This window comes from Serinus canaria, chromosome 4 (assembly GCF_022539315.1).
Source record: "Serinus canaria isolate serCan28SL12 chromosome 4, serCan2020, whole genome shotgun sequence".
In the NCBI taxonomy this organism is placed as follows: domain Eukaryota; kingdom Metazoa; phylum Chordata; class Aves; order Passeriformes; family Fringillidae; genus Serinus; species Serinus canaria.
The window spans coordinates 38,241,588-38,313,676 of NC_066317.1; positions in this window are offsets into that span (position 1 = coordinate 38,241,588).

Below are 72,089 nucleotides of genomic sequence, written 5' to 3' on the forward strand. Positions count from 1 at the left end.
ATTTAAATTCACTTTATTGCCAGATTTCAGATCTAAATAATTTGGACAGCTCCTTAGACATGTGAAACTTGTCCTTTGGGTGCCTCTGTAACCTGGAATACTCTTCAATGTTCACTTTTACATGCTATATCTTGGTGTTTAAAATGAAACAAACTTGTTGGGAACTCTTTTGTTCTAGGTATTGTTTTGCAATTCAGCTTTCCAAAGTACTTGGTTGAATTGGAATGTTCTTTTCAAAAAAGGTATTGTTAAGGAGTTAACACTGCTGGCTGATAAATGCCTAGCTGATTACATGGCTTTTTTTACTACCATACATAGTTAGAGAAGTGTTTCCCTTCATTTGTCACAGATCTATTGATTCCACATGTCAGAGCTCTCTAAATGGCTTTTTCAGTGGCCAGTCTCTCTTTCATGTATCCACAGAGCATAGGCCCTTTTTTTTGCATATGGCTATATTTTGACTTAGGTCTTTGCATAAAATATGTCCAATTTACATGGTATTATTCCATACCATGTGATAGCTACTGGACTCTGTTATCTAAATTTAACCTGGCATTCAAATATAGTTCTGAAGTTATGGCAGAAAGCATATTGTATTCGAATTTTTTTTAAGTCACAATAAGAAAAAAGTTCTATAGAAATTAATGATTTCTGTTTACACATGTGCATCTTCCATTAGCAATATTCTGTGGTTACAGTTGTGCATCAAAGAGTAATTATGGATTAAGAAAAATACAGAAAGGACTAAATGTTTTTCAGCAAATAATTTTAAAAGGCTTATTTTCTACTCTGACACCATGTGAGAATTTCTGGTTTTTTATCTTTCATATTTTTGTCACTGGTACCACCGATCGCATGGATGGGTTAACTGAGCTTTTCACTAATACATCCTTTGGGGTGAATTAGAGTAAACAACACTGACTATGAAGAGAAAGTTGTGACAAGAATAGGTTACTCACCTGTTCAAAAGTTTTCTTATTTCCTGCATCAGCATATTATTGGCCTGTTTATAGTCACAGAATGGGGCAGACTGGAAGGGACCACAGTGAGTCATCTGGTCCAATCTCCCTACTCAAGCAGGATCATCCCAGAGCACACGGCACACAATTCTGTCCATACAGTTCTTGAAAATCTCCAGTGATGGTGACTCCCCAGCCTCTCTGGGCAATCTGTTCCAGTGCTTGATCACCTGCACAGTGAAGTTCAGGGGGAACTTCCTGTATGTTAGTTTCTGCCCGTTGCCTCTTGTTTTGCTGTTCAGCACCATCGAACAGAGCCTGGTCCATCCTCTTGACACTTTCTCTTCAGACACTTGTATACATTTATGAGGTCTATAATTGTTTTGTTTATATCCAGTGTTTTTATACTCTTTCCTTACAGTATTCTTTTGTGCATTAAATAGAGAAGGTGGCTTTAAATTTTTTTCATCCTTTTTGAACAATTAGATCTTGTGAGCCTTTATCCTAGAACTTTTTTTTTTCCCCAAAAGTCTGGAACAAACACACTCTATTACATATTTATAAAAACATTTGTTTGAAAAATTATATTTTAGTATTTATTTGTTTACACACACAGTACCAAAACACTTATCAATGAAAATAAAATTCTGTAATTCCTGGTAATATTCAGGCTTGATTTTAGAATTAGTTTTCTTGTGCATATAGAAGAAACCTACCTATAAGTGTGCATAATAACCTGCTTCATAATCTTCTTTCTTCCTTCAGAAAACCAAAGTTTTTGAAAGCTGTTGTTTGAACTTGTATTTTTCCTTATTTATTTGCAAAGTGCAGGTCTAATATTTCATCTTTATTATGCTTAGACAGTGGAATAGGTATTCTGCATTGCTAGCAGAATAAGAGAATTAACTAAGTACAGAGCTTCTTCAACTAAACAAAATGAAAAGAAGATGTCTTGAAGATGCAAAATAACATATTTCCTGTACCCTAACAACCTTATCACCCTCCTCTGTTGACAAGTTACAGATAAAAGAAATTTTGTATTGCGGGTGTCTGTGTGCATGTGTTTGTGTTATGATGTGAAATATAGACAATACACTGTAATTCACATGACCTAGAAAAAAAGATATTCATTGTAGAATTGTTAAAGGGCTTTTGGTTATTACTTGATTTCTCTGTTTACTTCAAGTAAATGAACTCCAAAACAACAGCAGAAAATTAAGTAGTGGCTTACATTTGACTTCAAAAAAAGTGTCTTAGGATTTATAGATTGTAAAAACTTATAAGGTCATTTTGCCAATCCTTCAGTCTGTCGGAGATTTTTCCCTGTGGTATATTAAGAGTTTTATAACTTTCCACAAGATTTTATGAGTTCCCCAGGAGAGGATTTTGGTCTGTTGAGAGAGCTAGATGAGAAGCTCTTTTACAGTATTTTACAGCTGGCAAACCTATCTTTTATTGACAGCTTGCATTGACGCTGGGCTGAGGAATGCAGTGAGGCTGTATGTCTCCATAGATGTGAGAGCTTGGCAGAAGCATTTAATGGGGTGACAGAAGTTTGATTGCAAAAGTAGGGAAGCTGAAGTTAGAGATTTTTCTCTGCAGCTCCAGTTAGCTATATTAGGAGATGATCTTATTGATGCACAGGGATACTTTTTACAGCACTCAGGTTTAGCAAGAGGCACTTCAATTGGTCCCCACTGCCATGTAGCACAAAAAAATGGAAAGGATTAAATATTTCTGTAGTCATAATTCCAGAACCTGAATTGACAAATATTTACATTACACAAACTGTTGCTCCTTTGAAACAGTTTATTTCTATCATTGTGAAAATGCACAACCAAGATGAATATGCATGTACCTTTTGAGAAGGCTTAGTGTCACTGAATGTAAGAGATTGCTTGCTTGAATCTTACATCTTGATGTCTTCAGGATGAGTGCCAAATGTATTAATCTATTTCAGATCTTTGAACAATTTTGTATTGTAAATTTACTTGTTTCACTCAATTTCAGAAAAAGGATAGTTATACAGTGAAGAATTTTCTCATTTTTAAAATACTTTTCCTCTGTAAATATTTTATTAGGACAATGTATTTAAAAAATGGAGGGACCTAAAAGTTTTAATGTATAGAGTAGTTACCCAAAGCCTTACAGTTGTTTACACAGGGCATCCTTCTTTTGTGCTCTTTTGACAGTTCCTTAATAGCACAATTCCAAAATAACAATGCAGCCAGAAACTCTCCTACCCTAAAGCTGCCCTACAAATTGGAGTTGGAAGTTTTGCTGGCTGGCCAACAGTGAAAGATATCACTATGGAGCTGACGAGTGCATCTGCTGATTGCTTGCCTTAATCAGTTTTCACTTTTCTGAAAGGGTGCATAGATCTCCCAGGGATACTTCACTCCCACTTTGCATCCGGAAGTAGAGTTGATGCTACAGAGGTCTCTTTTCATGTATGGAATTACAGAAGTTAATCAGGGCCAAAAAGTTTCATGGAGAATGTGTAATGAGTGCTTACAAACTTCAACTTGGGCTGTTTGGCCTGGAGTATGAAAATTTAACCTTATATATAAAAGAAAAACTCTGCTTTAAATTCAGTGATAGCAAATTTTGCAGTTTCCTCTGAATGGCTAAATATGTAGACTCTTATCTTCCCTTCACCAGAGGAAAAAAGAAAGGAATACCAAGATTAAAGACCAGTAGGAATTTCTTGAGCATTCTGTCCTTTGATTGTGGTGCATTTGGCTCTTACGTCTCAGGTAGCCAACAGAACTAATCCAAACTTAGTATAGTGTTGATCAAGAACACAGTTGTGTTATTCATCTTTGTGAGGTGAATCCTTACTAAATGTCTTGCTCTAAGGTCTCAGAATTCAAATCACATTGAATATTCCTGCAATTTTTTTTCAGCTATGCTATAAATAACAGAAGTATGTCAGAACTGAGAAGACATGAAGACATCCATTGTATTCTGTTTGCAAAAACTATGCTGTTTATTTCCGCCTACCTTCTTAGGCCTGTCCTGTATACAATAATTTCTTCTTTAAGGAGCTTTCAAAGTTTACCCATTTTATCTTTAATAGAAATGTCTGCACATATACTTTCATTCTTATTTAGTAGAATGCAATGTAAGTTCTCTTTTTGCCTCATGAAATGGTCCTATCAGCATAACTATGCCAAACATCCACAGTAAACTAATATCTTTGTTCATGAAATACCGGTAGTTTCATCTGTGTCAGTATTTCTTCATCACAGACTTCCCTAGCATTAAATGTTAATGTTCCATAAATATTCCACATTAAGATTCTTTAAGCTTTTTATCTGTTAAAAGTGAAATTGAATGTCACATTTTCAGAGAAATCATTATCTGTGTATGTGCATTGTTAAACAGGATTTTTTGTATTAAGAGTTGTATTTTTAGGGATATCTGGCCTGTCATGTTTTTCTTGATAGAAAAAAATCTAGATTAGCTGTGTCAATGGAATGGTGAACCATCTAATAAAATTAGCAATATTAAACTTTCAGACTTCCAACCAGAGCACAGATTTTGTCTCTTTTACACATGAATGAGTCCATAAGTTGTTCTGTAATGGACTGATTAAGAAATAAACTGACTGAAAGTAATTGTCAGCCCATCAGAGCTATTGATGTGGACTGAATTTGCCATTATACAGTACACTGTTGATGGAGTCTGCACATTTTGGGGTGATTCTGCTTTTTCTTTTTGAGAGAAAATAATATAATTGAATAAAATGTCTAAATAGGATAATCTAATTTTTAGATGGAATAGGTTTGGAGATGTTACATTCATTTCACTGAAAGAGCATGTTGTGTGAAAAAGTGAATTCAGTCCTCTTGCAAATTAATGGTTTCTCTTTAGGATAAAGGATATTTCTTTCTGTTATTTCACTTTTCTAGCTTCTTATGTTGGTTTTAGGTTTTTTTACATATGGGATCAGTTTACAACAGAGTATGAGCAAAAGATTAATTTTACACCATTTTGGTAATGCTAAAACTGTACGTGTCCTACATTACTACAGTTCTCATAGTAGTGAGTTCTCATCAGTGCCTCATTGGTTACTCTGCCTATCAGAATAGTCTCAGAAGTGGAATTATTCTGGATAATCTGGTTCCAGAGATAGGTGGTGGAAGTTTTTAGCATGGTGTGGGTGTGACCACAGTGTTTATTCTGCAATACTCACACCCTCACTGAGGGTGCAGTTTCAGCAGGAAATGCCAGGAAACGGTAAAACCCCTCCTTTGTGTACTTTTGCTGTTAACCCTGATGTTATTGTTCTTTTAGTAAATTGTTATTTCAGTTCACAATCCCTCATTTATTTTTCTTTTCTTACCCCAAGGGATGGAGGAAGGGGAGGGGCTTATTTGTAGTTCAGTTTCCTTGCTGGGGTTAAAACCAGCACACTGGAATAAATTCAAAAGCCTAGGTATAGCAGGAAACTTGTTGAGGTTGCCCCCAGATATGATATGCTTGTTTAGACCATTAGAATTTGTACACTGTTTCAAAGATAGATTGTGTAGCATCTAGAATGGTTTGCCTTGTACAAGTGTACATTTCTGGATAACATGTCTGAGTGATTGATATTTGAATTTAATCAGTTGGAAAGAGATTTGATTAAAGATTGAAAGTATCTGCAGGTGTTGGAAAGAATCACCTGAGGCAATTTTTGAAATAAATTTAAGAACTATGTAGAGATCTTGCTGAAACAACCGCAGTGGTATGCTACCTTCTTTCATGTTTGCCACCAAATGCTCTATAAAATCACATAGGCATTGTGCATGAACTGTTACTCTGTACTTCACACAAAGAAAAGATTTCTAAAAGAGTGCATACTCTTCCAGTCCAATGAGAATCAGATTTTCAGTATTTAAATTAAAACTATCAGAGTCACAAATGACTTGATGGCATTAAATTCATGCTTTCCTCTCTGTAACACCAATCCACAAACCATTCCTTTATATTAGAAGTCAAGAATGTTCATTGGCATTTTCCAGCTGTGTTCACTTTCTGGATGTACCCAGATAGCATTCACTTTGAAAAGATATTTAATTTCCCAAAAATAATGGAATTAAAATTCCTAAGATATGCAGGTGTGCAGTACATGTAATACCTATCGTGCTTGTAAATCCTAGAGCCACGGTTTATTGGCAAAATCATATGAGTAGTGGCTTAGAGGCTTCTCAATTTCTTTGAATGAATCTTTCTTTGAAAGATTGTAATTACTTAGTAACATTTGAGAGAGACACTTGAGAAATAGAAAATTCGTTTGAACTACTGAGGTGATGTCTCTAATTAGATTCCATTTGCAAAATAACAACTCTGAAGTTTTTGCTTTTTTACTTACAAGCAAGAACCTATTTTGTATGGTTACTTTCAGTTTTATCACTCTTCTACTTGAGCACATATTGCTAGAAATACAGTTTTTAGCAAGCAGGATTTGGTTGCTAATTTCCTAGTGTTCTTGAGGTTTTTGAGGTTTGTTTCAACTGCAAATCTGATTAAGACAGTGCTTAATTTCTTTACGTTGTTTCTATTTTGAGGGTAATTAGTGATCTTTTAATTTGGGTGGGTTTTTTTTAGAGTTCAGTCTAAGGGCTGTCTTTTGCTTATTATAGTTGTTAGGATTTTGGGTTTTTTCCCCAAGAATAGTGTAAAACCAGTTCAATTCACAAACACTCCTCTCTAAATTGGAATTTACATTGAAGAAATTAAAGATTTGAAAATGCAAACCACTCTTCTAGGAAATACTTAAGTGCATGCAAAATTTTTGGATATGAGCAGTCTTATGCATTCCAATATATGCCTTGAGTATATGTTGAATGTTTATTTAAGGGTTTGCAAGATTGTGAGATTTAAGATATTCCTTTCATTTTAAAGCAGATAAATCTATTGATAGTACGCTACCTAATGCAAAGCACTGACTCTCTTAAAATAGACATTTGACTTTTTAGAAGTTATAAAACAACTTCTAAAACAAGCAGCAGGTTAAAACCACAAGAGTTCAGTTTTTCGAGATCTTTAAATTCCTCTGACTGCAATGATGCTGGTTAGCCACTAGTCATCATTAATTAGAGTTTTAGTAGTTTGTTTTCTAGCAGGGCCGTGAGGGGGAGTAGAACTAGAATGAATGTGAAGTAAGTGAATGAGGCTAGTTGGCTGATGATGATGAATCGGTGTTCTACTGGTTGGCTTCCCATTCTGGGTAGGATTAAACCTGAATTTTAGGAAAATTGCAAAAGCATTGAATTTTGATTTAAACAGTTTTCTCATCCTCTGAAATATCTCAGATTGTCTTAGCAGAAAGGGGTTTACAAAAGCAAACAATGTCCAAATTCACACTAATTAAGCATGGTCTTATTATTTTTTAATCATTTACATTTTCTTAAAGATTTTTATAGTTTCCACTGAGTTCATCATCTTTTTTCCTTATAGGGTATATTTGTTTTGGGTTTTTTTTTTCCTTTTTACTCCTTTTTTTAACCAATCTTTCTGTGGAATGCAAGAATTGATTCAAATCTTTTCACATCAGGACCCATTAAGAAATCAATTGTTAATCTTTTTCTAAGTTAAAAGAGGCATTCAATTCCTTATACTTGATATATAGGCATTCAATTCCTTATACTCCTTACTGATACTTGAGTAAGTCTTTTTCTGAGAAAGACATTTATAGTATTCATGTATTTCTAGATTGAATTTTAGGGGGAATACTTTTTATTGTTACAATGGAAGTAGGTTCCTGTAGAAACTAGAATTTTAAGAACATGAATTTGAAGCAACAGATACATGGATATGTTAACTGTAGAAGTGACAAGAGTCCAGCACACAGTATAAAATTTGCCTTTAAGCATCATGATTGATTCAACAAATCACATGGATTTGTGCTCCATTTTTAATTTTTTTAACATAATTCCTCTAAGTAACTCAGTGGAATTTAGCAGGCCTCCTCACATATAAAAATTCAAACATGTAGCAGTGTGTTGCTGTATAGCAAACACTAGTCACTAACAATACTGTATATATAAAATGCTTAGTGGGCTGAATATTTGCAAGTGGTTTAAAGTATATTTGCATGTCCAAATTATGCATATTCAACCACATTTGCACTTATACACTTCTTGTCAGCCAGCCCTGGCTGGTGGCACAGGGATCTAATGTATTGTCAGCATGTCAGATCTCTGCACATTCACTGTGCTGCTCCTCTGTGTGTTTGCTGGCTGTTTTACACATGCAAAGCACATTGTACTTACAAGGTAAGTATTCACCACCACTGCAGCATGTGTGCAAGCCTGACACATACTGTGCTGGGAGATACCAGCACTTCCCAGTATGCTGCCAAGTTTATTTTTCTAGTACTATAATATTGATAGAAATGAAAATTACAGGGTTTTCTGCACTTTGTTGTACCTAATGATAGAAAAATACTTGTTTTTACAAGATCTTTTTCTTTATAATTATGTAATTGTATTTTTGTAGCACAGTATTTCTTACACATAATGACTGTCATTGTACTAAGGTAGTATTAGGCATTATAAAACTGAGCAAACCAATTCTGTTTTACATTAGTATTATAAAACGTAGAGTTCTTGGAGGTTTTTTTTCACATTATCTGGTACCTCTGAACTTTCATTGTTAAATATTATTGCCATCTTGGGACCAATAATGATACTCTCACCTACCTTTATTTTATCATTATTAAAGGTTTTCATTTTACTATTTTCAAATGTTACATTTCCAAACACTTGATTTATATTTCTGTCTACCTTATCTTTCTATGGTGTCATGCTCATTCTCTGTATGTCAACACTTGATTTTCTTTATAATATTAGATGCATTTTTAGAGGCCTGTTTTTATGATTTCTGTCATGCCACATGATCAGCAGTAATTCTTTAAGGCTTTTTATTATAAATAGCTTTAATATTGAAAAAAATGTGGAGAAAATGCCGAACAGATATGACTTTCAGCATTGGGCATCTTTGTTTAAAGGCAAAGACAGTACTTAAAATATTTTTAACAACTCGAAAACCTGGGTCTTTCTCCTTTTTTTTTTTTTTTTATTTTGCTGCCAAAAAGCAAGCTGAAGATGCTGGGAATAAATTTATAGCTGCATTTTACTTCATTGGAAGATTTGTGTTAGCAAGGCTTCCAAAACATAGAATGATTAAATTTCCAAATAAAGTTATGGGCATGAGAGGGCTGAAATTTAAAAAATTCTAGCAACAAGCTAGGACTGTTTTGCAGTTTTAATTGATGGCATGGTTTTATTAACTCTCTGTTAACTTGTAAAGAAAATAGACATTGCATTGCAGTCCCATCTTGAAGCTTAATAAAAGAATTCTTTGTTACTATTGGAGGACTCCTTTGTCCTAATTTCTTGTGTGGATATTCAGAATTTGAGTATTACCCTTGGTAGGTGACCTAATGAAAACTTCATTGCTGGTTTCTGAAGAAGGATTTACATAATTTCTTAGGATGATAACTGCTTCAATTTGGGTTTCTTGTCCATTAAATGCAGCTGCACTACTGGTGGTAGTGTAACAAACTAACTTACCAAACAGGTATTTGGAATAGTTTCATAAAAACAGTTCTCACGAAGAAAGTTATATAGCAAATATTGCAGAAATAGTATCAGGAAATTCTTCTGGCATGACTATATTTGGTTAGGAATCATGAAGGGTGTGTGATGCATACCAACTTTTCTTCTGGACAGTGAACAAATGGACTATTCTGAACCTCTTGTGCCAGTGGGAGCTAGGAAGAACTCCATAGATGGGGCATGCCTGAAATGTGTCATTCTTGAATGCAGTCTTTTGTTTTCCCATATTTGACAATGCTAAATCAGTAGGATTAAGTAGGACAACTGCACAGAGTTCTTAAAGTGATGTGAAAGTGGCTAGTCTGAGAAAATTGCTAATTGCAGGAGAGCAGCTGGGGGGTTTTAAAGGCTGCTTTGTTTTTCAGTATGTTCTCTGAGCTTCCAGCCTTCTATGTGCCCCCTTCCCAAAACCAAAATTATTAACTATTTATATGCCTTATAAGCAACTATGAAGAAAAGGAAAAACATCTTCTTTCTCATATATTGCTAACATTTGCAGCTTAAATGAAAAGAGGTCATTGGTTTTTTGTAAAATACTTCCTGTCTGGAAGATTATTCAGTAGATGTTTCAAAAGAAAGAAATTTATGCTTTCCCTGGCAGCTAAGCTAGCTTATACTCAGATTTTTAAAGTCACTTAAAAATGGCAAGGAAGGATAAAAATGTCTGTATTTTTTGTCTCGTCTTTCCATCCAGTAACACATCAGATATGCTAGTAACAGACTTGAAACCAGCAAAGTGATCTGAAAGTCAGTCTTGATATCCTGTGTTTTTTCACTATGACGTGTCATTAGATTTGAGGCTATGCTTTAAAAATTGAGAATGGGAGTTGGAAGGTAACAAATAAATAAAACTGTGTTGCAGTGAATGTTGTTTTCCAATTGAGGGATGACAACTGCATTTGATTGTTTTTATCAGTCACTATAGATTTTAGAATATAGACATATTACATTTCTTTTTCAAGTGAACCCTTTCACAACTTGAAACTGCACATTAAATGCTAGAAAATTTCTTAGAAATGAACACTGTCCTTACAAATATATCTGTCTGGGTAGATGGAGAAGGGGATTAGGGGAGTTAGCAGTGAAGTGATACCTTCCTAAAATACACTTCCATCCATCTAATACTTCATAAACCTAAAGGCTAAATATGTCTCAGGAAGAAAAAGTTAGTTTTAAGGCACTAATTATATTAATTCTGATATTAGGTCTTGAAAGGCTTTGTTTGCCTAGCTGATTTTTGAAGGGCAATTTATCATCAGTTATAGAAAGACAATACTGTTTGCTTTTGGATTTACTCCTAGTAGTATAATATCAGTAGCTTCTTGTTATGATTTCAGTGGTACCCCCTACTCTTGACCCTGGTAATAGATGAGATTTCTGTTGACATCACAGGAAATGGAACAATAAGCCTCACAATTAAATGGTGCTGTTTACTGACGCAAAGATTAGTAGAAAATGAGGGTGTTAGTCATTTTTAATGTAAATTGATGGGATTTAAAATATATGCAAAATTAAGGGATTTTTTTTAATTTTCTCAAAATGTTTTTTTACACAAGAGAAAAGAATGGCTGTTTTCAGTTTGGTCAAAGCACCTCCTAGTCTGATACACTGTCTCTAATAGTGGCCAGTCAAAAATGCCTAGGAAAAATAAGAACAGATCAAGCATAAAATGAAACTTTCTGGCATGTGGCAGTCCACAGCTCAGGGATTTCCCAAGCTGAAGGTTGTATTTTGAAGGCTTTTTTCCATGAATTTCTGATAAGTTTTCAAACCTATCAGTATCAAACCTATCAGATCTTTTGATGATCCTGTATTTTTTCTACTTTTTTTCCGTAAAGGGATGGTTGTTAATCTTAAGAGAGAAGTAGTTTTAAATTGTACAGCTACTTTCTATCTAGTCTTCATTACAAGGGTCATTTTCAGCAGATTTTAGAAACTGTAGTCCTAGAGTAAAATATTTTAGTGAAACAAATAATGTGCTTTTAAAAGGACACAATAATTTTACACACAGAGTGAAGTGGTATTTCCAAAAGCCTTGGAACAATGTATTCATACACAGCATGATATGATGATTATTCTTGTTACTTTTGGTAGGATGGGCAGAGATTTTGGCTGAAGGTCCTGGCAGTGGTGGAACTTAAAGGAATTTAGTTTTTACTTTCAAAAACAGAAAGATTTTGTAGATTAAAAAAAAATAAACAACTATATTTTCACACTATGCAGATAAAAAGGAAATTATGCAAGGCAGGGTGTTAGGAAAAATTTGTAATTATCCTACGATTTTTGGAATTTTTACAAATTATTTATTGAAAGTATTTCAATAAATAATTTGTAAAATTTTTCCCCAAGGAACAGAATCACTTGCTATATATTACTCAGCATATGTGAATTTAGTATAAGAAGTCTAGAAACTTAAGTCAAAATTCCTTTGCAAAACCCAAGACAGATGTTGTGTATTTTGATATTGAAAATAATGATTGTGAATGTTGATTTGAATTTATAGAAATAATCTGGGGGTTTTTTTGGGTGGGTTTTTTTTTTTTTTTCTTTTTGAGGTTACAAGAGACAAGCTAGAACTGTTCTGTTCAAATTCTGAAATGAATTAAAAGTTTTATGCATTCCCTAACAAAATGAAAACCTGTTGTTAAGGTAACAGCTCCAATAGAATCAGAGAATTTTTTAGATTGGAAAAGGAATAGTGATCATTGAATCCAACCATCAACCCAGCAAATTCACCTCTAAACTATGTCCTCAAGCACCATCTGTAAATGTGCTCATGATCATTACCCACTGCATTGTAGTCTGGAATGTCTGAATGCATGTGAAGTGATAAAAGAAAAAAGACAAGCATAACAAACATTATCTGTTTCTACAGATCTAATTTGGAAAACAGAGATAATTAAAAATTTTAAATATTTTAAAAGACTGTCATATGCTTTTCTAATCTTCCTTAGATTCAGCACACTTAGCACACATAAGAGCACATGGATTACAAAACATAAATAATATCTCTTGGGTGAGGTTTGAAATTACCTCTAGGAAAGAATTAAAGATGAGATGTGATTGAATGGAAAAAGTATGAGTGTAATCATTGACAAATCTGTTCCAAACACACAATTTCTAATAAACACAGCAGAACCACACTGGGTTGCTGGGTCTGTTAATGGGTCTGAGAAACCTGCCCATTTTTATACTCTGGTTTTAAAACAGTGTTCCTGAAAACAGTATTCCTGATAAAAATAAGCAGGTAAAAAGGATATATTTTTTCTCAAATTGAAACTTAATAAATGTAATAAAATTATGCACAGCTTTAGTGGTTTCCATTTTTCTGCAGTTTTTAATGCTAGGTAAAAATTGAAATTTTTTCTGTCACTTCAGTTTAAAAAAAAACCCTTTTTTTTTCTTTTTCAAAAAGTAGTACCTACAATGTCAACATCACAACAAAGGCTATTGTGATACTAAGGTTAACAGTATTAAATATGTTTTCTTCATGTTTTGATTGTTTATAGTAAATTATTTTAAAATAGAAGGCAAAAGCAGTGAAAATGTATTCAAACCTTCGTGCTAATTTATTCTAAAATAGAATTTCACAGGCTAAAAGATGTGAAAATTGGTAGATATGTAACCTGCATGTGTTGTTTTTTGTTGTTGTTTTAAGCTACTTAACTTAAAAAATAATAATATCAGAACAGAATGGAATGCAGGCTGAATAATTTAGTTTGAGATTTGAGATTACTGAAACTGAAACAAATGTGTTTCTTTTTTGATGCACATTTGCATGAGCATTCTTCCTTTAGCTTGAATATTTGGAAGAGAAGAAATGTTTGAAAAAATCTGTGCTCTAAAAAAAATAATAAAAAAAGAAACCACCAGAAAATCTGGTGGTACTGGTAAGACTTACTACCACCTCAAACCAGAAGTACTATGCTATTGTAAAAGGTGCATTTGTTCTGAAATTTTGACTAAAGATTTGTGAGAAAGGAGTCACTTGGTTCATAATTTTCACTTCCTGTTTTTGTGGGTTTTTAGAGATTAATTCATTTTGATTGGAGGAACTGTTACTGAATTGGAAGGGAGAGAACTTTGTCAGATCTAGTGAGATGAGAGAGGAGATGATATGAGACAGCATAAAGGGAATTAGAAAATCAAGATGAAGAAAAGCTAAGTCATTGACAGTTTATGAAGTGATGAAGTATGTCTGACTTTGATATTCTGAGTGAGTGGTAACATAAAGAAATTGCAGCTGTTCTTCATGGGCTGCTCTTTTTCAGAAGTGACTAAGGAAACATTCTGTGTAAAGAAAGTGATGATACAGGAAGATTTTGCCTCTGATTTGCAGTGATTTTTGCTTCTTGGAAGGATCTCCAAAGCAACAGTTTTAAAGTAGGGCTTCCTAGAAATCCCATCCACATCTTAATGCTGCATTTCATGCAAAATTTCAAAATACCAGTGTTTTCAGCTTTAGGGTCAGGGCATCATATTTATCTCAAAAGAAGTGAAAAAGGTGGTCTCAGACATTTCATGGATTCCATTAGGCAGGTGAGGAGCTATGGGGAGGTGATTTGGGAAGTGAGGTTGAGGCAGCCACCTTTTTTAAGTTTGGTGAAAAGAATGCTGCTGTAGTGGCAGACTATGAGGAGCAGTGATCACTGAGTGCTCCTTCTGAGAATCAGAAGAGATAACTATGAAACACTTCTCTCTTAGAAGGATGCTAGCCCATGTCTCTACTTTTTTTGCATCAAGTACTGAAAAGAAAGCAAAAGATAGAAAATTAAATGAGAAATTGCTTTGTGAGACATGAGGCATATTAGAGTCCGCCTTCTCAGAGGAGATTCTGTAGACTGCTACAGGCAACTGTAAATACATAGGATTTGTTATATTTGTTATTATTTGTTATTTGTTATTTGTGCTCATTTTAATTAGGTTTCTCCAAAAGTGCAGGGATGCTCTTTTCTGGAGAAGGTTCTATCCAAATTTCTTTGACTACTCAGTTTAATACTAAGCTTCTTTTTCAGTCCAGAGACTGATTTTATACCAGTTTGCTGTGGTTGGCAAGTCAGCATTTAGAGTTTTCATTTTCTTTGCGTATTGTTTCACATAGCAAGTAAACGTTCTCATACTTGTATACACTATGTAGTGTTGCTCATTCTATGACTCTTTCAGGAGCCAGTGTAGTCATTATTTCTCTGTATGTTAAAGAACAGTTACAAAGATTACATTGAAGAAATGAAGATTGATTCTTAAGCCACATTCACTGTGAGAGCCAGCATAGATGCAGGAATAAGCTAGTATTGGTCATTGGAGTATAATGTTAGTGCCCTTTACCCCTTTTCAAGAGCACACACACTCAGTTCTATTCAGAGAAAGCCTCAGGATGGTGGCAGTGCTATTCCCCTCCAGCACAGACATGGCTGATTCACTTCCTCATCTGTGCTCTTTCTGATTTCTAGTACAGTTAGACCACTTCTGTTGATTTCTAATTCTGTTTAATTTTTTTGTTTTAAATTTCCATTCCATAGGTCATCCATGACAGTAACCAAGCCAGGGTAAGGTTAGAAGAGGAAAAGAACATGCATGAGGTTAGTGTAAATTGTGCCATGCACAACATGAGTGTACCTTTTTAGTAAACAAGTCCACACTCAGAAATTCTTTGTATGCATTTTTTCAAAGGGGGCTGGCAGGTAATGAAGCAAATTAAATTTTAAGCCAAAGAAATAACAGCTGTGGCTAGAATGTTATGACATAATTAAATTGTCACACATTGCCTGATGATGTCATGGAGGCCAGAACCATAGATGACTTTAGAAAGGAATTAGAAGTCTAGTTTCTATTTTAGGAGTGTATGTGCTTGGGGTTGGCAGAAGCTTGAAAGGCATACCATGGAAAAAAGATGCTACAAATACTTCTATATGCATTAACTAATATCCACTGTCTGATGTAGAAATCTGGATATACTGAGCCTCAATTCAGACTCTTCTGTGTTCATATGAGAATTATGTGTTAAAAAATAGAATAAAAATTTAATTTCTACTGTACAAGGAAAATTTTCAGATGCCACTGTGACAGCTGACCTACCATTCAGATAGTGAAGAAGAAAATTTTCATTTCTTAAATATTTATTACAGTAATGCTAATGCTAGAATGGTAAAGTGTTAAAAGCCATTGTTAGTCATGGCACAGCCTGCATTTCAAAATTAGATTCTGTCATATCCAAAGAACAAAATTGAAAAACTGTCCAGTAGCTACAGATGTTAACAGATATTGTCCCAATATTAATCAACAGCAAAAACATGCAAATTTTCATGATACATAAATCAGTTCTAAAATGCTGGATATATGTCCCATTTGGTAAAGAAGAATTTGACAAACTAAATCGATTTTGTGCAGATATTAGAGATAAAGATAAAAAAGCATAAAGGTTAATACCAAGAAGTAATCAGATTAAAACTTAGAAAACCTTTTATGTTTGGGGGCATTCAATTTTCCATGAAAGATCCTGACTGTAGATAAAAACTACTTAATGCAAAACATATTTGACTTTTAGCTTCTTTGTTGAGTCATAGAAAAAAACATTACTATTCTGCCCACAAAGCTAGGTTTTGACTGTTTTCTGTATCCTAAAAAAGGATGAGAACCTTAGCTACAGATTTTCAGGCACACAGTGGTTTTCTCTTTTAATTTCATGAGCTAACAATAATCACATTCACTCATTTTCATCAGTAGGAATCTGGTTTAGATTTTTTGAAATTTTAAGGTGTTTAGAAGGGCTACCATAGTTTTTGTGTGCTGCAACTGTGTCTGTAAAGCCTGTTAATAGGAATAATTTCAAATGTTCAGAATAGCTGCTGTTTGAAAACTGTCAGCAATAAAGGTTACAGTAAGAATTTTCTTTTTCTCCTTAACTTTCTGATGCTCTTTAACCTTCCTGTCTCTTCAACTAAGAAATATAGTGACCTATTAAGCAATTAGCAAATGGAGCTGCAAATGTAATAGGACTGTGGTCAATATTTCAAAGACACATGCCTAAGCTTTCAGTCTCTGAGAAATGTCAGTGGGCTGGAATCATGAATATGTTTTTTAAAACAAATTTCTTTCTTTTCAGAGCAAAATGTCAGATCAACCTCCTTTCAGGTAATTGTAGAGAGCATAGGGTCTCCTGCAAGCCTTCTTTTCTACAGGCTGAACAACCTTAGCTCCCTCACCCACTCCTGATAAGCATTGTGCTCCAGACCATTAAACAGCCTCATTTCCCTTCTCTAGAGATGCTCCATCACCTCAATGTCCTTCCTGAATTAGGGGCCCAGAACTGGACACAGCAGTTGAGATGTGGTCTCACCAGTGCTGAGTACAGGAGAAGAATCCTGGTCCTGCTGGCCACACTTTTTCTGATACAAGCCAGGATGCCATTGGCCCTCTTGGCTGCTTGGACACACTGCTGGCTCACGTTCAGCTCTGTTAAGCAGCAGCACCAGGATCATTTCCAGCCATTCTCCCCACTTGTCTAGGGCTGCGTGGGGTTGGTCTTACCCAAGTGCAGGACTTGGCATAGTGATAGCAGCATTAGAAGAACCCGCCTCTACACAGATTGAGGTTATTTTGTCAAAGACAGAAATATTTTGTTCTCAGTGTTACACTTAGATAAGGATCAAATGAGCTTTGTCATTAATAGCGTCTTCCTTCCTTCACCAAACAAAATAAGGTTTTGATTTCTGTGTCATGAAAAGTTTCTGCAAGCCACATCTATGTATTTGTCCAGCATTAAGGAATGTTGAGCTTATAGCTGGAACTGTAAAGCTGAGTATTTATTTGGAAACTGTGTCCTGTAAAATCTAGTTTAAATTTGTACTAAGAGCAAATGCTTGGGAAACTTCATTGTAGCAACCTGATAAAAAATCCAAAATTTATAACTTGGGTATCTCCTATTTATTTTTTCCATTTAGTTGCTCTACAGCCTGTATTTTTCAATGGATCCTAAATTTTCTGTATTTCTCTGTCCCTCTGGAATTCATTAGTTCTAGAGTATAAAGGGGGTAGTTTGATGTAAGAATGTTTGTGTTATTTCCATTTTAAACTGAGATGTCCAATCAACACCTGGAGACTGTGTATGCATTAGTTTACTCTGCATGCTGCCCAGGAAGAGTAGTCTAATGATGGTTTTGATTGAGTAAACATTTTCAAGTAAGGTTTTATTGTATATATTCCCAGTGCTAAATGAACAAAACAAGTTAATCACCCTGGCACCTCTTTTCTTGTGAAAATAACTTGTTCTGAATTTTATTGAATTCTTTTTCACTCTTTAGATCTCTGCTATTCAGACTGTTCATAACCACATGCACATTTATAGTTAAAGCAGATTATTTTTTGTTATTTTAGCTATAAAGCACTTTCAGCTAAAAAATAAGTTTCACCTAAACATCTTGTGATGACATTGTCACTATAAATGTGAGCATTGATATTTATGAATCTTGTACATAGCAAAGATTATAAGAGTTCTCACCAGGAATGTGTTATAGACTTTTTCATAAAATGTTACAAAAAAGTACCCATTCTGTGAGATGAAACAATTTCTAACTTCTTTCATTACTTGAAGACATAACATTGTCTTTACAGATCTTTTGAAGGCAGGATTTTTTTTAGATAGTTGAAAAAATTCTTCCAATATTTGAAAAGATCAACTAAAAGAGATGGCTGGTAATAGAACTTCAGGGCAAACCCCAAGAGGGTTTTGATCCACAATCCCTTAAGGTGCTGTACATTTGTGTTTTCATTCATACCAGTGCCTTCAAAAACTTGGCAAGTTTGAAAAATGTTTTTTTTATTTCGTACTAAAGGTCTCATTCAGAGAGGCACTGTACAACAGTATATCCTCTTTATGTCAATCTTCTTGGGAGTGAAGAAATGGTGTGGCCTAATGAGGTGCTACACAGGTTATCAACAGGATTGTAGGATGCACATCAATAGCTTTACATCAGACGCAAACTTAAAAGACTTAAAAGAAAAAAAATTAGGTGAAGAGTTAGTGCCATACAAAACCATTTTCCAAGAAGAGAAAGTTCAATAATATCACCAAGTAAAAAATAACAAATAACAAAAGTAAATTCTTAATGAGGTATTGTGCTCTTTCTGATTCATTTATGATTACTAAAGAAATTATTTCATCAAATAGTTAGATATTTCTGTAGTCTTCAGAGTTAATAAGTATTTTTAAGAAATTTAAAGTAATTCATTTGAAGTAGTGTATGTGACTGTTTTCAAAAGACCTAAGGAAAACAGTAACGTTTATGAAAAGCAATAAACATATATTTAATGTTTTAAATCTTTTGAAATGTGACCATGATCGAGTCACAAATGATTACATGTGATAAATACTGTTTATTTATCACTCTGCAAATTCTTCCAAATTATTTCCTTTTTTTTATGGAACATACATATCAGTATTTTTGCTTATTTGTCCCGAACACTTGTGAACTAATTGCAATTGGTCTAACATTGGAATATAATTTTCTGCTGCTTTTAATTAGTCTTTAGCCCTGTGTATCCTTAGGTGACATATCAATTCAAAACTGAGCTTAGTCTGGTAGATTGAAATCAAATGTGACCTTTTCTTTTATAATTAATATATTTTTAGGTAGAGGAAAAAGTGACATTTTCTTTTATAATTAATATATTTTTAGGTAGAGGAAAAAGTAATAAGGGTTAATAAATCATAAGGTTCTTCTTAATTTTAAACAAATCTAATCACTCAGCTTTTAGACCTAATGCTTGATGAAGTCTTACATGCTAAAATATATACTGAGGGAGATTGGTTTGCAATTAACTGCCTGAGATGATATAATGAGATATACATGTTAATGTATAATTTTCACCATATTCCTGTCCTCTCTTTCAATTGGAAACTTTTCACTGAATTATATGACTTTTGAAGTCATGGAAAAATTGAATTCTGAGTAAGCAGTTTTGGACAAATCTGATGTTTCAAATGCTACATCTTGTGTGGCAATGCAATGTAAGAAAATGGAGTGCAGAAAGTAATCTCGCACCTGAGGAGCTGCAGCTGTACTAATCTCCAAAGATTAGGAACAGGCCTGCCCTTAATGGGTCATAGCTGTGTCCAATAAGAAGAGTGCTACAAAATAGTGGGTTAGCTAGTGGTGAAGAGAGATGGAGTTTGTTGGTTTTGCTGTGAAGAGAGTTGGAGTTGTTGGCTGTGAAGAGGAGTCAGTGCTGTGAGGAGATGCCCATGAGAAATCACCAAGAAGGCATAGAACTTTTGCAATATGATGACAGCAACATCTGAAAATGCAGCTATGATAAAAATACAGTGATTTGTTAAAAAATGTACTTGTATTCTGTCAGGATAGCAGTAGGACTGTGTCTCCCCTAATATATCTTTGCAGTTTAGGTATAGGAAAAACTGAGGGTCACAGCATAAACATGTGAAAAACTTACAGTACTGAGAATAGATCAAAGCTTTGTCTTGCACAATATTGTGTTTGATCAATTATGTATACCATATAAAATAGTATGGAAACAGGCAAGTATGTGTTGATAGCTCCATGCCTCCTTCCACTAGATGTCTGAGTCCACTTCCAAATTCACTGCTAACTGTTTTTCTATCAATAGGTCTAATTCATTCACAGTCTAATTTTTTTTTGAGATAAAGATTTTGGTTGTTTTGCAATGTGACCCCCTAACTTAATTTAAAATTTCTTAATATTTGTGTTAGAAAACTAATTAATTAAGTTTTGCTAGATGACTTTCCCCATGACATATCACACATGAATTTCTAGATAGCCATCAAGCAGACTCCAAACCTAGAATTTCCCAGCTTATGAGTTGTGGCAGACATAGTCTGTCTGATCCATTTCTGTTAAAGGGAGTATATGGCAATTGGATTGGAAATAGTCTATGGTGGTGCCTAAGGCCATGAAAACCAACTTGGAAATCTTCATTAAATCACAGAATCACAGAAGTAGTTTGGGTTGGAAGGAAGTTTTAGAAGTCATTTAGTCTAATCCCCTAAAACAATCAGGGACATTTCAGCTAGATTTTGTTGCTCAAAGCCCATTAACCTGGCCTTAAGCGCTTCTAGGGATGGGCATCTAGCACCTTTCTGGGTATCTTGTTCCAGTGCCTCACCACCCTCACAGGAAAGAATTTCTTTCTAGTATTGCATCTTAATCTGCCTTTTTACAGTTTAAAGCCATTTCCACCCTTTCCCTCTCATTACAAGCCCTTGTCAAAAGGGCTCTTTCTCCAGCTCTCCTAAAAGCCCAATTTGCATACTGGCAGGTTCCTGTATGCAAATTCGGGAGGCTTCTCTTCTCCAGGCTGAACAACCCCTAAGCCTGTCCTCTTAGGTGAAGTGCTCCTTCCCTTGGATCATTTTTGTGGTCTTCCTCTGGATCTGCCATTGGTACTGAGGAGTTCAGAGCTGGATGCAGCATTCCATGTGGTGTCATATGAGGGCAGAATAGAGGGGCACAATTACTTCCCACAACCAGCAGGTCGTGCTCCTTTCGATGTGGCCCAGGATATGACTGGCTTTCTGAAAGTGCAGGTGCACTCTGCTGGCCCATCTACAGCTTTTCATCCATCAGCACCCTTGAGTCCTTCTCAGCAGGGCTGCTCTCCACCCCACTACAGATAGCTGTGCTGCTTTTCCAGGAGATGTTGAGGTGGTTGAAGTCCCCCAGCAGGAAGAGAGCCTTCGAGCATGATGCCTCCTGTAGCTGGAGCAGGAAGGTTTCATCAATAATCATCCTTATCTAGTGGCCTGTAATAAACATCAACCACAAAATTCCCTTTGTTACCAGTCTCAATTCTCGCCCAATCAGACATATACTGTTTTGATTCAGTTACTTTAGAAAGTATTTCACCTTGGTTATGTTCACATCTAATCAAGATTAAAGTAAATCACTCTAAATAATGACTTCCTAAGGAAGATTTTGTTTTATAAACCATTTTGTTTTATAAACCATACTTTTTTTTTAAAAAAAAAGACTTCAAAGGGAAACTTTTGGAGAACCAGAATAGATTTGGAAGTTTCCAAGTGGATTTAGATCTAAAGAAAAAAGACACATCTCTGTTCCTCAACTGTACATCAGGACTACCATACAAATGCACAGACCATATAGTATTTATGACAAACTATGAAAGGAACACTCAAAGTTTGTGCAGAAAATTGAATACACAGTTATATTCAAAAGAATTATTGGCATTTTACTTGCATACATATGCATGCATTTTTTTGTATTTGTTTCCATATATAAATATTTAAGTTGGATGTTAAATCTTTTTTGTGATTACCCTTAGAAATTAAAATTTACCTTACAAAGGACCATTTCTCACCTACTTGTAAAAAGCCATCCTTGTATATTTTTTAATAGTGCTGGCTTTGAGACTTGATATCATCTTAGAAGAACACATCTAATACCATGCTTTATCAGTTGAAGTTAATTTCATCCCTGGGTCTTGGAAAGCTTTTAAGAACAATGTTTCACATTTCATCTACTTGATAATAGTTTTAAATCTAATAATTTATTTAGTGATAGTATAATTTGCTGTTAGAAACATACTTGTATTTCCAATTTGAAATAATAATAGATTAGACTTGATGATCTCAAAGGTCTTTTCCAACCTAGTTCATTCATTTAGGAATGCATATAATAAATTGCAGTCAGAGCAAATGAGAGTACGAGTAATCATTTATATATTTTATATATATATATATATATATATATATATATATATATATATATATATATAAAATCTGAAGTAAAAGTTATTAAAGCTGTTTCATTTCTGTATTTATCTTGTATTTATCTTATTTATCTTAACAAGCAAGGTAGCTTAAGAGTACATGTGTTTTGGTTCCATTTCAGTGCAGTAGTACAGTTCAGAAGAAACTGCTTCAGAGTTGCTGTTAATGGGTTACGATGCTAATCTCACAGCTTTCTCTCTAGCTGTGAGTACTCGTAAATCTCACAGGCTGTACTAAGAAGGGTAAGTTGGAGAAATTAGAAATCCAGAGAAAACTGGCTGATGTGATATATGGAATTACAGGTCAGAAGATTATGTATGGCGGGGAATGTCATGCATTTGAGATATATGTTGGTGTGTGTTGCTCTTAGGTGTGCACCACATCTTAGATACACAGAGAATTTTTAATAATTGTCTGATAATTTGGATAACCATTTCATAGAAAATTATTAGGCACAAGTTTGCCTAGATCTTAAATAAGTTCCTATTATGGGAAAAAAAAAAGGATTTTTTTCAATCTGAGTTCATCAACAAGAGGGAAAGACTGATACACTGTGTCATAACACATGGTTAGAAATGGTTTTGCACTTGGCTAGAAGAAATCACAACTGATCTGCTTGAATAAACTGTGAGTTCTATTCTTTGAGCACCCTATGAAGCCATAAAAATTGTTTCTGTGTAAATCTATTGTGCATTAAAGGTGTGTGATCCACCAAAATTACAAATTAAACCTCAAGAAATATCTTGAAAGTTCTCATCTTCTGAGTGCACTAGGAAATACAGTTTGGGGTTCTTTTCCATACAAGAAATAGTGATCAAGCTGTACTTGTAGCCAGCTGAAGAATTTAGCGATCTTTTTTAATTTCATCATCAATATTTACAGCATGTTGTAAAGGATCTGAATCATTGGGGGTGCAGTAATTATTCAACAGAATTATTTAAAGTGTGTGTGCAAATTGGTCTGTACCCATTATATTGTCTTCAAAATACAGAGATTTCATTTTGTGTTGGATTGCAGTTGTCGTGATTCAACACATGTAAGCAAATTTCATTGAATTTAGAGAGAATACTACCAAGCTTCTATGCATATACTATTTTATTAAAATGAAGGATCAATTTTCATGGCTATTATGTAAAATATAAAAAGAAAAATTTGTTGAAGAATCTGTATAAAATTAAGAATGTTAATATAAATCTTGCAGTATTTTTCTGAGTATAGAGATGTACATATGAATTAGTCACAGAGAAATTCGGCTGCGTGTATGGTATGGAATTGAATGCAATGATCTCTGTGTTATAAATCATAGGGACCTTTTTTGTATTTTCAGCATTTTGTTCTGTAATTTGTTCTTAACACTACCTTGCTCGTGTATAACGAAGGCATAAAGTTGAAATAACACACTGTGCCAATTTCTTGTTTGGTTGAGGGCTGTGATATATAGTCAAGCTGTGAGGAAAAGCAAAAATTATAACTGAAATAGATTGAAAAACTGCACTGTTTTGGGCCAATGTTTTGTCTAAGTACAGATACAGTATACAATTCTGTAAAACCATCTTAAAAATTCTAGTTTTCATTAAGGTTGGATTCAGCTCTGAATTCTCTGACTTGAAGTATTCTAACAATATGCACATACTTCATAGAGTTGAATTTAATTTTTTTTGAAAGTACATTCCAAAACTTTAGCAAAAAGAAATACTGGTAACACAGGTGTATGTCTCAGTTTGTAGATGGAACTTTTCTACTATCAAAATCAGAACTGTGGTGATTAGATATATTTTGCTGACATATGTGACTATCTGGCAGTCTTTCTGTTATATTTTTTTCAATTTTCTTTTTTTCATCATAAAAACAAAACAGTTTTTACTGCTTTGAGAATTTTTTTGTTGCAACACTGCACAGAAAGATATTTCAACATCAGCTGTGAAAAAGGAGAGGAATATCAGATAAATTTAGTTGCTAGAATTCAAGAATCGAAGAAAAAACACCATTAGAATGTTAGAGGTCTAGCATAAAATGGTGTACATACTTTTTTATTTCCTATATTGTGACATTCAAGGGATGTAAGACTTGAACTAGGTTCTCTGATACTTCTAGTGGTTAAATAAATAAATGCATAATATCTTGATAGGGCTAATGCAAAACTACCACTGTTCTCTGACTTCTGTGTGTAAGCAGCACCCAGGGTGCTTCAAAAATATAACATTCTGTGTTGAAATCAAATTATTTTAATAATCCCCAGTGTTCCATATTGATGCCATCTTTTGGCTGTCTCTAATTCATGAAAGACAATTTCAACCAGCACAGACTGCTTTAAAATACTCTTTATACTTAGTTTAATAATGAGATGTTAATTTTCAAAATTGTGCTAGTCAAATGAAAAGCAGATGTTGAAAATTAGTAACTTGGGGTTTTGTTCAAAACTTGTCATTTTACAGGAGTTTGTGTCACATGAATTGACCTCTTCCAATGATATTGCTGTGCTGAATGAGAATCTTTAACTAAGAGGTAGCAGTTATTCCTCTTCAATGGCAGCACTAAGTTGGTTGGGAGTATTAATTTTCTGAATGGTAGAAGTGATCTACAGAAGGATCTGGACAGGCTGGATTAATGGGCCAAAGTCAGTGGCATGTGATTCAGCAAGGCCAGGTGCCCTAAATTGTGTTATACCTGGAGAAAAGAAGGCTCAGGGAAGACCTTTTGCTCTATACAGCTAGCTGAAATGAGGTTTTAGTGGGGTTGGGGTCCATCTCTTCTCCCAGATAAAAGATAGGATGAGAAAAAGTCCTCGAGTTTCACCAGGGAAGATGGATTGGGTATTAGGATAATTATCTGACAAGAAGGGTTGTAAAGCATTGGGACAGAGTGCCCAGGGAAGTGGTGGACTCATCATCCCTGGAAGTGTTCAAAGAAACTGTGAATACAGCACATGAGTATATGGTTTGATGGTGAGGATGGTGGCAGTGTTTCTAGGCTGATGGCTGAAATTAAAGATCATAAAAGTCTTTTGCAGCCTTAAAGGTTCTGTGCTTCTAATGCTGTGAATGAAGGTGATGAGGTGACTTTGGCAGTTAGACACACTATTGCCTTCTGTTTTCATAAGATTTTCAGACACATCTGAACATGTCTTTATGTTCCTTATTTTTTATTAGTTTGGTTATATACAGTTGAGCACACATTCCTTTTGACAAGCAGCAAAGTAATATTGTAAAGTGAAACACAGGGAAATAGACACTAAATCACAGATACATTGCTGTATCCTGGAATACACAAATGCCAAGTCCTGAGTCTAAAATAATTTTGTGAAGTGGGTTAATAAGCTGTGGGAAAGTGCAACTTTCCCAACTACTGCAGTCAGCTAGAATGAAAACTGGAGAGTGAATTCATTCCTGCTGAAAAAGACCCAGCAATCTATTGAGATTGTAAATTTGTTTTTAAATTACTACTCCTAAAAATACTTGTAATTTCAATTCCAGATCCTATAATAAGAACTGCACTAGGGAAACAGGGCGGAATAGTACAGATCAATAATCATAAGCTCTGATTCCAGTAGTTCAGAATAAGGAAGAATTTTTCTAACTTCAGTGTATTTAAAGGTTTAGTATAATGAGATGAAGAGGGAAAATGAGCAAACAGTAGTTTGACAATAGTTTATTACTGTCATTTTGGAAAAAATAAAATATTCCAGATTTTTCTAGTTCACAGAGATTAATTACTATCAAAGTTTGTTTACCTTTGTATTGTACAAAATCTTAGGCTGCCATATTTGCTTGGGTAAATTAAAATCAGAAAATGTGGACAATCTATAGTAGGTTTCTTAGGGTGGTAGTCTCTCCTCTTTGATGCCATTTTATCCTAATAGCCCTGACATGATTTATGAACCTGAAAAAAGGAGAATGTAACCTGCTAGTGCAAAGTATTTGCTCCCTAGAACAAGGAAACTGTAAAATTACATTGTCTTTTTTCTGCTGTTGGCATACTATGTGCTGCACCACCCCTTACACAATCAACTTCATGAAAATAACAAAAAAAGTAGATAAACTTCAGGAAGTTTCAAGAAAAATAAGGGAACCAAGTGAAGAAATCAGATGTTAAAAGAAACATGCTGTTAGCTATAAAGAGCACAGTGTAATATTCAGAAAAATAATAGTTGATATCTCAATCTAAATCAACCTCTTGAAGGGATTAAAACCTGATGTAGAAGCATCTATGATGCCTAATACTGTAAATAGAAATGATGCCTAAAAATATATGTCTGGTGCCTTTGAAAATTTTAGAGTCTTCTTAGAATGTCTTTAACATAGTTTTTTTGATGTCATCTTCTTTCTTAAGAAATCATCCTCTGTCTCAGGAAATGACGTTCTATAAATAGATCTCACTGGTCAGGATTAGTTTCCAATATTGAATAATGCATTAATGGTCCACAACAACTCAGTTTGGGTGGTTTGAACATTTCCTCTGAGTCTTCACTCTTGTTATTTATTGTCAGTTATATAAATTTATTCTCACATCTTGGAATTCCTTTCTTCCACAGCTTTTGTTTACCATTATGAATAGTGTTTATATTCCTTCTCAGATGTTGTATTTGGGAAGGCTAAACAGAATAAATATTTTCAGTCTTTTCAGTTCATAAACACAGTACTTAATGCCCACATTCTGGTTGTTTTGTTCATATCTGCATGACTCTGAATTTTGCATTTTTACATTTGATTTTATTTAGTTATGTTCTGTTAATGTAGTTGATTAACTCATAAATCAGTTCCTGAAAGACCTTTCATGGTTTATATCTGTTGAAAATATAGAAATTGTGTAAGCAACCTACACTGATACACTCCATTTTACCTGATTCATTAAGGTTTTACACAAGGTCCACCTTGTTTAAGGAGCTCCACTAGAAATCTTGCTTCAGACTCTAGACAGATTCTTCTCTGTATCATAATGCTTCTCTGCACTGCCATCTTCAACTTAACTTTCTCTGAAGCCAATATCAAATCTTTCACATTTCTGGTTTAAAAATAAAACTATTTAGCTCACTTAGAATCTGTCAAATTGCCATCGTAGAAAATGGCAAATGGCAAATATGAAAATCTCCTTCTGGTATGGTTTTTTTTTTTTTTTTTTTCCCTTTTACCATGTCCTTAAATCTTTTTTACTTCACTATTTGCTGAAGTCTTGTTTCTTTCATAGTTTCATCCCAAAACCTTAAATAAAATTGTAGTAGATTTCTTAATATATTACAGTTATGGAGGTACATACTACTGAATTACTCTTTAAACAAGGAACTTATCAGTGGTTTTTTTTCATGATCCCTACTACATCTGTTGACATTAGAAAAAGAAAATAAACAAAAATACCTACTCTAGTCTATAACAATATAGTAGTTAGATTTAATATGCTTTATTTAGAAAATTATTTCAGGTTTTGTAAAATTTCTAGAATGAAAGATTATTTGAAGGAGTGGAGTTTGAAAAAGAGCTGGATGGCAAACACATGACACGTGACAAATAGGTGAGCTGAGGCTCAAGGCTAATCCCACATGCAATGAGTCCTATGGAACATCCCCTCTATATGCATCCATTTATCATGGATCACACAATTCTTTCCAATCCTTACAAAGACAGTTTTGACAAAAACCTCACTCTGTATGTTGTTTGTTTCCAATTATCACATCCAACATAACATGAAGTTATGACAAACACATTACAATTATGTGTCAATAAATTATATGCTGCCATAGAATCAAGCATATGCATACCTAAAACAAAGTGGCAAACTGATATTAAAACAAAATAAATGCAAAAATAATTCCCGTGAGCATCTTTACCATATGTAAACCTGAGCAAGTTTTTTTTTTGTGGAAATACTCTAAAAAGAAAATGTGTTTTTCATGATCTGTGACTGATTTCAACTTGTGTTTATAACTAATCCACTCATACTGCAGCCAGTTAGTGACTAAGCAGTGACTAAGAAGTTTATTTACATTAAAATCTGTTCCGTCACCTTAGCCCCTAAACAAAATAATGAGCTTACAGCATTTTTTAAGAGCACGTCCATAGTTCTGTTTTATGTTTATTCCCTGGATACAATTTAAAATTTATTTAATAACCCAGAAATTCTCTTTCAAACTCAAATATGAACATTTTATTTAGAATAAAATAAATGTTCATACTCAAATATGAACATTTTATTTAGAATAAAATAAATATCCTAAGCAATAAAATAAATAACTGTTAAGAAGCCTAAATTTACAGAAGATATGCATGTAACTGGTGAGTTTAAAACATCTAATGTATTAAACATCCAGTCCTTAAAGCAAAGCATATGTATAAATGCATTATACAGCAAATTCAAGATTAGAACCTATGAATTTTATTCTTTGTTGATTCTCTGGAACTTACATTTTTTTAAGGAGTTTCTAAACATCTGTCTTTTGCTAACTTAATGATGGTTGGATTTCAAGAAATTAGAATAGTTATATTGTAGCAGCTCCAGGCAATATCTGAAAATGCTGGGGTTTAAGAACTGAGGTCTAACTTCTGTAAAATTAGAATTTACAACTGCTTTTAAAAAAATCCCTGAAAGCGCTGTATGGGCTATCCTTTTTATTTATTAATTGCAACTTAAGAAATTCACATATTTCTGAATTCAAATGAAAAATATTATGTGGTTTAACATAACACATATGGTAATTCTTTATGCTAACATATTTTCAATAAAAAATATTAGTGTTGCAGTAGAAAACGTGATAATTTTAAAAGGTGTTCCATTTTCTCCATAATTTTCTTCAGTCATGATTCTGTCTGCAAAGGTAGTTCAGAATTCACAGTTTTTATTGCCTTCTTATTTACATGAGTATGTAACAAGAAATATGCAATAATCAACATAAAGTTCTAGCAATATAAAGTGTTTGCCTGTCATAACAGTGTCAGTTTCCTGTTCTGTTCTTAAGCACTGAGTTTGACAGATATACACTCTGTGCCATCAGTGGCTTGCTCTGAACTGCATAAATGTGAAGCTGCCACAGTAATTTGTTTCAAAGAACTTCTAAACTTGACTATAACATTGGAATATATCCAGAGGAAAAGATACTGCAATTGTGAGTACACTTTAAGAACAGCACTGATCATATCTTTTAATAAAAAAACTTATTTTTTCTGTTTGTATATTCCCTCTGTCAGTTGTTCTCCCATTTTGCATTCTTGTAAATATGAGAACAAACAGCAGTGGAGATATTCAATGTGCAGGAATCTTTTACAATTGATTTTCAACATTTAAAGAACATTTATATAAATGGGGTAGATTTTAGCTACTATGACTCAGACTTATAACTGCATTAATCTGGCCTTTTTGAAAGACCTGAAATTTCTGCAGGTAAAATGAAATGAGCCCATTCTTACGCCATTCTCAGGCTCTTAGGTAGAGTACAGCAGCAGGAATTATGGGTCACACGGCTCCTCTACGACTGATAGGGAAGGATTATTCACAAGAGAATGTAAACCCAAAGAAAGCATTTAATACATCAAGGTATGTCAGGAGTGAGTTACATTGACACAGACTTAAGTTTTTCTTCAAAGTGTTATCAGTTTTGTCTTTGCTTTTGCAGCAGCAAGACCACCAGACTTTCGGTACTCTGTAATTTGCACCTCCTTCTGAAGAAATGCTTACTTAATAGGTCCTCTATAAAGTCATCAGAAAGAGTTCACTCAGTTTTCCTTCATATGATTAATAGTTTCAATACTGAAATTTTATATACAAACAGAATTGTCAGAAAATAAGTAACTTTTTTTCTTTCCTACTCTAAACTTTTTTGTAAGACCTGGAACCTAGTAGCTGGATTAGGTGCAAAGTAATTAATTTAGAGTCTGTTTTATTGATTATCTGTTCTCTTCATTAGCATCTACTCATACATTGTGCAAATAAATGTTAATTTCAATTTTCAAGTACTTCAGATAATTTCTAATGTTTAAAATTTTTGTGGAGACGTCATATTGTCCATATCCAAGAGGGATAGAAAAAGCAGAGTAAAATACTTCTTAATTTTTTTTCCTGGGATTACTGCCTCATATAGAACACTGAAATCAGTATTGATGAGGGAGATTGAACATGTTTATAAGGTTCTGCTTTTATTTTTAACATTTTTATTTAAATCTATACAGCTTGTCATTCAATAGCAAATTTCACTGAGGAATTCCTACTTTTCTGTATTAATCTCTGCTTTATATTTATCATATAAAGGTGTTTTGTTATAATTACAGAATATATGATTGAAAGGTACAGTCAAGAAGGCACATATCTGTATTAATCTGAATCAAGAAACAGGAATAAAACAGAGGAGCATTTCAGTCTCCAAAAACTTTAAATTCTGATGCATGATCACTTTTTACAAAATTTTGAAAATTGTCTTAGGATATGGAAATCAGGCTGTTTTGCAGAACAGAGAGAACAGCTGAAATATTCTGTCTTGCTCTTCTTGTTGAAGTCTTAATTTGGTTTACATTCACTTACTTCCTCTTCTGAAGTAGCACTACCTCATACCAAATTATCAGGGCAACATCTGCCAACAGTTTTGTCTACAGAGCACTGAGCTACTGGATCAAAACTCTGTCTTGCAGAGTTTTACTGTAGGTATCCTAATATTTATAATGCATAAGAGATAGGTGTTCTTAAGCAAAAAGTGTCATTTGAAGAAATAAATTACTTGCATTACCTCTTGTTTGGCAATGATGTAAAAAGCTTTTTTTTTTCCTCTACTGAAAAAGGTGTCTGAAAACTTCAAGACATGTAAGAATGTAATATATGTCTGTATAACATCCCTGTCATAGCAACAGTATATGACTGGGAACAAAGTTTGAATAATTTTTAATTTATCACAGCTTTTAAAATAATTTTAGCTTGAGGAGAAAAATGAATTAATGTAAATTTATTTAGTATTTTAAATTTACTGTATTGTAAATATTGTAAACATTTGTGTTTCCAAGCGTTATAAGAATTATTTCAGCTTCTGTTTAGGAAAAAGAAATCAATAAAGGAAGTCAGACATAACAAATGACAATTTCAGGCACAGTGGCAGTAGATAGACCTGGGTGCCTTATATTCACGCACCTTTCAGTCAAGCAATATGTGTACTGCAGTGGAATAAACTGAAGACACCCTAGCAGCCAAGTGGACTTTGATCACTTTTGTTCATAAATATGACTCATATTTCAGTAGCCACTTTTTCCTAAGCTGCTGTTCTTCCCTAAACTTCACAGTGAGTGCTCAGTGAACTTAAAGGAGCCTTTACTCATTCTGCAAACAGACATTAAACACTCATGCTGGATCATAGTGGTTTGTTTTTTTTTTTTCTTATAAATCAGATACTGTCTCTTTGTTTCAGTTTTTGTTTCTTTTGTTGTTTTGTTGAATGTCCTTTGGGTTCTACAGAAAAAATTGTGATGGAAGATGAGTTCCTTTTTGTAATCACAGTGCATTCATTAATTCCGTTTTACAGCAGAAATGAAGTTTGAAAATACTAATTTGCCTACATTTTTTTATTTGATGGCTTTTGTTCATTCATCCTTCTTGATGATTACTCCTATGCTTTCTGTTGATTGCATGGCAATTAAGATAATCTGTAAAATTAAACATGATAAATACATTGTCATAAATCTCCCTAGTTTTCTGAATGGAAAGCTAAGAAGAATTCAGTTTTTCGTAATAGGGATACAAGGCATAGTAGGGACTGCCTTATTCTTTTGATTGTTTGTAATTATAAGACTGCAGCCATGTAAACAATGCACTGGTAGAAATTAATTAATAGCATTTGGTCATGCTGCTCTTGTGCCAGTGTGATCTTACCAGGTCTAAGATGTGACCATTATTTGTTATGATTTTTTTCCAGATTGGGGTATAATGGATGGGCTTTGTGCAATCTGTGAAAGTTCTATGTTACATGTTCTGGGTGTGAAATGAAGGCATGTGGGAATGTGAGTGTTTCCAACCTGCTGATGTAATATGAGACAACTGCAGAAAATAGAGAGGGTCAACCTTGGTCCACTGTTCTCTGTGATGCCTGTTCAGCATTACCTCTGGAATGGGCTGTGCCCAATGCTGCACCCAGGTTTTACATAAAACAATAACAAAACAAAATAAAAAAAGTTGGAAAGAAATAATATCTGACTTGAAGAGGTATTACTTGAAGGTGTAGTCAAAACCCAAGTTTGCTCCTGCTAGATCTGCTCTGTCATTGCCTTTTATAGTTGAGCTGACTGGGTCCTTTTTCTACCTCTCTACTAGTCAGAGCAGCTGTTGACCCATGCAGAACACATACTGTGCTTCCCCCTCCAAGGATGAAAAGCAGCTTTGTTTGCTCTGTTGTCTCAGGTCTCCCAGAGGCATCATAACTATCAGAGGCAGAGTACTACCCAGAAGTTGTGGGAGTAGTTCTTCCTTGCTGCACCTTTTTTGGCGTTTTTTTAATGCTACAAGAACTGTAAATAACATTCCTTAAAACATCTCCATCTCTAGTTTCTCTAGGGAAAACTCTAAAAAAATACATTTCATATGGTCATTTATAGCCAGATGTACCAGTTTTAAAAACACAGCATGAAGTAAACAGGTAAAAACGGAATCTTTTTGCTTGCAACAGAGTAGGGTACTGAAAATCACTCTAAAATAGATATTAAAAAAATAAAATTGGTTCAGATTTTAAGCTCTCTAGGAAGTCACCTTAGAAATTACTTTCTGAAACACTGTCTTGTCTCCTGCCTCCTTTGAGTTAATTTTGTATGATAATCCCTGGGATTCAAATCCAGGGAGATAGTTTTTTGTTCCTTTTATGTTCATTTGAAATCATTAATTATATCAGCACTTGCTTCTTTCTTGGCAACATCAAACGCATGTATTGTAACCAGTCGTTACAATATTTTACAGCAATAGTCATCACAGAGAAATACCATTCTATGCATTATCAGATTTCAAAAATTTCGAAGGTTGTGAATAGTTATTTAATAAAAGAGTGTTGCCAAAAAAATACAAATACTTCGGTAAGTATATTATTTAGTTGTTAGGGGATATATAAATAATGATTCTGAGAAACCAAGAATACTTTCTACTTTATTCATATTTTTATAGTGTACTTCTCTTTGCTTTTTCAGTAATTAAGTTTTATGACATTCCAGAAAGCATAAATCCTGCTGCGATGTTTAGGTTGTTTAGGTTTGGCACAAATTATTGATGTACAAACAAAATTAAAAAAAAAAAAAAAGAAAAAAAATACACCCAGAATCATAACAAGCTGTTTTGCTTTTACCTTTGAAAGAAAATTGAATGGTAAAGTAATATGGCCTACTGAAACTATTCTAGCCTTGTTGTTAACTAGAACCTCCTTTTGAAATTCATTGCCTTCAATTACATTTTTAAAAGAATTTTAATTATGTGCCTGAAAAGAATAAAGATGCTTCAGGCTCCATTTGTTTACCGTGGAAGGCCTGAAAAAATGAGGACAGAGCTTCCCAGCTCATGCAGGGGTTACAGAGAGAGAGAGATGACTTTTAATTCGACAAGTTCAGAGAGATTTCTTAGTTTGACGCGCACAGCAGGGGGTCTTTGAGTGCCTGGCAATACTTCAGCATTCTGAGCTTTGAAAGTCTTTCCCTGCAGCAGAAATTGTATCAAAAGCCAGTGATAATATTCCCTGCAAGGTAAAGGACCCTATTGAAGATTTCTAGAGCTGTTTATTTATTCATCACAGTTTTTTCTTTTAGGACGTATAAGACGTATAGGTAAAAATTCACACAGACGCTAAGAAAATGAAATAAATAAAAAAAATTAATGGGGACCTCTCATTAATCCTTCAGTTTTCCTTTAAGTTTTCCTTAGGCCACGTTCACCTATAAAATTTCCTGTCATTCCCTGACATGTATTCTGCATGCAATCTTCACTTCAAATCTCAGCTTTTCCTCATTTTTATCAGAATTATAATTTTTGTCTGCCTTCTACCACCAGCTGAGCACATAAGAAGTTTATGGCCATTTCTTTCCACTAAAGCCTTAAAGTGATTGATTAATTTTATGGAAGAACATTTTATTCCATAGGGGTCTTTTTAAATCTTATTTTTAAAGTAGATTTGAGATAGCTATTTCAAAGCCAAGGTTAAAGTGTCATTTATATTCCAGAGATCAGACTTTTAATGTTTTGACATTACGCTTATTTGAAAAGTATACACTGGTTTTGTTTTGTTTTGTTTCTGCAGCAGAGCTGGGACTGTGAGACTAAGCCAACCTTTCCCTTGTGTAATGTCAATGTCGGCTATCACTTTGGCAGAATCACCCAGCTCAGTGAAGACAGAAAACCCCTCCTTTCCTCCTGTTTTTCATCTGCTGGTGGCATTCCAAGTGACCTTCCCTCATAAATATTGGTGAGTGACCACATGGGGAAAGCAGCTCCTTCGTGCAAAGAAACTTGTTTCAAAAAGCTGTATTAACCTGAGGGGTTTCCATTTTCTCAAAGTTTCCAAAAAATCCACATGTGCAGGTGTTGCCTGGGGAGGGGGGATTTTTCCCTTCCTTAAATAATAATTTGAGTTATTTTACATCACTGATTTCTCTACACTTATAAGCATTTATAGAACACTATCATGTACTAACTATTCCAACTACAAGAACCAGCCTTTCAAAATACTGCTTTACAGAGAGAAGTATTTCCTGAGAGCACAAAAGATTTTTCCTCTCTCACTGTTGCTTTCTCATGGCTAAGAGGTCTGGAATCCTATGAATTTATTGTAGCACCCCAAACATTTCAAGATGAAAGTTTCTCAAGTGCAGGAATTAAGGAAGATAATTAGAGCTCTTTAAAGGTCCTAATTCTAGGACCTTTCTGGTTTGGAAGGTATGCCTAGAGTGAAAACATAGCATTGCAGAAATTCTGATACCTTCAGGGCAGTCCAGAGATGATGTTGTAATTTTAGTAGTTCCATAAGGCTAAGTTCAATAGTTAGTACTTAAAAAACTTTTCAGGTCATTTGAGGCTATCACAGCAGATTTACCCCACTTGAGATTAGGAGATTTTCAGTCTTAAAACCAGATGTGTAGATAGTGAAATGGTCACCCATGGCCATTTACAGTATCATAAAACATAACAATATTTACAGTATCATAAAACATAACAATACAAAGTAAAGGAACAGATACAGAAAAATATTTAACCTTTCTTGGAACAGTTTGGAAGCTGTAAATAAGTGCAGAATCTAAGACTGCAAATTATCTAAGTGTTTGTTACATGTGTTAAAACTAAGACATGGACAAGAAAATCACTAAGCTGTCATTCAGTATTAACTATGTATTGCAATCATCTCCTATTCAGACAAAAGTGATGTATCATTTATGGCTATATGATATGTAATGTTAATTCTTTTCTTTTTTTTTTCCTTAACCATATGGGTACTTGAAGTATGTCAGTTTAAAGGACTCTCTTCAAAAGAAATATTAATAGGAGCATTATGGCATCAGCCTAATAAAATAATGCCTTTTGATTAATAGAACATTTTCAGGAAAAGGAAAGGCTGGTGTACCTACCATATCTGTCTCTCAGTTTAAAGAGTGAACTGTGGTGCTATTTATAAGTTCCTTAAGTATGTGTTAGAATTGTCACTAATTTCTGTGACTACTTGTTATCAGAGGAGAGAATGAGGAGAAAGAGGGGAAGAAAATAGTAGAATTCAATAAATGTGTATGCTCTTTCAATGACCTTTCTTTGTTTCTGTATCAACTTATGTGATGGACTTGTGGCTAGTAATTTGAGGGTTTGCATTTGAGTACAGATACACAGGTAAATCAGTATCAGAAGTTGTTTTGAGGATTTGTGTGAATCTCTTAGAACTGAAGTAGGTCTTCAGTCTTGGATGGGATCATTGTAATAACAGCTTCAAAAATAAGAGAAATGTATGACTACGCTTGCTACAGCTTTTTCTCTAGTAACATTTTGGTACTCAAACCCACACACTGTAACATTTAGTTTGGTCACATATGATGGAAAGGTGTACCATTTAAAATATGAAGCAATAGGAGAGAGCCTTCATCTTTTGAGAAAGACCTTCTTTAACTATGTTTCCATTTTAAACTTCTCTGTCAATTCATTTTTTATATCTTTAGAGGATGTTTTATCAATTTACAGAAGCTCTATGGAATAATTTGCTTTTTGATCAGACTATGATATTTTGCATATGTAGCTGCTTGCTTTTGAAATGGGCAGGACAGATGTGTACACAGTTCAACAATTAAGGACTCTCATTTTGTTCTTCTTTCCATGCCATATTCCAAGTATAGGCATACAGTTCACAACTCATAATTTTAAGTTTTGATGACATTTTTGAAATCTTGCAAGAGCAACTGGTACACTAATATCAGGTAATTGGGTGATTAAAAGATCTTTTGGTACAACAGCAACTGCTTTGTCCTCACAGGAAGAGTGAAAAATCTTTGTGGAAGTTAGGATGTTACCTGAAAGGATCAAATATAATCATAACCATTTATCAGTATATAACATATCTGTTAGATCAAAAAAAAAAAAAAAAAAGGTGTTTTTTTACATTTGACTACATCCACTTCGAAAGAAGTGACCAAGTATGCAAAAAATTTGTAATATTATATTTCCCCATTTTAATTTCTTTTTTATACAACCATGTGCTTCAGTGTGATCCACCAGATGGTTCTAGATTCAGTAATTTCCTGTCTCTATTGCATTTTGCACATATTTGATATTTTCTTCAAATTTGATATTTTACAAAGGGTAAAGGGCCTTAATTAAAAAAATGAGAGGCATACATTGATAGATAGATTAAATATTGTATAAATGTAAATATTCTCTCTATGTGAAGAAAGTGGGATTAAGCACATTTTGGTTTTAACCTATTTTGTCACATTGGGCATAACCCGCCTCTGATTATTTTATTGGTATTTCTTAAAACCTCAACTATTTATCAGGAGTTTGGTTAAAAAAAAAGCAAGTGTATATTCTAACACGAAACTTTTAAAGGCAAGTTTACCCCTGGGAAGCCTGTAGCTCTGAACCTTTATGAAGACATTTCCGTCAGACTAGGCTCAAATATCCACTGAATGTGTGCAGTGCATTAACTTCCAGAAATATAAACTTTCATTAGTCTTAGAGAGTGCTGCTCCCCTGTAAGTAAATGACTTTGTTGTAAAATAATGCACAATCTTCTTTCAATCTTTATGGGTTTTCTTAGTTTTGGTTTGTTTGAGTTTTTTTGTATCTAAACTCTTTGGAGTCTGATGAAAGTGGGATCATAGAGAAGTGGCATAGTCTGCCAACTACTAAAAACATGATGCTTGAGGAGGTAGAACTAATAAAGGCAGCCCTGTTTTCTTTGTACTCTAAGGTCACCAATTTCAACTGCAACCCTGATCTCCCTATTCCCTTATTAGCTACCATCTTTGCCTGGGAAACAATAGAGCTGTGCTTAGTCTGCAGCTCCCTGAATGCTGAGTAGCCCAGCCATCTCCTATCCACATTCCTGTCCCTGGGGATATTAATGTAGATCTCCATCCTTGAAACTTGTAAGGGTCTTAATTATCTTTAAGATTTGCTGATTTTCTCCGATTTGTTTAACCCTTGACAATCACCCAGCTAAAAAATTGCTAGGTGAAGGGCGATAGGACATACATACAGACTGCATGTCCAAGGCTGAAATATGCAGGCATTAAAAAAGATACAAGAAACAGCTGGGATCTCCATGATGAGATTGGGATTAAGAGACAGTTCAATAAAAAGAAATCCACAAATTTTTTGGGTTTTTTTCAATTAAACAGCAAGTTTTTGTGATTGATACTAAAATTCTTAATTCCTTTTTAGGTATTTTGTTTGTTCTAATAGCAGATAAAACAAAATTATTCTTCCTGCCCGAGGTATTTAGATTGAAACATATATTAAAGTGAATTACTGAGGTTTACTTGGGATTTAACACTGATTATTTACCTATGTTGTCCCAAATGCTCATGTGCAGGGCTAATTAACCAATAAGAATTGAGAAAACTTGTTAGTGATTGTTTGCATGAAATGTTCAGAGATGAGAGAAATTAATAAATAATTTTAGGTAATAAAATATAAATATAAAATCACAAAAATTCTGATAAATACTTGAACAACATTTGCAATTGTGCAGACCTGTCATAAAATTTAACTTTAGCAAATTGCTAACAAAATATAAGAAATTATATACACATATAAAAATCATGAACATAAGTTATTCCTTTTCTAAGGTAAATATAGTTTTGACTGTATGATTTTTTTTGAGTACAAGGAAAACTTTAAAATCTGAATGGTGGTATTATTTTCTCTATGAAAATATGAGGCAATCTAAGTTTACTCCTGTGTAAAGGAAGTAAATGAGAGGGCTTTGAAGAGATGCCAAAAGCCTTTTGAGTGACAGCATTTAGGAAGCACAAGCTCTTCATATCGTAATACTTTCAGGTAATTCGGTAGCTGTCTGACCTGCTATTCAAACATCCAGGTCAAAGTTATTATGCATATATTCTTGTTACTTGGTTACAATTACACAGCAAAGTTAAAATAAAGTCATCATTATTCAGATGTCTTTTTGCAAGAGGAGGGAAGGAAATATTTCATAAATATGTTTTCTGTTGTTTGTTTCTCTTTGCTTTCTATTTTATGCCAAAAGAAAGTGATTCTTTTTTTATTTTAGTTCAGAATAGATGCACTATTAACTAAAGATTTGTACTATGAAACTGAATTTTATGATTTTCTGATGACTAATAAGAGACTTGTATATGAGTACCACAGAGAATGATAACATCACCTAGGTTTCAAGCATCTGCTACTTGGACTGTCACCCAACTCTGTATTACTCTGTGCTGTGGAATAAATGACAAGTTTCAGAATAAAATGTAAAAGGAGTTGTGCCCTAAGTGTGGGGATAAGAGATGTGCCATAAATCTCACCATTTTGAGATACCAAGAGGCATCTTTGTCAGAGCAGGAGTTGCAGCTGACTAAAAGTAAAGTAAATGTGAGAACATTCAGAAGGTTAAGGGTGCCCATATTAATAACTAAAGCTTTAGCTCAGTTGCCATTTATAGCCTTAGAATTCTGTCCATGCTATGTCAGTCTGTACATCTCTGGTGGCAGACACTGGATGTCCCACCATGGGATCGTAAGGGAATCAAGCTTCTGAACAAGTTCCATTTAGACACACAGTCTAGACACCATTCTTAAAGAAGTATCCTCTGTTCATCACTAATGCTGAGAAACTTTAGGAAATGAAAGGGAATAGAAGGATCAGAGGGAACACAACTGCAGCCTTGTGGTTAGTACAGTCTCCATAGAGAAGAAAGGAGAGGTCCCAGTCTCAGTTTTAAGGACTGCTCATGAATTTTTTACTAAATAGTCGTTGGAAAAAGACCTTTCAACTTAAGAGATTGACTTTTTGTAACAGAGAAAATGTTGACTTAATGAAGGTTACTTAAAACTCACATAAAATAGAATTAGGATTTTATTAGGTTTTGTATGTTATAGATAGAAGCCTTTGGAAGGAAATACACTTTTTCATCTTTCTTTTTTTAACTTTACTGGTAAGGAAAAGAGATATCTTCTATATCCTACAATGCACTTTGCTTCACATGAATCCAGGATTCATGTCAGGAACATGAATCATTCAATTAGGGCTTTTTTTTCCTTCAGTACTCAGTCTCTTTCTCAGGTATACAGCTTTTCTATTCATGTTTTCTGTTTGCTTCACAAAATTAGGATTAAAAGACATACTGGACCCTTGACTGTGTAAAATTTACTTAAACAAACTTTCCCTGTACATTATCAAAGTGGTGTGGCAATAGTCAGATTTGCCGTGAAGTAATTCCTGTGACTCTTTGGTGTAAATGATATTCTGATTTTGAATACATGCTAGTTATCCATACTGAAACAGCAAAAAATATTTAAACAAATAGAATGCAATTAATAGGCAAAAATGAGGAATTTAAGGCCAAGGACTTGTGTTTTTTTCAGTACCAGTTGTTGCTTTTATTCCTGGTAACTTCTGATTGACATAGCCATTGCATTAATGTTAAAGTGAAATGAATGGAGCATCAGTTTGCGCTTAGACTTGTGAATCATCAGCGAGCTGTGACCAACTGACAGCAACCAAACTGAAGGTTTGCCAGCCAGCTGCATCTACATTAATGAGTTTCTTGCATGGCTAAATATTCAAGCAGTCTTAAGCAGATCTCAGAGATGAAGCTACTTTAAAAGAATTCTATTCTTTTACTGTCCCACTCCAGCCATTTGCAAGGTTTTCATGGTTTACAGTTTTATCCATCTCTGTCTCTGTTAGACTATACACAATTATGTTACCAGATTTTCAACTCCTAGCTCGGGAACGAATATAAGATGTTCTATAAAGGACTAGATCATAAAGGTCTTCCTCTCTTATATGTCCACGGCAATATGTGTGAGCAAATTTTCACCCCGGTAATTTAAAGCATGAATTTAAGCATATCTGGAAATCGGATTAGCCCTCAATCAAATTCTCTATTCTGATAGTGCTAGATTTCTCTTATCTCCAATGCAATCCAGTCTGTGTGTGCTTGCACAGACTCTGTGGGCCACTATAAAAGGGAAATTCAGACAGACACAACAGGAGCCAGATTCTGTCTTCATAGCCAAGTGATAGGACAAGGGCTAATGGCTTTAAACATAAAGAGGATAGGGTTATTAGATATTTAGATATTAGGAAGAAATTCCTTACTGTGAGGGTGATGAGGCAGTGGAACAGGTTGCCCAGAGAGGCTATCAAATCCGCATCCCTGGAGGTGTTCAAGGCCACGCTGGATTGGGCTCTGAGTAACCTGGTCTAGAGGGAAGTGTTGCTGTTCATGGCAGGAGGGTTTGAAGAAGATGATCTTTAAGATTCCTTCCAATCCAAACCTATTTCTCTACCTTAGAAAAAGAAAGAAAGAAGCTGTTTCCATCTCAGTTAAATTTTAAATATACTCACATGCCAGGTAAATAAAAATTCAAAATTCATTCATACTAAAGATCTTTATCATACTAGCAAATAAAACACATGCTTTGGCTGATGGGGTCTAATCAGAACCATATAAGGTTATAGACATACTTAATGCTTTACTATTTTCTGATGCCAATATTAATAGTGATTTTATAATACATAATTGATTTGTATGTTGGCATGAAATTCTGAAATTAATTGTATATATCAATCAATTAAAAAGACAATAATAGAGAAATGAAATAGATAATTTTATGTCTTCAGGGCTAAATGAGCTATCACTCTGGTTTAAAATTTTAAAAACTGTAGATAGCAAATGTGAACATGATTTTGAACACTGAGGAACCTGGTTTATTTCAGATTTGAAAATTCACTTAGCTCCATGAAAAGTCTCAAAACCATTGTCAAGTTTTTGCCTCAGCTGATACATTAGTGAATGTTACATTCATGGCAAACTAAGGTCCCAGTCTTGAAGCTATCCTAATTCCTTAAACACTTCCATACAGGCAAGGTAGTTTTCAACTTGTGGGTTGTTATAAAGGCAATATATGCTCTACTGAGAAGTGCCCTTACTGTGTTAGGGCAGAGCTGTACCAGGGGAATACTGAGGTCAAACTAGCTTCAGGCATTGGTAAATGCTAAGTTGTAAGGATGTATTTTCCCATCCAAGTGTTTCTTCACTTTCTATCGAGAGGAATGGGATTCAAATAAATGCATTTAATATTAAAAAAAAAAAAAAAAAGAAATTAAAGAATAGAAAGACTCACCAAAAAAACTCTTTCTCTGAAAAACTCCATAAATGTTTTATTTAGCTGACCAGTTCTTACTGTTTCCTTTTAAAAAGAAATTAGCTGATAATATCATGGGAAATATTTGTGTTAAAGGTCATATTAAACAAAAGTCAAATCTAGACTATCTGAGAAGTCTGGAGAAGATGTTTAATGCAAATTTTTTGTGGGAAAAAGATGTGTGTCACTGCAGGTCATCTTTGAATATTCTTGTTGGGGTTTCTCTGTTGGATATGCAATCTCAGCTAAATGTTTTGAAGAGGAGGAATCAAATAAATTGCCCTATTTTGGGTCTTTCTCATCTGTATACAGTTGTGCAGCTCTAGTAGACCTGAAAATTGCCCAGAGACAAACTTAAAAAATAGAGTGCTTTTGAGGCAGAAAATTGCTTTTCTGCAGCATGGTCTAAGGGACAGGATGTGACAGGAGGACAAGGAGTTGTCACTATGTAGTGATATTGTAAGGCATATCTTACATAACAAAAAGGATCATTTCTCTCTTTTTTCTTTCATTTTAAACTACAAGAGATTTAATTGAAACAGTTGGAGGTATCACCCCTAAACGAAGAACAAGCCATTATAATTTACAATTAAAACTGAAAGTTCCCCCCTTAACCCACTTGTGATAGCTACTCATTGTGGAGTGCATGTGAGATAGATGCCTGTCCACAATTTCAGAAGCCTTATTCTCAAAAGGAAGAGAGAAAAAAAACCCACCTCATTGTACATGCATGTCAAATATTAACGTGATTCTTGTAGTATAATAAGAAAAGAAAGTGGTTTGTGCTTTTGATTAGCCTCTTGATGTTTCAGAGTGGTTTTGTATGGCTTAATTTTCCTTTTATGGCAGTTTGTACATATAAAACAAAATGAAGAAAGGAGGGGAGGGGGGAAAGAAATGTGCCATTTATATACCTAGGATATGAGGCCTCCTTTGGGCCCATTATACATTAATGGGTCAGCTGAGATTTATTAGGATATGTATATTAATCTTTATACACATTCACATACTATAATTGTTCCTTTGGTGCTATAATGTGATTAGCTGTGAATTTGTGCAATATTAACAATAATATGGATTTCCATATTACAGAACAGTAATAATAAATGGTTATTAAAAATGCATGTAAAGTATGGGATGTGAAAGCACTTCTAAATTCTCAGTAATCCGATTATATTCTGTTGTTTTTAAATACCAAAATGGTTAAGTCTTTACTATAAAGTAAAACCAAGTATTAAAGAAATCAAAAATTTTATGTTATACAGAAGTGAACAAATGAATCTAAAGCTGTCTTAATGAAAGATTAGTGTCTGTTTCTCATAGGCAGCTGAGATGTGGATTTTTGCATTATTATTATTTGAATAGGTAGCAAAAATAGAATATAGAAGGTAACAGAAAATTCAGCATTGATACCTCTCTACATTGAAACTGAAGGGATCTTCCCTTCTCACATCTGTAATCATATGATAATAATTCCACATGCAAGGTAATAATTTTTTGCTATAAAGACATAGTACAGTAAGTAAATAGAAAGGAGAAATCATTAATTTTAATTTTGTGCAGCTAACTTTTTTTTTTTTCTCTTCAGTAAATTATTTTTTTTAAATTTCTTAAATGGGAAAGAATAGAGCTGCCACTTTTTTTGCAGATAGCTGGTGGTGATAGTACCCATGTGGGGCACAGGTTTGTACATGCTCACCTGTTTTTCTCCTTTGTTTTGTGATTGGATATGACAGCTGCTTACAGCATGATACCACCATGGGAGTGGGTTCAATCCCTGCATGAGCCATTCACTTAAATGTTGGACTCCATGAGTCTTGTGTCTTGAGTCTGTGTCAACACAGATTGTTTTGTGGTCTGTGGTCTAGACTTGGCTTTGAGAAAGACAGTGAATGAACATTGAGGGCATTTCTATATTCTCCTCATAGAATACATACTCCTTCCACAAAAAATTGCAAGCTTTACTCTCAAGTTATTTTCATCAGGTAGTGATACTTTTTGAGCAAAGGTTTCTTTACCCTCCCTTCATGACCCCATAGTTGGAAGGTATCTTCTTTGACCCCTCTTTCCTGAATCATAAATTCCTACCTTTACCCTGAGTATTTCTGTGGGAATACAAGAAATTTCTGTAATATAGCCTCTACCATTTGCCACGTAGACTTAAGATTCAGTTTTTGGTGATTTCCAAAAGTCTTTGTATAATCACAGTTCCCATTTTTCTTTCATCTGATTTGCATTTAAAGATTTATTAATAGATTGCATTCTGTAAAATATTGCCATAATGGCTCATTTTTATCTTCATCTTTTAGAATTGCTCCTTTCCCAACTTCAATGTTTCTGGTCCTACAGACCCCCAACTTCCTGATAGGATGTTCCCCTGATAAACACAAGGTAAAACAGGGATTTTTTTTTTTGTTATGCACTTCAAAGGTATTCTTTAGACTTTATTTTTGTCATTTCATTTTTTTTGAAAATACAATTTCCCCATATTTCCATTTTATTCTTCAATATTCAAAAATCCTACCAAATAAACCATGTTAAGTAAGTTAGGTATAGGATTTCTAGCTGGTTTATTTTTATACAAACTGTAGAAAAAAGACACCTACGTTATTTCTGCTCATGGAATTATGCAATTTAAGTAGAGGGACTTTTTTCATGCATTTTACATGAAGATGATAAGTATTCCATTGTATTCAAATGCTTGTGGAATTGCTGTAAAATGACATACAGCAGGTGGGCCAGTGTCATTTGTGAAAGTCTCTCAGAGCTGCAGCTTGAGATGCTGCTATTTCTCACTGTCATACCATACAGCTTCAAGGCAACTACTCCTCTGCTTAGCTATTGCATTTTATTTTGCTGTAAATCAATCCCTTATTTTCAGTTCTTGTTTGTTCTGTTATTTGCTTCTGCTTACTAATTTGTGACTGCAAAAGGAAACAAGTACAAGGTGACCATAAGAAGTATAGCTCTCTGCAGTGTAGTTTCAGCAACAAGGGCAGGGTAGTCCATGGCTTCTGTGCAAAATGCCTTCTCTCATGTTTGATTGGACTTGAAGGATTTTCTTCTGTCTTTGTGGTAACCTAATAAAATGTTTTTCTATTTTAGTTATGTTGCAGCCAAAGCTGTTGTAGCTTAGCTATAACTGTCACAAAGTCCCGCTCAATATTTTGCGGTGCTTTCTCATAATTTTAATGGCACCTTTGGGAATGTGTATAGCCAGGTGCTAAATCAATATTGTCACTTACTTACCATTATGGATTAAAAACTAATATTATAAATTAATTTAAACTATGAGAATTATGTATGTTAATTAAAAAAATATATTGGAGAAATCGATTGAGAGCATTTCAAGCGGTTTACATTACTGACGTAATTAGAGTTGAAAAAACCCCAAACATTTATGTGTTGAAATGGCACAACCTGCTTTTTTGATTTTGAACAAATTTTCATTATCTGTTTTATTTAAATTTCCAGTTATGTAATCTGGAGAGAACCATTTTATAATTATGAATATAGTGTTTTAAATAAAATTAAGTGGAAGATTAGAGCGCCTTATGTTGGAACATTGATTACCCAATTATATTTGTTATGCTCTTTTCTTCTACTGTGAAATTTTAAACTAAGATATTTTTTCTGAAACTTTGGGTCTTTCATTTCCAGAAGTTAGAAAAGGATATTTTTAACGGTCTCAGGTAGTTTGGTTGCTTCAGCTGAATGAACACCATTAGTTTTGATTCCCTTGATTGCTATCTATAAATATCTCATAATCTTTACAGAATTATAAACCTGGTCATACTACCTCTGAAATTAAGCCATTTTCTTCTCCCTGGATGAGAATACACTGAAGCCTTTGCAAGCAGTGGAGAATGCATTGGCTTAATTCTCCAGTGAAAATCCACTGCTTGATGTTTACCCTTCTACAGTAATTTCAGTGGAAATGTATTTACATGCCTGATCTTTGATTTTGAACAGTTTATTGATCTTAACTTCTAACAAGTTTCATAGGCATTTTATAATCATAGTAACTATAATACTAGCACTATCATATTTTGAAAGTACCTCCTTGTCTCCTGACAAATTTTCCCAGTGTTGCAGCAGGCTTTTTGTCTGTTGATTTGCCATTTCCCAGAAAAGGGAAGTGACATTTTTGAATTATCTGGAGAAATTTGCTTGGAAATGTTCATTCTCTCTTAGAGACCACACTGAGCTACTTCTCCTTAAAGTATACTTCCCTGTCTTACAGTGTGGTTAGTAAGTCACATCTCTCGTGAACATTAATGATTTTCAATGTAGTGGAGTATGCATAGTGGTGCATCCTTCTTCAACATGTGCTACAGATCTCTGCTGATTCTCTAACATGAGTTTGAGTATTGCCTGATGTGCTGCAGGCTGGTGCAGCTGCTTAGGATATGTCAGTCCAGAAGAGTGGGGCTTCAGGCCAGAAGGAAGCATCATGTACTGGTAGCTGGACTTAAAGGTATTCCATTTCCTCTGATCTCTGAACACTCTGGCACGTCACTTACACTTGGCAAACAGAATGGATGTTTTGATGGTAGTCACTGGGTGTGAGGATTTAGATGTTTTACACAGACCCTTTGGAATAGCAGAGCCATGTTCAATCACTAGGGCATTTCACAGCAGTCCCTTACGGATGCTTGTGACATATAATTTATACAACGATCACCTTTAAAATGTGTGAGCTTTCATTAATGACAAAATTACAGTGTTTTAGTATTATCAATACTGTAAAAGAGGCAAAGTTATCTAAAACACAGCTGGAAAATTCCTATGCATTATTTGTATAGTGATTTAATTTGAAAATGTGACTTCTCTGTATTTCAAAATAATGACAAATTTTAAATTTTCAGAATTCACTGCAGATGTTGAAGTGTCTGAGTTCAAAACAGGTTAAAACTAAGCCATACATTGAAAATTAATAATGTTTATCTCTGATTTTTAGATGTGCAGGTGTGACTGCATGCAGCAAATGAATCAAACTGCAACAGTTCTGCTACAGAACTTAAGTCTGATACTTGTACAGCTTAGGCAGAGAGGAGAGGAAAAATGATAAAAATTCTGAGAATATAAGTACATAAATATTCTCATTAAGCAAATCTAATGCATTTCAACTTATAATTCAGAAGGTTCCTTGTCATGCTGTGTAGAAGAATACTTTTTGTTTTCTCTGTCTTCCCTGCTTCTTCTTTCTTCACTTCTCTTTTTCCTTTGTCTTAAATTACTTTGTTTTAAAAACACTGACAGTTGCTGACTACTACAATAATAGGAAGAACTCATTTCTATGCTTCTATTGGACCAAATTTTCTGAAGCAGCAATCTGTCCCAGTTCACAATACAGATTAAGGAAATTACCTTTCAGGAGACACGCGCATTCAAAGTAACAGTAAAATAATCAGTGCCTTTCATGTGACCACATGAATTAATTTATTTTCAACAGAAATAATTTCAGATCTCTATCCAGATTGTCTAATAATGGTATTTTTTTAGTACGTTTGGTCATTTGTCTTACTTTTACCTAGTTACTAGGTAATATCTCCTACTTTCCACTAAAACAACTTACTTTGTGACTGAAAACAGAATAATACATTTTTCCATATTTACACCTATAAATTACTTCCTTGACAAGAGGAATGTAAGCACAGACACATTTAACTCTGCACGTTATTTTCAAAATTTTCCAAATACTGTAATTTATTCTTATTCTTCTATCCTCTTGTAGTCTTCTAGCCTAATTTAATTTTTTTAAAGCATTCATTTTATTTATAGCAAAGAACAGAGTGCAATGTATTTAGCAGAGAACTGTAGGCTCTCAGGGTGAACAAAAGAAAGATAAAATATCTCTTGGTTTTTCAACTCTTTTCTGTCAGAATAAAATTTGACTCAGTGTGGAGACAACCTACGTGCAGCCTTTCTCCACCCGCCTACCAGCCCAATGGAGTTTTCTTTTGACTCAGCTGGATATTGCTGCTGCTTTCAGATACAGAATGATTTTCTTTGATTTTGTACTGTATTGCTGGATAAAGAGCAGGGAGGGAGAGATGAGGCACACAGTAACTACATTATTGTCACTTTCACGGCTTGACCATAATCCTGTGGACACAATTACCATTTTTGTTTATAATTAAGAAGAAAAGCCACTTAATACATCTTAATAATATTGTGTGATGTTAAAAATTGTAGAGTATGAAACCTAAAGAATCTATAGATAAAGTAGGATTTCAAACTGATCAAAATCCAAATTGACCTTCAATTCAGAAAAGACAGAAAAGATTTTGCTCTGTCCTTATGAATGAAGTAGCTCCAGCTTTCGCTGTCACTTTGCAAATGATATACTTTGCATGACTCAGTTTCCTTTATGATATGTTCAAGATTCCTTGAGTGTTTTTAGGAATACTGTGAGATAAGCCCTAGTACCTAAGTACCTAAATTATTTTATACCACTGTTTATTGGTTTTGTTGCCTGGGCAGCAGAAATGTGAAGAGAAAAGCTACATGAGGCCTCTCCAGTGCTTGGGCATCAGAACATCCATGGACGTATACAGTGTCTTCATGTAGTAGAACAAAGATAATTCTTTTGTCTCGTTTCTCTAGGGGTGCATTGACTGGTTCAATGCATACATCCTAAAAAGAGATAGACTACAAGAAGGTACCTCATTTTCTTGAGCCTGATTTACCAGAAGTATCAAAGATAGATTGTGTCTAATGAGTCTGTTCTCACAAATCGCTATTGTGTCTAATTTGTGAGCCTTTCCAATATTTTTTTTAACTTTGGGCACGTAATACCTTCAAATACCAACAGACGTACTGCTAATATGTGTGTTGTGGACAGGAGTTCTTTTAGCCCTTGAAAAAGCACTCCGTGAAAATGAAATTCACCCTCTGTGCCTTGTGTTAAAGACAATACAACCACCTAATTAGAAATAAATGGGTTGTTGTTTTTGTAGTGCCATCCTGATGAGTATTTGAATTTTAAAGGAAAAAACAAATAGAACAATCTCCAGAGGAGATATTGCTTGTTTCAGTTATTGTTCACCATTAAATGTTTTCGAATTATTTCATTTCTTTCATTTACCCAATCCACCTGCAAAAGTGAACAAAATAATGAAATCTTTCTTTTTTTCCCCTCTATGTGGAAGGACCAAGCTTCCTGTAGTTTCAGTGATTAAAAAGAGGGAAAAGAATGTAGTTTTTCACCTAAATGTTTCTGTAGTGCTATAGAGAGGAAATAGTCCTTCTGATATGAGTCTTTTCTGCAAGCAAAAAAAAGCTACATTAACATTGAGAAACTGTTTCTGTAGTTTATATGTTGTCTTTTACCAATGGCTATGAGTTGCAGTTCAGTCTGTCATTCCTTGGGAAAAAAGAGACCAAAAAAAGAATAAAAAAATCACCAAAATGTTTATGTGGATACAGCAAAAAATATTAACCATAATCTAGTAAAAGGTTGCAACTACTCCTTTAGTTAAGCTACTGCAGAATAAGAACAAACATCATATTGAGAACCAAAAAAAAAGGGTTTGCTTTGGTAATCTCAAGTGCTGTAAAAATTCAGATATTTGCACCAAAATGAACTCTGTTAAATAAAGGCTGGTATGTGTGTGAGTACACTCACCTAATTGCTGTACTTTTACCCTGCAGTACAAGAGGTGTTAACTAGCAAATGCATCAGAAATTGAGTGATTTTGCCAGTACTGCAATTCAGATAGTTGGTAAAAAACAGAACCTGAAATGTTTAGCAATAAAGAAAATTGAACCTCCTTGCTAAAAACATTGTACCTCTTAAGAATTATGTCCGAACTAGTGTTAAATCCAAATATCGTAAGATACCGTCATAGAATTTTAGCATTCATCAGACCAAAAATACTAGTTTTTCACACAGCTGTGGGCAAAATTTGTGTATAACACATGCTTTCATGTGTTTCATGCCTAACATAGGCATTCCATAACTCGTAGTACCAGTTGTAATGTATCTCTCTTTTGTTTTTCAATTTTCCCTGATACTATCTGCATAATTCTTCTCTGAACAAACAGCAGCTCTGAATTTATATCTTTAAAATTACTTAAATCTCTTTAAATATGTGACTTTCATACAATTTCAAATAAAAGCTACCTACCTATATTAATAGCTTTTTATATAAATTCATAATTTAGTTGTAATAATTTAAAATTCCTTGACACTAAAAATGGGCTCTGCAGTGCTCTGTATCATGTAGTTTACAACTTTCCTTAGAAGTCGTTCTGTCTTAGTTGTGTTTTTCCTACTAAGTTGCTTGGAAACTTAAATCTCTTTGTTTCATTCTCTTTTTATTATGTTGTAGCAGGGATATTTTTTTATTATAACGTCCCACATTATTAATGAAAAAATATTTTAAAAATTACATGTATTCCCTTTGCTTACTATCATATGCATGGGTTGATGTTCCATGTTGCTATCAGTGATTTCAGAATTCAGCCTGAGGCAAAAGAAAGGATGTCATGAATTCCTTGTCACACCATTGTCACTGGTCCTGGGTTTATGTCAACTCAATCGTACTTTTCGCAAGTCAGCTCATCAGCTTGCTCTCCAAAATTCCAGATGTGTATTACAGCACAGATCTGGTTCAGCCCAGTCAGCTGTGTGTTTTCCATTTTAAATAAGCTCTCATTGATTTCTCTCAATGAATTCTATTAGTATTTCTGAATGTAGTATAGACATTGCTTTTATAGTACTTTAAAAAACTATTTATAACAAGTGTAATTAAGGACATGCAAATAATTGCAAACACATAACCTGATTATAGCATTGTGACATCTGTAGTTTAAATTCTTCATATAGTCTTTACTTTCAGGTTTTTTTGTTAGTTTTGTCTTTTTTTTTATCAGCTGCTCAAGGAGAGCATTGGTTTTGCTTCCTTTGAAGAGGTTAGCTAATTTCTCAGCAGGATTAATTCATTTTAGAAAGTGATCTTAAAGCCTGATGCTTTCAGAATCATACAGATCGGCATAATTTTATGAAGAAAATACTTTTATTTTTTATAATTTAACTTACAATTGTGTTTTGTTTAGTGTTATTATGGCAAATTGTTGATGTGATACATGTAGGAAAGAAAGGAAGGGGACTCTTGAACAAAACCAGACATTTGGAAGGATGTTTTTATACACATGATTAGTTAGAGAAAACATGGGAATACCACTCTTGTAGGAAACAACTGTAACAAATTGCCTTAATTTTACATTACTTATGTTTTCTGATACTGGACTCAGGGTAGCACTATCCCAGTCATGTCAAGGAGCTTTTGTGTAAGCTGCATCCATGAGGGAACATTTCCAAGCCATGTGCTTTTGCACGCTGTCCACATACTGAACAGAGCTTCCATTTTAACTTAATTCCTCTCAGTGCATGGCCAGATCACAGCTTTTCCTCTTGTAATTCCTGAAGTCTGCTCTAGTCCACTGCTTCTTTGTAGTATCTTGATGATTCTGCATCAGCTACCTACTTTTCCATGAGTCTTGGACGTTGCTTGTCCTACCTTGGCTTTTAAACCAAATTAAATTCCTAGCTTCATGCATGTGTCTTTAATACTGTGGGAGCCTTTGAAGCCCTCCTCCTCAAAAACCTGCTCCAGTTTCTTTCAAGAAATCTGGGAAAATAGAGGTGTCTCTTGACCCATTCTCTTAACTCTGTCTTTCGAACAGGACATGAAGAGATATTGGCATCTTAGCCACTTCAAAGCCTCAGTTAAATTATGGGCATGTGGAAAGAAGAAACAGCATCATGTGTTAAACTCAGCTTCCTTTAGTAACAGTAAACACTTGTAATTATTCTGAGACCACAAAAGTCCTCCAAAGGAAATCTAAGATCATCCCAATGCACATAAGTTTTATTGCCCCTGCATGCATACACACGTTTGACATTTTTTGTCAGTGTGCATGGCCTAAAAATTTAGCAGTGCTGATGAAGATTCTATTTGTTCATCAGCTGCTAAATCATCTGCCCGCAACTGATGAAGAAAGGAATTGGAGGTAGTCATTCCTTAAGCTTTTCCTCCTCCTCTATTTCTACATCTTGAAAAGCAGACTGTCAGTGCTGAGAATCCTTGGAACTCAGGTCTTAAACACAAGAAAAGCACAAGCTTACAAGAGCGGAGGAGTTCATTCTTCCTTAAACTTTGCTTGGAATCATGTCAATTGATAATGGATACTTCCTACCACTTCTTTTTTTCCTTTATAAATAAAACCATTAGTCTGAAGACAGAAATATCAATTCTCTCCTGGGTCCTGCTTTGACCATTTAGTAAAGCCCAGCTTCTTGAGGTGCTATATCTAAACAAAAAGATAAACTAAGCCAGGAGAACATGCTGAGATTTTTTTCCTTGTTCTCTACAGTAAGCCCCCACTACAGGAAGAAGTAAGTTAACCTATTTCTTCCAGGGGATATAAAAAAGTTGATGCTTTTCTAATGTAATCTTGCTTTTCTTTTATTTTTGATTTGTTTCAATACTCTATTGACAATGGGTCTGCTAATTACAAAAATAAAAGTTACTGTTTTAAATAGGTTCTTTTCAGATCTTGTCCTACCAGTTTTTTAGGAGACACCTTGATTTTGTACTACTTAAAAGTAAATTTGTCTCTACAACACCAGTCAATGCCTTTGACACCACTGTGTGATCTATAGTGGCAACACTTGCCCTGAGAGGACACTTCCTCCAAACATGTTACTCTGTGTAAAGTCTTCCTGTAATACCCAACAGATCTCTGTTCAGCCACACTCTCTACTCCAAGATCTTCTGTTATGTTCCCAACAAGAACTCTAATTTCTCTTAGATTACATCTATATGGGCTATAGCTCTTCTGATATAAATTCTGCCCAGATAAAGCACTCAGAATCCCAATGTTCAATAACTGAGGTAATGTCAAGTGTACACTGGCCCCTATGCTGTCAGCACTACAAAGTCTGTCTTCAATTTAAAAAATGTATAATGTATAAATGTATAAACACACTAGGGAGCTCTATGTTCTCCCCTCTTATAGAAGCAAGCATCATGTTTTCTTTTTAAAGTCTTCTTTAGGTTTTCAGTTTGCCAGTCAAAATTGCAGTGCCTGTGGAAGCCTAGTACATCTGTCAAACAGGCTTTGTATAGTGTACCCCAGGGCTACACAGTCCAACCTCTGGACATGCCATCTTCTCAGAGACTGTTTTCACAATACACACTTCAGACCAGATATAACCTCACCTGTATTTAGAGACTGTACAACCACATCCTTTAAGAGATAATAGGAGTTTTATGACAACAACCTTATATATACTTGCAAAAAAAAAAAGATTCATGCTGAATTCTTATTTAAAATATAAGAATCTAAATGCTTAAACTGAAGGTCAGGAACCCCCTTGCTTCCACAAGGGAGATTGCTTTGCAACTCACGCTCTGCAGGGTGTTCCATCACTCAGTTTTCACATCAGAAATCCCTGCAAATCATGCTAGGCCACTAATAGTTGGCCTATTGTCAAAGACGAACAATTCATGTCCTTTATCTTCTGATGTGACAGCCTTTTGAATCTTTTGAATGCTGTCTTCTGCATTTATCTCTGAAAACAGTCTTTATGATCTCTCCTCTGCAACAAGGACAGCTGAGATTCAAACTCTTATAGTTAATTCCTTTGCACTGTTTTCCATAAGGACAAGTGGTAGGATCCATCTGAAGCTTTTACCTAGAGAGAATTCTGACTTTCATCTACTGAAGGAAGTTAACTTACCTCTATTCTTTCTTAAACTTCACACTTTGTCTCTGGAAAGAAATCTCCAAAAATTAATGTTGTAATGAGGACATGACCTTACAAGAACAGTCTTTTTTCATCAGAAGCTGCAAGATTCAAGGAGCTGCCAGTCCCCTCTCAAAGATGTCTAGTGTGTAAGGGAACATCATTACTAACTCTCTTTTTCCTATGAAAGGTCCGCTTGGCTGCAATTCAAGAAGAAACAGAGGCTTTCCCCTGGATTTTCTCATATTTGACATTTGCCATACAGCCACCTGGAGCTCCTTTCACACTTTTGCTAGATATTATGCACTTCCTGAAGTGTCTGGAAATTTTACAGTCTTTGAGAAGTTCATACATAAGTCTTTACTCAACTGAGTCTGCAAAGAAGTCTTGTAGTTCATTGCAAGGGGTTCTACTTGGAATTGTTAAGTTCAAAAATAATAATTTCTCTTTTGAGCTGTTATTTAAGAAGTTCATATATATACTCAAAACTTTCCCACATCACTGTCCATTTCAAATCTTTTAAAAATTCTTAGATGCATCCTCTTAGAGAAACTGAGAATTGGGAATATGGTCTGCCTCTTTTATTACTATGTGGATAGAAGAGGGCATGGGCAAGTACCTTAATGGAAACTGCAAAAATTTAAAGCAGTTGGAGTGCCAATGCTAGTAACTGCCTTGGTAGCCAACTGGTAATTGTAGTGTGAACTATTGTATCTTAAGATTGCAGCACTATCTTTCTTCATATCCTATTGATTATACCTGTGTGCCAGTGCTGTACTGGTGTTGATACGACTATGTGCCTTCTTTCCCAAAAGAAGATAATTTATTCTTAATCCACTTCTGATAAAGGTATTGATAAAGTCTTGTCACCTCTTTTGTAGCCAGACCAAGTACCAAGCATAGGTACTTCCTTTACAGTAGCAGAATTTGCTTAGACCTGCATCTTTCCATAACATAGATCAGTTTTCAGCCTCCAAAGTTCCAGAGCAGAGTTTTTTTTTCCCCTAGTAACAGTTCTCAAAGCAGGTTTTATTGTTTTTTAATAAACATTAAAAAACAATATGTTTTACATATGTTTATACTGACAGATCAGATTAAACATCAAGCACAGTACTGAGGTAACTCCTTGGCTCATAATCCAAGAGTCTACTCACTCTTTTTCCAGCATCAGATAATTCAAATTATTTTGTAATATACATTCAAAGTAATGTGTAAGTCTTCCAAGATCGCCTGTTAAACTCAGATACAAATTTCTGTCAAATTCCAATTCATGGTAGTTGGTAGGAGTCATATTTCTGTGGGGGTTTTTTGTTGTTTCTTTGTTCTTTTTATTTTCTTTGTAAAGCACGGCAAAGATTTTGCTTTTCCAAAGAAACAGACACTTGAACTTAGAGTCAGTGGACAGAGGGACCAGTCACAATGGGAGAGAATTATCATTGCCTCATCCAGCACAGACTCCACTGCACTTCACTGATTAGTGTAGAAGTGATCAGTTGTTTAGTGATGTAGAAGTCAGGTCTAAATCCTCCATTAACATTAAGTCAGCGAGAATGCCTCTAAAGAACTTAAATTTTTCCTGTTTTCTGTCCCGGTTCTCTTTATTTTGTGCTGCCTAGGTAGAATAGGATGAACAGATTGATACAACATGAGACTGTAGTATACCATAAAAGTTATTATTAGCTCTCATCTCTTTTGCAGCTCTTCTAAAGTGTTCTGTGGCCATGAATATCACAGGTTAATAATAATACATGTCGGAAAGCCTGATGGCTGTAAATATTACAATTAAGCAGTTAGTAATCTGAGTATAATCAAGGTTTGTGATATCCCCAAGTCTAACAGTTTAAATAGCTGAGAAGCACATCATGGGAAAGCAGATTTACCATACTACTTGAAAACATTATTCTATCTTAACCAATGCTATGCTTCTATTTTTAAAGGCCAATATATCATTGTTTGTAAATCCCAAAGATGGCTTTTTCCTTTGCTTATTTTAATTCCATCCACAGAATTAGAATTTCTACTGTATTCAGTGGTATACCTGGGTGGTATGTTTAGTATTTTCTTGTCATATGGCTGAATAATATTTTTAAGCCTTAGAGAAGTGGTGCTTTTCAGTTCCCAAGACTTTTATGTTAAAATACAAATTCATTTGATTTCAATTGAATTGTAGCTCTTATGAATACAAAGTAAAGTACATAGCCTTATTTGGTACCATGCTTTATTTCTACAAAGAAGGTATAAATAGGATATTGAAACCCAAAATGTGCTTATTTTTAAGTTAATGGTTTCTACTACATTCTTCATTAAAATGTGTCAAGTGCTGAATTCATTGAAATTGGAGGAGAAAATGTTAAGAAAAGAAATTACTATTAATTATTTGCAGGAATTATAAAGATAGATAAATCAGTACTTCAAAACAGTTTTCACAGATGTCTTCCAAACCTGAAATAACCTATAACCATAGGTTTTGGGTTACATATTATAGACACAGAGCAGTTTGATATTAGAGGTGCACATTAGTATGGGGTCAAAGTTTAGTTTATAAGTCTGAGGTTTAAGTCTCTGTGCTTGTTTATGTAGGCTTCATTGATGTGGATTCCCAAATACTAAATGGAAATCTTGAAACTTGTATTTAATTGTGATGATTGTGTTCTTTTGCGGTCTTTTGTGTGTGTATATGTGTGTGTTATTTTGTTTGTTTGTTTACAGGCATACGTATTTTTATATAATTTCTCCACACTATGTGTGTTAGAAGCTACTTGATAAATCTGGAAAATAGTATTATGTTATTGTTTATTATGCTGTTCTTCTCACATATATGAAAACTGAATTACAAACTCCCCTCTGAATTGCCAAAAGTGATGACCTTGCTTCTATATGGTCATTGCTAAATACCCCTACAAATTCTTGTTTGCTTCTGACTCAAATCTGGTCAAGAATAACACCTTTGCTGTCAGAAGTCATGCAAGGATTATCAAAAAAATGATGGAAGTGCTAAAATTATTTTTCTTCACCATGTTACTGTTTTAATTCAAAGATTGTGAAACACTTTTTTCTCATGGTTTACATACAAAGAGCAAACATTCCTTTAATATTTAAGCTTTTGACATTACTGTGCTTTCACTGGGAAAATATATAAAACCTTTTGCATATATCTATCTGTTTATTTTCTTGGTGATCATAAATAGCTTCTGTATGACTTGACAGCTTGGATGTTCCCTCCTGAATTAAGTTCAGACCATTTGTTGGGTAGCAAGGGGAAACTCATATGACAGATGCCCACACAGGCAAGCCTAGAAAAGCTCTAACAGTACAGTAGTTGCTCTTTGGGAATTATTTCTCTGTTAACAAAAATCCATTTCCCCAGATAATTTAAAGAATATTATTAGTCTAGTTCTGAAGTTATTTTTAGATAAGGGGTAATACAAAGGCTATACAGACCTGCATTTTAAAATATTTTTGTATGAGTACTTTGAACTTTCTATGGATTTATGTATTTTCAAAAGTAATACTGTACTTTTATGACATCCATTAAAAAATGCAATTTAGGAAAGCCTAAGCCTGGACTACATGACTGACAAATACAAGAAGTGTGCACACTTCTGTTATTGGCCATAGCTTCAGAAGTTTATTTTTCAAAAAAAAAAAAATCTAAAGCCCTCATCTAAAGTAATCTATAAGAATATTCTTTTTCTGAACTGTCTCCAAAAAATGAATATGTATGCTACCCAACTTTAAAGGTTTTCAGTAGAAAATAAAAGTTGACTTCTAAGGTGGCCTTCAAAAGTTTGACAGTGTCATTCGTATCAAATATTGCTTCCCAATTAAAATGAAAATGTAAACATTAAAAAATGTGTTGGAAAATGCTCCAAATCCTTACATGTTTTTTTCCACAGGAATAGAAAATCATTTACATAATGCTTTCCATTTCTATTCTCACACAACTGAATGGCAAAGCTAATAAATGCCCTTTCCCTGTGTGGACTCATAATTACTCCTGAATCGGCTGAAATTGTGTTCCTGCATTTAAAGCTGTGGCACTCCCTGACTCCATTATTGACATGCTGGAGTCTAGATTGCATTTTTGTACTAGAAGCTGCCTGGTAAAAGAACAGGCTGTGAGAGAGGCTACCCTGCTAAGGAAAACTAAAGCTTTAAAATGAAAGGAGGGTAGCCAAGGTCAGATGAGTACTTTGTGAAATACCAGCGAGTAACATGTTCAACAAGGGAAGGAACAAAGCCATAAGCAAATGAAGTTTGTTCATACAAATGCACAACACCTACCTCTAAGTAAAACTTTAAGTCAAGGACATCAATGTGTATATTAAGTAGTCTAACTGCATTACTATTTTATATATCTATAGCTCTTTATTGTTTTTATTTTACACACACACACTATATATATATATAAATATATATATAGAATGTATTTTGAGCTAGAGGAACTGCTACTGGTACATTATATATATTATAGCCTGCTCACTTCATTGGTACCTAGAAGCTGATCTGTTCCGTGCTCATGTGCTTAGTTCCTGACAGTGTTCATCTAGCACAAATGAAATAGCTACTGTATAATTTTTTCCCCTATGAATTGATGGCATCTTCCTCAGCAGCAGGAAATCTCTATCCCTGAGTTTTCAGTGAACATACAGATTACATGTGCAGTTTTCCTTTTCATAGGACCAGCCTGTCTCCTCATGTTTCCCTCTGAATCTTGTTTGGGGCACAAAGAAAACAGAACGATGAAGAGTTCATATTTTCCATTCCACTCTCTGCTCAGGAAAATATAAAGAGAAAATTCTTTCATCTTAAATTTTCTCTGTTCTACAATGATCTATTAATTCATTCCATCTATTCTATTTGGTTCTATTGTTCTTTGGTGTTGGGAGGGGAGAAGAGATTGGTATAAGATCTTTCTTCAGTACCTTCTGATAACTTATTAAGGCCCTGGCATTTTGTCCTGTTTCCTGTCTCATTCACTATCCCTCTTCTGTGCCACTTTTTTTTTTTTCATTCTGTTTACCTTCCACAAAAAGAGAAGACTCAAAGAAGCAGAAATATGTAGAATTTTTATCAGCATGATTTGAGAACAATTTTGACAAATGAGAACAGAGGAGGTTTTAAGTTTTCTGTCCTGAAATGCAATGCCTTTATGTCCATACAGCAGAAACCTGTTCCAAAGACTGAGTTGTACAGAAAGTGTCTAAGAGAGTAAAGAATTAAAATGTAGTCATATGTGTCTTTTCTTACTATTTCACCTAAAGGTATTTCCTTCAAATAACGTAGAGTTTCTGCTGTTACTGGTTTCAGACATAAACATTCAGATAAAAGGCAGCATGGGATCATTTTGAGGCAGTCAAGTTTAAATCAGAGAGAATTTTTAACAAGTTGGCAATCCTTATGTCTGACTAAAGCCAAAAGCCTTGGTCTGAAGCATTTTGGATAAAGGAGAATTTAAGGCTTTTCTTGAAATGAATGTGAAACTAAAGGTTTGCTAGAAATTTGAATGAGAAGGTTTCTGTAGCTCAATAAATCATTTGGTAATACTTCTTCCATTTCACCCCAATTCCCTGCCTCCCCAGTCACTTAGGTGAAAATTGAATTTAAGAATTTTAGAATTTCAGTGATCCTACAGCTGGTATTGTACACAGGATATAAAAAGAGGGAAAAATAGTGATTTTTCAACATGGATTTCTACCTTAGTAGCAAGAGTTTTGGACAAATAATCATATTTCATTTAACACAGTTTGGCAGAATTGTCCCTTCCTGCTGTGGAGAGACCTAGATCTGAGTTCATGAAAGGTCTGAACTGGTTCTTCAAATTGTGGAGAAGCTTCGCCTCCAAATTATTCTTAGTGACAAGTGACATAATTTGCACTGCATTTTGAGGAAACTCCTTTGTAGTGTTTTATATAAGACCTAACTTGCCAATTAATGGAATATTGGTTTTCCAGTCTTTACATAGTTTAGCTAATTTGAAAAATATGTGCAATTGTTATACAGCAGCATTTGCCATTTAATAGCATAAATTATGTATATGTGTGCCTGGTTTTTTGCCTGCTAGCTGTTACCTCAACATTCCCATGAGTTTTCTGCGTTGCCTTCATGTGGGATCAAATGCAGGTCTTCAATAGGTGTGGCTTTTTCCACTTGGTTTTGCCCTAAAATCTATTAAACATTTCTTCATACTTTAGAGACAATACTGAGGAACATTTGTATGTGGGATTTTTTTTTTATTTTCTCCAAATTTCAGTCCTTATTTAAAATTGAAATAGGACTAAATATTATTATGTTATTGAATATCTGAATATCAATGAGCCAGATATCTAGTGAAAAAAAAACTTTTTAATTTTATTTATCATATCCTAATATAGTTGTATACTGAGTAGTGAGAAGAGTCCACAAAAGAATACAATTTCTTATTCGGACTGTGAACTAACACTTCAAATAATCAACATCCACAATTAATGCAGCAGAAACAATTATTCAAATCTATGATTTTTTTTTAATATTAAAAAAATCAGTTTACTGATTAAAGAAAAAAAAAGCAGAAAAGAACATTATGTTCCATTTTTTTTCCCCACGATTTTGTATGTTTTCCATCTTCTGAATTATCTTGAGAAGGAACACTTACTTCAGAGATGCAGGCCAGTTACAATTCAGTTCATTGTAGAAGCACAGAAAGCTCATCACTTTTTTTCAGCTGATTACTTACCCCAGGCTGAGACTTTTTCTTCATTATGAGTCCATGGACTTAGTATTACATCATGTGTTCTAATAAAAGTTGTTTTGGGGTTTTTATCCTGGCCTGTTTCATGCATATGCTTTTTTAAAAAAATCAAAGTAGTTTGCTCTGATATTGAGCTTAAAAGATGCAAAAACCAAAACCGTCTGACTACAAACTAAAAGGAAACCCAGGCTAGATCAAATAGAGCAAAATGTCTGTTGGACCTTTTTTTTATTTCAGTATTCATTGCAAAGAAAAAAATTAAAGAGATGCCTCACTGAGTACACTTGCACAGCTCCTAGACTTTTCAGGTACTAGGAGTTCATTTCAGAAAATCAAATAATCAAATCCCTTCTTTTAGAAGTGAAAGCTGAAAAGAATGTATTTCTTCTCAACGTTAGTATTCTTCCAAACGTGGAAGCCAGCTAAATAACCTTGCTTTCTCATTTACAATTTCCCCTTCAGTGTTGCGGAAACTTCCTACAGGTGCAGCAATGGTGCAGCAACTTCCCACAGCAGTATGGATCTTTGTGTGTGTACATTGTGTGCATCTCCACACACTGTTACACCTGGATCTTCTCAGTGAGGGTAATGCACTCTGCTTAGGCAAATTCTGGGAAACCACATTTTCTGTCTTGAGGCTAAGGAAGTGTTCCCTTGGTGTTTGCACAGGGCAGCAGTTGTGATGTGGAGGTTCTTCAGAAGGGGTAACTTTAATTGTGTTTCAAATCACTATTATAATTAATTAATAGAATGTCAAATGCAGTGAAGTCTTGATAGAAGGGAAAGAAGGCCACTTCATATGGAAGCACAGAGCTTATGTGGATCCCCCGCCTTCTACAAAACATCATACCCATGAGCCTTTTTTATCTCAGACACTTCAGAGAAAAAGATTAATTGAGTGCTCATGGTGTATTTTGAACCACCAAAAATTAAACAGTAGAAATACTTTTTTCACTGTTTCCATGAGTCATTCACTAGTTCTGACCTGGTTTAGTTTTGATAGCTTAGCTTCTCATGGGCAGTCATGCTTCTTCCCTGGAGTTTAATTTTACTTGACAAGTTGGGATCTTAATATTTGTTAATTAACAGTTCATTTTCTCATCAAAACTGCTGAGTTCACAGATGAGTGGCTAGTATGTCTCTCAAGTTGTGCCATACATAATTGTTGCACCTGTTACAGTGCCTTGGGGCCTGCAAGTCCATGGAATTTTGTTCATTCTGAAGCTCAATATATTACTACTTTATTCTTTTCTTTGCATCATGAATACTACTTTATTATTTTATCTGCTTCATGAATCCTTAGCACCAGTGTTCCAAAAGTCATTCCTCTCCATCTCAGTTGCCATAGGCCGGTATCAATGTTCTGGTAGAACTGAATTTTTGTAAGGGTAAAGAAGTATATTGTCAATTAATTAGAGTCATATTGTTATTTTGTTATTCAGCTCTTTGATGAATTTGAAGATGTAATTCATTTCTTGGTGCCATGTTCTTCAATCTAATAGATATTTTTTCATAGATACTGAAAAAAAAATTATTGTTTTTACATGATTGCGTGTGCAAGATTTCTGAATATTTTCAGCGCAAAAATGTAGCTGCAGGAATGTAGTTAAAACATTTTTAGGTATTTAGTATATTTTTTTCCTCACCATGCAAAGTAAACCTTAGAAATGAATGAAGCCCTAGTTGAATTGACAAAGGAGACATTAATTAGGACATGTAGAAGGAATAAATGAATACTCTCAAATCAGTTTTAATGGCAGTTTATAATGCAATTAGCTATCAAGCAGTACAGTATAGAATCTGCCTATTTCAGTTGCCAGGTTTTTAAGTAACTTCATTTAGGAGCACCTAGAGACAGCAAAAAAAATGCAAATTCTTGGGAGAAAGGAGGTAACTTTGTTTGAGTCATGCTGATTTATGACACAGATGTGGGATTTGTCTATGTTACACTTTTTTTGCTTGAAGAATGATGCCTCCATCTTTGATCTGACACACTTTGTAGATGGTATACCTATAGGAGCTCCCCTTGCTCATTATTCTGGAAGAAACACATTCTATGGTTCAGTTGGCTGACATGGCTAAGGAAAAGGTTGGGAACAAATTTGTACTCATTAGCAGAAAGACCAAATAGTCTCAAAAAATGAAGCAAAAGAGTATTTATAAGGTTAGAAGTTACTTTAAATGCTTATGGCTGCAATCTCTATTCACTGCTATTGCTGCAATCACTGTTATCACAGTGAGATGCATATAATTAAATTTGAAAAGTGTGTGATTGAGAATTTGTAAGTCACAAAATGTTTCTAACAAATAAACCACAGTAAAAGTAAGAAGACCTGGTACCAGCATCTCTGAGATTCACAAATTGTATATGATGTACTGAGCTGTCCTTTGAAAAAAAAAAATGTTCTTGAGATTTTTTAATAGATTTTTTGTTGAAAACTGAATTGTTGGAACTGCAGGCAATAGGATGCCTTAGGCAGCCAAGCATATCAAAATATAGTGCATGGAGTGATTTTTACTACTCATGCTATTTAAAGTCCTATTTTCATGAGCTTATTAGCTACTAGTGATCCCTAAGGAAAAATACAATTAAAACTTAATCATACCAAAAGCTGAGGTTCTTCTGATTCAGCGAACTTGTAATCTTGTGTATTTAGTAGTTTACTTGTAAATGTCTTAGTACTGAGAAGGTAAGATGTATCAATTAGCTTCAGTTTGCAATAATGCTGCTCCTCCAAATTCAGATGAGAGCTTCTTTGTGTATCAGAGGATGCTAAGGAATTCTGACTGGCAGCATTATTTATTTATATTTTTTACATTTGAGCAGAACCTTTATTCTCTTTAACAATCCTATTGTATAACCTTCCCATACCCAGTCTTGTTCTCCACAGAAGATTCAGACAGTTAAGAAAAGCTAAGTATGAAGAATACAAACAGCTTTAGAGAACAGTCTGGGCATACCATTGTGAAAATAAATTTTGTGGCATTTTTTTTCCCCAACTGAAAACTAAATGGAAATATTTTGAAACACATCGTTCCAAAGTTTTAACACCTGGGTGGAATCCAATGGCATAAAGACTGTTTTGAGAAAAATAGGGCTTTAATTTGAAAATATGAAAATCAAATATTTCTAATGACAAAAGATCATAGTTCAGTCAGTTCAATAGGAGTACTTTTGTTAAAGCTTTTTATAATCTTTTTACTTAGAAGGTTTTTGCAGAATGGTATGTCACGTGTCTCTTCCATGATATGACTAAACTGGAGAAGGAATGCCAACATACAAAATAACTTTGGAATGTTATTGCATTGTGACAGAGGACACAAATCCCCTTTTCATTACCTGCCTTGATTTCAACTAAACTCTAAAGAGAACCTGTTGCAAAGCCTATTTCTGCTAGTGCTTTGATAACACTGTAGATTAAAATGTAAAAAACACATGGAGTGTGTAAGATACAGTAAATAATTCTGTGTTTCAGTTCCCAGATAAAATCCAGGAAAGTAATTAAACCAGTTACACTATTCTAATCTGAATCTTTGAACTTCTGAGTAGTTGTGTTAGTTTATCTACTTTCAATTTATGACTGCTTAAATTAAGAAATGAAATTTACACATTAAGTAAGGTATTTCTCTTTCTGTGCAAAATTCTTGATTCAAACTGACACTTTTTAATGTAATTTTCAACTTTTTTGACTAACTGGAATAGGAATCAACTTGAGGTCTCAATTTACTTTCTTCATGACTTTTCATTAATTCTGGTCAGAAACCCACTGCTTGGGTTTCTGTGTTCAGGCTCAAGCACAATCATATTCTGGATCAAATTAGCTGTTTTACAAGGATTTTTTTCAAAAATATTTCTGACAGGCCCTGTTTTCAAGCTACAAAGATCTGTGCTTGTTAACAAGACCAAAATTCCAGGAGTAGAGTTTGATTTTGTTCAAGCTTTAACAAAATCAAACTCTACTCCTGGAATGAATAGAGTTAGCTTTTCAAAAATTAAATTTTCAAAATAGTTAGGGAAAAGAGTAGTTCAAAGAAAAAGAACACTTTTTTACATAGTGGGAGTTTAGAATAGCATCCTTACCAGCCACTCTCTAGGAAAAAATACAATTAAAAGACTCAGAGAGAGTCTTTTACCTTTGGTAATTTTAATCAGTGATACATTTCCATAAACACATTTTTTTCTGTAAACAATTTGCAAGGGAATGTATTTCATGCTGTTTTAACATGCTGAGACCAAGTTTATTCTGATCCATGCAGGTCTTTTAAAACAACTGAAATAGGACCCATTCTGTGCTTGCTGGAGGGCACCATGTCACAAAGATTATAAAACTATAAACGGCATTCTCCCTATGATTGGCCTTGAGACATCTAAAATTACTTATTATTAGACAGTTTGCAAATAACCCTTTCAAATCTTTCATCTCATTAAATCTGTGCATTGTTGGTTACCATACAAGATGTACCAGACACTTTATCCATTCTTAAGTAACTTCCTGAATTTTTACTCTGGTATGACAACACAGTTCTTGTAACCTGTTTGAAATTTCAATTTAAAACAGTTTTGCCACCATTCTCTGTGTGGTCTAGTTTCAAACTTCATGCATATGATCTCAGAAGTCAGAGTTGTTCTCATACGCATGAAAATTTGGGTTTCCCAACCTAGTCATTAGGCACATTCTTCCCACAAAAGAGAATGGTAGGAATGTTCTTATCTACAGAAAGATCCTTCTGTCAAGGTTTATTTGGTCTACATCAGAGATGTTCATAGCTTTTCATCAAGGTGGTTAGTAACACCCTTTTCTTGCAAAGCCTTTTGATAGATACGAAAACAGGAAGAATTTTAAAAATCCAGGGGATAAGTGTTATTCACGAAAGTGTGTTTGTATTGAGAATTTTAGCTCTAATGATGGTAGAAAGTTCTTTTGTACAGGAATGAAATTGCCAGTTCCTTTCAGCATTCAGACCTTCCACTCTGAGTCCAAAATAATGGTTCTTCAATTTCTATTAAGTGATACACCTCCTAAAATAGTACCTACAAAACAGATGCACTTTTTAAACAGTTAATTTTATATTGTCATTCTAGCAGTCATTATCATTCTAGCATTTTTATTGTCGTTCTGAGCCTACTTTTCTATAATATTTAATCAAATCCTAAAGCACTGCTTTATTATAACAGGTCTCATGTAGGTTGTGCACAGGCACCTAGAAACAATCTGTACCTCCCTGACTTACAGGGAAATAAAGAGAGCAAGAAGTAAGAATAAGTTGCTAAATTATTCAGCTGATTAAAGATTTCCAAGACTTTTTTTAGATGCAAAGAACAATCCAGTTTTGTAATGGTATGAACATTTTTCTATTCTCTGTGGATCACACAGGCATCAGAAAAGAGAGAAACACAGACCCCATTGCTAATAACAGGTAAAAGAACTGATAGCCCTAGTGCACAGAGCAGTAGTGTCCCTTCCATAAAGAAAACCCCCAGCCCTCCATATGAGTAGTATCATTTTCTGGGCCACACTAACTTCCAGTAGGAGTGAAATGTGCTAATGATTGTCACTGATTGCTCATCTACCAAGAAGCTTCCACTGCTCTTCTTGCTTAGAGGCGGTTTACCGGCATTATATCTTCCTTTCCTGTCTCCTATTTGTGTTGGATTTAAGTATCCCATGATTTTTAATTACAAGAATTTATACACCTTAATGTTCTTGCACTTTGTTTTTGGCATGATTTTTTTTAGATTGTGGTGATATTCTGTTGGAGATAATGTCTTGCTGTTGTCCTGGCTTCCACTAAATGGAACTAAACTGCCAACACAATATTTTATCTGTCTCATTCTGTGCCTTAAAGGACCATAGACTGGTCAGCATAATTCCTTCTTTTTCCATCAAATCCACCAGTATGAACAGCTGCATCTCCCTCGTTGTTCCACAGGCTATGACAAATCACATACCCATATACATGCACATACATTAGATATATGTAGAAAATATATTCAAGAGAATTCCTGGTTTTGTACCAAGTGGAATCCAGGAATGTTAACAAATAAAGAATAGAGACAAAAAAAAGGGAACTTAAAAAATTATTAATTTTTTTAATTTTTCTGTAGCAATCTATACAAATATACACAGAATATTAAAAAAATTAGTTCCTTCTGTTGTTACTCTTAATATTCTATGACTCATAGTTAAAATTCTTTATTTCACAGACTTGCCTTGTGCCAAAATGTCACTCTACATAATTTGTGCTAGGAAGAGGAGGGATTTTATTCATTTTAGTACTTTGTCCTTACAAGACTGCAGTTATATTTTGTATCAAATTTGACTTTTTGCCTTGCATTTTGTCTTTATGTGACCACATGGAAAATGTAAGTTTATCAATACAATGATATTACATAATTTTTAAAGCAATGTAGGAATAAATGAGGTAAGAATATTTAAGAAAAATGAAAATAAAGAAATATAATGTAATAGATTCTTCCAGTTCCATATTAATGTATACAAATGTTTAATATATATGAGGATAGCAGTGAGTGGTATTTACATTTATTTTGGTCCATTGCCATGTTTGTTCAACAGCAGAGAATGATCACTGAGTAGCAGCACTGAGGAAGAAAAAACAGTTTGGAAATATAATTTTTCCTGACTTTTCATTGAATTAGTGACTTAACCACTGTTGTGAAACTGACCAGGCTCCACTAGGACACAAGCTATTTCTTTTCAAAACAACCTGATTGGAATTTTTTTTTGTTGTTGGTTTTTTGGTTTTTTTTTGTTACACCACTTGATGTGATTTTGTGTCCCAATGGATTGCTACGTTCTGTGTGACTGACTTCCTCCTCTCCCTTTGTGCACGTGTGCATAGTTAGTGATTCTGTCTATTAGACCAACCAAGTAAACATTGTTTGCCTTTTGGGAGCAGAAGTGTGACACTGGCCGTGGTCTGCAGTTGCTCCCTGTCACTTTTTGGGTCATTTTTTTCCTGTTTTGCTTCCTAATATTTCTTTTGTTTTCTGAAGGAAAACATTTTGTGCCTGAAATAAGGTGTAATAAAGCAACAGCTTTACAGCTTGTTTTCATAATCTATTTTAATTAGGAACATAGTTACAAAAACTAGGTGGGGTTTTTTTTTTAGTAATGTTTTTAGCTTAATGGTTAATTGGTTGCATTTTCACTTTCAAGTAAAGATGCTGAAAACTTTGAATATATTTTTCTTTAGTTGAATACTACATGTTCTTGTTAACTATAGGTAAGCCATGAATGTTCTGTGAACCTTAGAAATTTAGGTATGTTCTTCCTAACACACAAATTTCCCACCTGCCAAGGGTTCTTGGCTTCCTGTAAAACCCTTACGCTGGTCCACATCCTTGTGATCTTAACTCTACAGGAGCACATGAGGCAGCTTTGGCTACTTCTGAATTTCACAGAAGTGTGTCTTAGATTCAGGCATTTGTGAAGTCTGTTGCTGTTCTGCAGTCTGGTGGGTGACAGACACAAAAAGATTAAAATTACGTGCGGCAATGTGCCATTGTTCTTTAACCTTAATTAACCTGAAATGTCATATTAACTTAAGCTTGGATGCTTTGCCCAAGATATTTCTTCCTTCTACTTTTATGTGTCTACTTGTTTACCACCCCCTCCTCTAATGGAAAGATAAGCATAAATATTACTAAGGAACTTCTTTAATGCACTAGTTTTGTTTATTCTTCTAAAGGAAAAAGTGTTTTCCCACTGTCTATTTTCTTTCATACTTAGCACTAGTTTTGTGGAGTTGAATGAAATTATTTTACTCTCTTCTGCATTCTCCTTAATATTTGGTAATCAATATTTCATTTGAATTTCCTCTCCTTTCTCCTTATTGTCAGGCTGCTTTTCCTCTGGAGGCTGCTGAATCTAGTCTTTCTACTAGTTTCATAAGAAATTTGATTATAAAGCATAATTTAAAAATAATATTTACAAATGGGGAAGGTAGAAATGCTACGTTTAATGAGAGCTTTCTTTTCCTTTCACTCTTGATTTTCCTTTTCTCTATTCAGATACTATATTCCAACACTGTCATAAATCTTCTCCCTGAATTCTGAATCACTCACTCTGCCTTTATTTTCTGTCATTTGATTCAAGGTGATTTCTTGTGGTCATTATCTGTCCAACTTGTCTTCTGTCATCCAATATTCCTTTTAAAAAGCTTCTCTTTTCCTCAGTAGCTCTCATGTGTGTTTGTTAATGTATTACATTTCTGTAAATCAGTTCAATTCATTAATAATTGCTTCATTGTTCATGAAGTGAAAGCTTCTTTATTGCTATCCTACTGTTCGCATATTTCAGAAGGCTGCCAATGATTAAAACATAATTACTCTACATTGTAATGCAATCCTATTTAAAATGGTAGCTTTCAAAAAACACAGAATAGTCATAAAAGTATAGATCTTTGGTTTAAAAAGTAAGCATTATACTTCTTTTTTTCATATGGACTCCAAATAATAAGAAAAAAATAAACAAGGAAAAGAAGGGAAAATTTTCAAAAACACTGTCTGTTCTTATGGACAGAATTCCTGTCAAGCAATAGTTGATTATTTATTGAAACAAAGCTAGAAATTTTCAATAAAAACTTTAAACACTAGAGATGCTAGCATTGGAAAACTTACCACTTAAAAAAAAAAAAATCCCTGTATTCGCTTGTATTGTTTTTAATTAAAATTCTGAATTATCTTTTCTAGTTACTTTGTGGCTTTTTTCCCTAAATTATATACTCAGAAACAATATATTGCTTTTGACCAATACCAGAATCATTACTAACAATGCAAAATTAATGACCACATCATTAGAATTTGAATATATTCAATAATTTTTCTAACTGACCTGTGGTACTGAAAAGAAGAAAAAAACATTAAATTAAATTTCTGAGCAACTTTTTAGTGCTAAGCATGTAGTAATAGGCTTCTGCCCCCATGTATGAGTTAAAAAACAGAAGTACTTCAGCAAGAATTAAATATAAATATTTATATTTGTGTAAGATTATTTTTAAGAAAGTTTTGGGAAATATATTGATCATTTTGCTTCAGGATATGAAATAATTGCCTCTGGAGACTGTTCCATTATCATGGTACAGCAGTATAGGTACATGTTAGGCTTTTCTCTTAGGAGATACCAGTTAAAGGTCACTGCCTGAAGCAAGGTGACAACTGGAATTGATGGGCCATCATAATTTTCAGTAATGTGCTCTGATTTAGCACAGAAGTGCTATCTGAAGTGAAGAAAGATCACAGTAATCCATTAATCAGTTATTTTTTATTTATATCATTTGAGTTCTTTAACCTTACTGAAATAATTCTGGTCTTCAAGACAGTTTATGGACTGAAAGAAAGGAAATGGAGCAATGTAAAAAAAACCTGCCAAATGTAAATCTCTCCAATCTCCTACAGATATATCAGCACTTTTTGGAATTTCAATAGTGGTAAAGTCAAGGGATTGGCTTAAAAGAAAACACATTATCCACTGCTTTGCATATATTCCCACTGTCCCCTCAAGAGAAGAACTACTTTTTGTCTGCTGAGACAGATGTAAGGCAGCTCTACATGTGATCCCTAGCTTGAGAGGAAATAATCTGTCTTTTCTCTCTGCCCAAGGAGTAGACTTTGATTTTGTTTCTCAAAAATGGGCTTGCACTGTACCTGTGCTGAAATTCCCAACACCTAGGCAGAGTTTCTGTCTTCTGCATAAGTTCCGTATTAATTCCTAGTTCTCGTAATAATGGCACAAAGATGAGCCAGTACAAAAAGCAATGATGAAAGATGATGAAATACAAATCACAGAAATTGCAGTTTATGAATGTTTGTTATTTTTATTACTGAGAGTTGTATGATTCATTTTGTTAAGATGAAACCTGTAAGAAATGTAAGGAATGGCCTTGAAGGAAGTATTTACTGCCTCGTGCAATGTCTAGGTGGTACTAATTAAACAACAGTGCTATTATCAATATTTTACCTTTCTTCTCCTGTATCTTAACCCCCAGCACTCATGTTCACTGGGTGATATAAAGATGAAGAGTGGAATTGTTAGGTTGATTAGTTTTAATAGACAGAAAGGAAGAAAATGAAACTGGACTTTTTTTATAACCTACATTTGGTGTGGTTGTAGCAGTAGCAGTACTCCATTGAGTTTATTTCATCATCCCTTCAAATTTTGCATGCATAAATGTATATTAATGGCATTAAATGAAGTAACTAAATATAGGAACTAAATAACTAAATATAGGAACTAAATCCTAAAAATTCAGCATACTTACCATCTTACTATACTTGTATGTACATCCCTCTGTAAATAAAACTTGGTTCCTGACATTTTTATTACAAGATCATTAATTCCCCATCAGTTATCAGTAGGCCTCTTGATTCTGTAAAGAGAATGTCACTGTCATTTGCTCAAAAAAAAGTGTGCAGATTTAGCCACAGTTTATGTATTTTAGAATTCTGTACTTCTATTGATTTGTTTTTTGAGAAGGAGAAGCTTATTTGTAGACCATTTATAGAGCCACCAAAAAACATGTACTTTGTTCCCTTTTGGTATTACATCTTAGAAAATTTTAGCACTACTACTGCATTATTATTTCTTCAAACTAATTAGTGGCTTAAACAACTGAGAAGGGCTGCAGTGCACTTCTGAACCAAAGGATATGTTTTCTGTTGCTAAAAGCAGTGGGGTTTTTTCTTACTTTTGATTTATTTTAATTTGGTTTTATGTCCCTGCTCTCTATAGTTTTCTGGAACAGTTGTGCATGGTTTCTGAAGTGCTCTCCTATATTCTTGTGCCTGCTTGTATATGGCTTTAATTTCCATCCACTCAAAACATAAATAAATTTATTGGTTATTTAAAATTTACTTCTTAGCAGAAAAGATTTTGATTGTCTAAATTATTTTTACAGAAGAATTGTTGAATCCACTTTCTACAGTGTTCTTTTCACTTAGGAATCAGGAAATGCTATGGACTGGATTTTTCTAAACATACCAAGTGACATTATGCTTTCGTAATTTAAGCAAATTGTGAAGTCAGTTAATTGTCAAGTTAATGTTTTTAAAAATATGGGGGTTGTGGGAATCACATCATTTTAGATTCTTAGTAAAATACTCAAGTATGCATGAATTCTTTTAGAAGAGTTTTCTTACACCTTATACTGTTACCAGTGAAGATAATTTTGAGTAGTAATAGAGGAACAAATGAAGTCAGTCTCTAAAAACTATGTGTAAATATATTTTTTTTTTTTTGCAGTCAGTTAAGGACAGAGGTTAAGAGAATGCAAATGAAAGATTTCTTCCCATCTGATTTGATACTTATGAAAGAATGCAAGTATTGACCAAAAGTGTATCAAAAATCAGACGTGCAACAACACGTCAGTTAGAGTCATAACTTTCTCTGGAAACATAGATCTATTTTTTTTTTTAGATTTATGGCTTTTCAAGAACTATGAGCAGAGGTTAT